This window comes from Tympanuchus pallidicinctus, unplaced genomic scaffold (genome assembly GCF_026119805.1).
Source record: "Tympanuchus pallidicinctus isolate F22 unplaced genomic scaffold, pur_lepc_1.0 scaffold22, whole genome shotgun sequence".
Classification (NCBI taxonomy): Eukaryota; Metazoa; Chordata; class Aves; order Galliformes; family Phasianidae; genus Tympanuchus; species Tympanuchus pallidicinctus.
In genome coordinates, this window is record NW_026294739.1 from 3,405,843 (window position 1) to 3,466,660 (window position 60,818).

Consider the following 60,818-nt stretch of genomic DNA (forward strand, 5'->3'; position numbering starts at 1 on the left):
TATATTAAATGTTTGTCGGTTCACCCAGAGGGTGGTGAGGCACTGGCACAGGTTGCCCAAGGAGGCTGTGGATGCCCCATCCCTGCAGGCATTCAAGGCCAGGCTGGATGTGGCTCTGGGCAGCCTGGGCTGCTGGTTGGTGACCCTGCACACAGCAGGGGGTTGGAACTGGATGAGAACTGTGGTCCTTTTCAACCCAGGCTATTCTATGATTCCTTTAAATTCAAGCCACAAATGCATGGCTTGCAGGGCAGGTGTGCAGTCTCCTTTAAGAGGCCAGCGGATGGCGATGTGAAGAGCAAAGACATCTTGGGCACCCAGGCCTCCTGTGGACGAGGTGGCAGTTTCCCTTTCCACCTAAACACACCGCCATTAAGCAGCATGTGACCACAAGTGACCCAGATGTGATGGAATATTGAAGGCTTTTCTGTTATCGATAACACTTAACTACAAGTCTGCAGGTAGGAAGGCTCCCTCTTTTAGCCCTCTTGTCTTGCATGCCAGTTACCAGATGGGAATCATGCTATTTTATAGCCACTCATTCAGAAATTGCAGCCTTCAGACCAGGTATCAGCCTCCCAGCGGCCAGCATTGTGCAAAAAGCTGCACCATCCTCAGCAGGGGAAGAGCGAGGTAGTTTCCAGACTGCTGCTTTTCTCTAAATCTTTCCCTCTGCCTACCTTTCCCTCTTCTCCTCTGCAAAAAAAAACTCATGCCACCTTCTGGAACGATCTGCAATTGCGGCAGTGCAATTGCTGCCTGTGGAAGGGGAATGCTTGGAGCCCTAGGAGCCTGCTGATAGCCCTCCAGGTCTGGGGGCAACTGCACAGATCCTGCTCTGGGTCTGGGTAGACTTCCACCCCCTACATCAAACACATAGGCACTGGGGCTGTGTCTTGTCACAGCTGTCAGTCTTTCCCCATGTCTGTCTAATTCAACAGATGAGCCACTTTGGTTTGAGACAGCTACATTTGACATTGGCTTTGTTTCAGCTGCTCTTTTACCTGGCATAATCCCCTCAGCCTCCAGTGCTTTGCCTGGGAGCATCACTTCAGCCCACCAAGACTCACATATCTCTCCAGTCAGTTTTATTTACCAGCTTCAGACAGCAAAATCCTAAGGCATGTTCTCTAAATACAATACTGCCTCGTGGGCTTCAGACGTAGGAAGTGCTGAGGTCAGGGAGTTATGCTAGATAACAACACAATTCATCTGGATTTTTACTATAATAATTATGTCAAAGCTCTGCAGAATCTCTAACATGTTTATCTCTAGTCGTTGCTCCATGTAGGTGAGGATATACAAATCACATTGCAAATCCGAGGAACGTGGTCCCTTGAGGTTTTCAGTGTTCGTACAAAGGAGCTGAATTAACCACCAAAACACCATGTGTGTTCATAGCTACATGTATGTATAAGTTGCTTAAAGTGGGAGATTGGCCAAGGGCAGCCAAGCAAGCAGGGAGGGGATATGTCCAGCAACAACCAATGCTATTTGACCCATGTGAGCCCAGTCTATCCAGCAGTGTTCTACCTCCAGCCCCCTCACCTCTGCAGCTTCTTCCATCAGTACTCAAAGAATGGCCTTCATGGGTAACAAATGTCTTCAATTTCTTTCGTAGTCCGGGGCTTTTTATGTTTCATTGATTTCAAGGGTGGCATTTCTCTATTAAATCCTTCTGCTACTTAAGACTGCCCTGTCTTTAAGCGGTTCCTCTGAGCAGGTTCCACTTTTCAGGTTTCTTCCTGCTTAGATGATAGCAATTGGTTGGTTTTTTGTTTTTTTTTTTCCCAGTCAGTTTCCCAGCCCATGCTGTGCAGTTTAGGTTGCTCCTACAGAGTACTGACCATCCACATGATGAATGAAACCTGATTCTCTATGGGCCTCAGTCCTTACTTTCTACACCTGCTAACTCATCTGGACCTCTGTTCTGCCACTGATTCTCCAACATTTTCTTCTGTTTCTCACTCCTCATTGGAGGTTCCATGACCAGATTCAAAATAGGCAGAATACAAGAAGAGCCATTAATATCTACTGCAGGGCTCCTCATTCTTGCAAGGATTGCAGGAGCTGAATTGTGCATCCTTTGTACTGAAGTGGAATCAACCCATGCCTTTCAGAGTGAATGTGAGAAGGAAAACTGGAGGAAACACTCAGGCAGAGCATGGTCACAACTCTAGTCAAAACACTTTATGTCCACTAGAGACTCCGTTCTAAGAGGGCATTTCTGCACAGCCTCGCAGTAAAGTGATTCTGTACATCAGTTCTGAGAAGGGCTGAGATGATAATAATCCACTCAGTGCCTTTTTTGAGGAGTGTAGTGTTAGCAAGGATGTCTATAAGGATGCTGTGGGAGGTGAAAGAGGGTCTCTCCCTGGAGGCAATCAAGGTCAGGCTGGATGTGGCTCTGGGCAGCCTGTCTGGTGGTTGGTGACCCTGAACACAGCAGGGGGGTTGGAACCAAATGATCATTGTGGTCCTTTTCAACCCGGGCCATTCTATGATTCTGTGATTCTATGTCTTCTGCACTGCTGGTCCAGCTCACATAATGCAGCTGGGGCTGCATCCCTGTCTTGTGCATCCCTGCCAAGGAGACACCTCATCACTGCATGTCTTGTGGGCATGGCCACGTGTTTTATCTCCAAACACTTCTTAAGGATCACACGTGGGCTAAAACTGACTGCAGTGGTCAGCAGAGTGCTTTCCCTGTGAGACGTATCGATGGCTTTCTCATCTAGTGCCTTGCTGTGTCAGCCCTTCTGAAGATTCTCTTGTGATGAGCATCGAAATAGCTCTCGTCTCTACACGGCCTTCAAGCTCTGCTCTTTAATCACTGAGCTGCACTTGCCTTAAGGGGGGGAGCACAGCAAGCTCAGCCCATGGGACGAGGGTCATGGGGTGGCTGAGTCTTGTAGGGATGCTCAAAGGGCAAGCAGGTAAAGCAAAGCACTTGCACACTGGCCTAGCGTGCCAGGCTCTCCAAACACCTATTCCAAAGAGTAGATCCATCCGCAATTAAAACTGTATCTGTTTGCTTTCACGAGATTGATTGCACGTTTAATCAGTCGCCGTTTGTACATAGGGTATCACTGAAAGGGAGAGATAATAAAGAAATCATTCTTTTAAAGGAGCAACTGCATTGCAGATCAATTTCTTCAAAACCTTCAAGTGCGGAGAAATCCTATGGGATGAATATTTCATAAGGGGAATAGCACTGTTAAATTAATAAGAACTCTGCATGCCTAGTTATGAACTACAATGGTTGCTGAAGTTGTTAGAAAAAAAACTGGCCCTGTTCATACTTCAATTAATGATGGAGTCGTAGCTGGACCCTGGGGGAAATGCAGGAGGAAATGGGACCCTCCTGACACGAGTGGGTAATAAGAGTTGGGTGGACATGACTGCCAGATAGCCTTAGAGGTGAGGTCCCTCAGCCGGGAGGATGGAGATGCTGACATTGATGATGCCAAGCATTTCTTACTGCCTGTCTCAGGCTGCAGGAGGATGGTGTGAGGAGCTGGAACGATGTGGAGTGCTGGTTAAGGTGGAAGCCTTCATCCCACAGCATCATGCAGATTCACCTGGAGTGGGAGGACACTAATATGAGAGCAGAGACTTCAGACTGCCCTCATCCCTTCCCGTGACAGAGAAGATCCTTCCTCCTGTCCTCTCCAAATCCCATCCCAGTTCTAACTTCTCCCCATTCCCATGCTAAGCCCCACCTTCTCCTTTCCAAAGCAATACAGTGCCACTGAAAATCTTCCAGCTCACTCCACATATTCCCCCTTCCTTCCCACCCCACAAAGCCTATTTCCTTGGCTGGCAGCTCATCAGCCAACCCCAGCTTGGTGACAAGTCAGCATCTGCTTCTCTCTTCCCAAACTTCAGAGGAGGAACCAGTCAGCCCTTACCCAGCAAAGACAGAGGAAGTTTGATACCACCATACTGATCTTCCTCTTTGAAATCTCTTTTTTTTTCTTTTCTGAGTAGTGCCAAATAAAAATAGAACAAAAATATGTATCACTGTTTTCTACTTGTCGCTGATTTGTCTACTTGGGCATTATTTTCTTCAGCAGGGACGAGGGCGAGGCGCACAAAGGGGACAGAGGCATGGGATAAATAAGTAAGAATGTAAAATTGGGTGTTTTGATTTTTTTTTAATGTTAACTAGATAATGTATTCATAATCTTCCCTGCTTACGACAGAAAAAAAATGAGTGCTTGCCTTTTGAAGCCCTCATCTGGCAGAGAGAGATAGCAGATTTCTAAGAGCATTTTTTATGCTCCTTTGATGACTGCGAGGGGAAAAAAAATATTCAGAGAGCCGAAATGACATTTTTCTATAAATTTCACACAGCTCTGCAGGCATGTAGGCATGGAGGCATTCATTAAGATTAGTTGGAATTACTTAAGCACCGTGAATTTTCTCCATCAAGTTGGTAACTGGAACACTGCGGATTAGTTATTGATCAGCTGCCATTAATACTTGGGGCTCTTTCCATGCCTGTTGTTGGGCTTTTTGTTGATTCTCCCCCCTTCTCTTGTGTGAGCCGAATCTGTGAAATTCGCAAATTAAACAGGCGCTCTTCAGTCTCTCCTTTGTTTCGGCGCACAAAAAATGAGAACAGAAAAAAAAAAAGAACCCCTTTGTTACTGCAAATCTGTATCTACTCTGCCTCACTGCTTCCCTGCTCCGCTCCCCATTGTGGAGTGGCACATCCCAGATTTCGGGCTGTTTTGCAGCCTTTGCCATGTCCCTTTCCAGCAGTGCCCATGGGCTGTGAGCACACCAGTCCCATGGATGGATGGAAGGGTTTGGGAGGCATCGAGGTGTGAGGTCTTGGTTTGCATCCTGGAAGGAGGACTGGTGGATGTTGTGCTGACACACCTGGTAGGTTGCTGGAGACAACAGGAACTCCATTCCTGGCATCTTTCCTCTACACAGGGGGATGTGGCAGTGTGTGAGGCTGAAGGGTTGTACAGCTCGCTGCTGACCCAGCTCCATCCATGGCCAGGGACTCAGAGCAGAAGCTACCAGCTCCCAGCCCATTCTTCTTGCTGGTGTAACAAAGAACGTTCTTTGCAATGTTTGATTCCTTTGCAGATATCTGAGCCCCCATCCACCTCTGCAAGTCTTTTACCTTGCTCTTTATCACTGCTTCCCATTGAAAACCTCATGGTTTTTAACGACGCTCATAGCAACCATGGCCAAAGAGCTGGGCCCTTCCAAGCCCACCTTCAGTCAGCTGTGCTGAAGGTACCCAAATACCTGAGAGCAGCAGGGCTGTCACCACTTGTGATGTCAGTGAGATTTACCCTACCACCCCAGCTGTTTAACCATGGTTCCCAAAGGTGCTTGCTCCCCTCCTGCGCCCTCTCACATCTCCCACTGAGGCACTGCCCTTCTCATAGGAGCACTGTGTCGTGAGCAGCCTTGTTGGGATGCTGCTGTCACTGGGTGGATTCTGGATGCCAGACTCTGATCTCCACTGGCACATTCAGCCCACAGTGGCCATACAGCAGAGCATAAGACACTTCCACCTGAGCCAGGAGGAGGCATTCCCACACAGTCAGGCAGCCAAAAACTTATTAAATTCACTGCAGGATACGCCCCAGAGGAGTTCCACTCAGTTGAACCTAATCTCCAGACACAACCCCTGAGCAAAACTCCAGCTCCAGTAGGAACCACACACTGGTCTAGTTTTGGCTATTTGTGTGAGCACGCTGAGTTCTGCACAGCTCCTGTCACCTTCACCTTTTCTTCCTTCTCTTTGCCAAAAATCCCCTGCACAGAGGGCCCTGAAGAGGATTTGCCACGTTTTTGTTCAGAGCATCTGTTCCCAGGAAGGTTCCTAAACAAATGACCACGGATGGCTTTGCAAATGAACAGCATACAAAGGAGCACCAGGCAGCTGCTGCTACAGGAGCAAATAAAGCTTCCTTCCCCTGTATGCATCTTCAAAAACTTTGTGTTCTTCCTTTACCTGCTCTTCCGCAGAGGTCTCTCAAGGCACTGGGAAGAGTCTGGGTTCATCTGACCGCCTTGCACCCCCCTGGGATGCCCTGCATTGAGCTCCAAGGTGCAACTTCCCATCTGCAGGCTGCAGACAGCCTCCATTGGACAGACAGAGGTTTGAGTGAATCCATTTGGATGTTTTCATTTTCAAAATGCAGTGTATAACAGGGGAAATAGCAAACAAATGCTCTGTGCTAGAGAAGGATGAGAACAGGAATTGTTTCCTCACTGGGCATGAAGCTCGAAGGTGATTGGTCTGTTCTCATTAGGATAGCATATGACTGCTCTGGTGGGAAGCCAACAGCAGTGTCCTTCCCAAGTTTGAGTCGTTAGAGCTGAAAGGAAGACAGGGCAGTGCAAGAATCACATCTGCAGTGGGGAAAGCCAGGTTCAGCCCAACCTCTAGACCCTCTAGATGCCAACTAGCACAATTTATGAAGCATCCTTTTGTGCTCCTCTGCTTAAGCCCTTGAAATCAAGACCTCTTGTTATTCTATTCCCTGCAGCACGCTGTGAGGCTCCAGGGGCTCCTGCAGTTTCCCCTTCAGCCATTCCCGTGTAGCCTAAATGCCATTCCCCACAGCAGAAGCAGGAGCAGAGCCTTTATAAACAACCAGGCAGCTTTTCACCAGCATCCTGCGGCCGGCAGAGAGCCACAAGAATTTTATAGGCTTCAACCCTATGTGCCTTATCAACTCTAATGAACCCATGGTCCTCATCTGGAGCCGGCTGCTCACTGGAATTGGCCACCAGGGACAGCCATCGAGGGGGAAACATGGTGTTGGACGTGGAAACCAGCCTTGGGTTTTGCTGTCTGGCAACGCACCAGTTCACAGGGCTGGTAGGAAAGCTCTTAATTATCTCTCCTTCGGGATGTATAAAGTCCCGTGGAATGTCTTGCTTGGGATGTCTGCTCCTTTCCTTCACAATTGCTGCTTCATGTGATATTTCTCCCAGGGGATGCCGAGCCACGGCTGGCCTGGCTTTATGCACCACTCTGGATCCAGTTCTCCAGGGATGTTTCACCTGATGGATGTCCTCACGTCCTACCAGGGACCACTTAGAAGCCAGGAAAAATAATTTCCTTTCTGCTTGTTTTTCAGATTTTCTGTTTTCCATACATTCTCTTTCCCGAGGCATCCCAAAATACTGCCTTGCTTTTGCACAGACACTGCACAACTCCAGGGCACAGGCATCACCTTAATAGGAGGTGATGTCGAGTGAGCAGCGCAGAGTGCTGAGGATGACCTTGCGTTTGCATTCCTAGCTGGGTCAGTTTTAAACAAAGAAATGCTATTTCTGAAAGGCTGAGCAATGAAAACATGGAAATGAAATGGCAAGCTATTTCCTAAGGGAGCCACGTCACAGGAAGAAAATCCTGAAACGATATTTTTTTGCATTCAGAATCCATCCCTACCTCTCCCCTCACCTTTTCTTTCTTTCTTTCTTTCTTTATTTTTTTTTGGGGGGGGGGGGTCAAGAAAGCAGTTCATCAAGTGCATTTCACATCTCTTTAGAAAGGCTTTATTTGGTGGAGGATGGGAAAGCAAAAAATAATACTTCAATGAAAGCATTTCTGCTAGCTCTCGATTCAACACTTCCAGCAAAGTTAAAGGAGACATTGCTGAGATACCTTTGAAAGATTCTCCGTGGCCTTCATGGGGCTTTGGGAGGGCCTGAACCCAGCACGTATGACAGCAGGACAACCCAACATCCTTTGTGTGTTTGCTACGACCAGAACCCAGCCATCACACCTCAGGTGCCCACCAGGTATTCTTGTTGCTCATGCCTTTCCCCTTCCCAAAGCTTTGGTCTAGGCTAAGGGAAGTTCCCAAACTGTTGCCTTGGGAGTGTCCTGATCTGCTTCCCACCAAAGCAAAACATTTCTTCTTTGGAGCAAGCACCAAGAGGGCAAAGGGAACTATCTGGGACCTGGCAGAAGTCCTTAAGATGCTTGGAACAGACCGTGGCATACCTGAGCATCCCTTGCATCTACAAGATGCATTGCAGGCTTGCAGCCAAACCAACCTCGTGTTTAAATGAAGGGTTTGTTGTTCTGGTGAAGGCCGTGAAATTGTCAGCTTCAGAGGCACCTGAATCCAAATCGAAAGCCTAAATTATTCAGCCATGGATTGTGAGAGCTGCAGCTGAGCTGTCTTCTCCCTCCTCCCTCCTTCCAAGCCCAGCTCCTTGTGCCCTTGGTGCTCACACAGCTCTAGCAGAGCACATAAGGAGTGGGCAGAGGCAAACATGCACAAATGAGAGGTGGCGTGTCCAGTTTTACAGGCTGCATGGCTTCCTACAACCACAGAATCACAGAATGGTTTTGGTTGGAAGGGACCTTAAAGTCTATCTGGTTCCAACCCCCTTCCATGGGCTGGGACATCTCCCACCGGAGCAGTCTGCCCAGGGCCCTATCCAACCTGGCACCTCCAGGGATGGGGCATCCACAGCCTCTCTGGGAAGTCCATCCCAGCCCCTAACTACTATCTCCCAGTTTCCCTCTTGAAAAGCGATTTCTTGAAGAACAGGGATGGATTTTCACTCTTAAAAACTGAAGCTTTCTGACATCTTCTGGTTTTCAATCAGAATGAAATACGTGACTGATTCTTTGGCCAAATACTTTCTAACAGCAGAAGGCTAAGTCCTGCTCTGTGCAGAATTTTCAGGTGTTCATTGGCCACATGAGGTTCCTATCAAAATGCTGAACAGCTGAATAACAAGCACTCTGACAAAAAACAAAGTCCTCTGCAAGCAACAACCAAACAATTCCAGACTTGCCAGATACGTAGGCTTCTGCATTCACTTAACTTTCTGAAATAATTGGCATTAAAGTATCTTTTCCTTTTTTTTTTTTTTTTTTTTTTTTTTTTTTTGTTGAAAAGGGTCTGCACATTGGTTGCAGAGTTTGATTGTCATTAGTTTCAATTCCTTTTTTTTCCTCTTAGGGCCATATGCTTGGTTTGAAGATGTGGGAATATCTCAAGCACTGCCAATGAAATATTTAGGATTTCCTAAAGAGATCCTGAGTAAATTCCCTCTAAAATATGCCCCCAAACAACACAGCAAATGGGTTTCAGTGCTGGTGAGACAGGCCTGAGAGCATGAAGCACCCTCATGCCCACCAGCCCGACATCCCGGGGACATCACAAACAACAGCAGCAGCTTCTGTTCACATGGGTACCTGACTCCCAAGATCTGGAGACCTCAAGCACTGTTTCCAAGTGATTTTCTCCAGCAGCCTGAGGACATGTTGTTTTCCCAAAGTACCCATGAAAACCATGGACTCTCCATCAGTACCTTGAGTGCTGTGTGACTCTGCTTCCTGATTTACACTGGTTGCGCCCAGGTATGAACTCAGCAGAAATTCTTCTTCCCATTGAGCAATCCTCCAGGAGATGCACTGGAAGAGCATCTTCATCTCTGACCACTGCTATTTGACAGCTGTGCTGGGAAGCGAAGTGCCTTTGAGTTGTGCAGCCTTTGGTCACTCTGCTGGGACATGACCAGGAGATGCACAGGATGAGAAAGACCCAAGATGATCCTGCATGGACATGCAAACCTACAGTGGGATTCAGGTTGCCCTGTTTCCTCAAGAGCCAAACTAAAACTCCTTACAAGAGGATCTGCAGCCTGTTGCAGCTAGCCTAAATCATGGAATAAGATTGGAAAGACCACTAATCTCATCTGGTCCAACCATCAACCCATTCTAGTCTAGACCATGTCCCTCAATACCTCATCTCCATGGTTCTAGAACACCTCCAGGCACCTCTCTGGGCAGCCTGTGCCAGTGCCTCATCATTCTTTCTGAGAGGAAGTTTTCCTAATATACAACCTGTTTAAAAATCTCTGCCCTATGTGTTCGTGCCATCCACAGGAATGCCCAGTTCACATCTCAAAGCCTGCCAAGTTTTCAGCCTCAACGAAATCTCCTGGCAATGATTTCCAGCAGCAAACTGTGTGGAAAAAAAAGAAGTATTTCCTTTCATCAGTTTTCACTGTGCTGCCCTCATTCCCAGCTCACGAGAACAGAAGTTCCCAATCTGCTTTCCCTGTTTCACAGTGTGCTGTGCATGTTTCTGTCCCCATGCACCGCTGTCCTGCGGAGGCTGCTGCGCGTTGTCGGCAGGGAAATCTGCAGAGGCTGGGAAGTGAAACACTTGGAGAATATCAAATGTATGCAAAAGCAAAGCAAATAACACTGGGGAAGCAGTTCTGATTGGCTTGTGCCTCTGTTGAGTTGGTGGAGTTGGACTGCCTTGTGTTGGGCGCGTTGTCCCTTGGTCTCTTGGTGACCTTGCAGGGTCCTCTTTAGGGCGGTTCTTCCTCCCACCTCTCTGGATATATCTGTCAAGTGTGTTTTACACATGCACTGGTGCAATTTCCCTTGCCATTTGTATTCCGTCTGCCTTCAACAAATTCTGAAAACCTTGCCTGGGCTGCCTCATTTGTATGCACTTAATCTGGCTTTATCCTGTTTTATGGAGCGTCTTCTTTAAATTGATTCAGGCAAAAGCATAGCAGGGGCTTTGCATAGATTTCGCATGCATGACATTTCTGCACAGTTGGTCCCATTATACACCATCCTGAGCACACTCTGCCCATAAACACACCATATTAAACAAGAAGAAAATGAATCAAAATAAAGAGAGCTACGGAAGGAGGAGGAGGGAGAGGGCAAGGAGGAAGAGAAGTGACCACTGTCCACCCCTTCGGCATCATTATGGGAGTGATTTTCCAGTTTCACTCACTGAGCATCCACTGGCTTTATGTCCTCTGTTGTCCAGAGCCAGGCCTTGCTCTGCTGGCTCCACAGTGCAGGATCATACCCTGTGGGGGGGCTCAGGAAGGGACCAGAGCATCCCCAGAACTCCTGGTGGTGTGGAGAAGGCACCAGAAGCATCTCTTTGGCCACACCACCTCCACACCGGTAATAAACCCATAATCCAACAAAACCAGTGTGAATTTAGTTGCGATGCCCTCTGTGATCACTGCCTGCCTGAACTGCCAGAATTATTGCTGAAAATGTTGTGCCTCTGCCTAGCATACATAAGCGCATGCTTTCTGTGGCTATGAAATCTAAGTAGGGGCAGGTGTGATCAGGTGAATGCTGCTTATTCAGTGTGCCTAGGCAACAGCAAAACACATTATTCAATGTTTTATTAGGGAGAATTAATATTTCTTTAAATGTCCGCTAATGATTTAACAATATTATTGTTATGTTAAGGTTGGGGGAATTAGAGAAAGAGTACTTGTGTTAATATGTCAACACATTAAAAACGCAGCTCCATTTAAGCAGACACTTAGGTTAATGTGTTACATATTAAAAAGTCCAATTTCCTTTGCTGGCTACAAATCACGGCCTAGATTATTGACGTGAATGATTTGCAGTGCACTGTTTTACTTTTTCTTCTTGGCATTTGTACGTTCCGCTTGGTTTGTAACGATTGGAGCTCTGGCCCCATAAAGTTCCTCTACCCTGAAAATATTAAGGCCATTTTAGAAAAAACAATAAGAGAGAAGAAAACACTGCATGCTGCCATGCTCTGACATGGGAATGCACGACTGTCTGAAACGCTGTGCTTGGGATGGCAGCCCTGAAGGAAAGCCCCACAGAGCTCTGTGGGAGGGATATGGCCACTTGAGGTGGGATGGGAGTACTGCAGGCTGATGGAGGTGAAGCCAAGCCATTAGCAGAGTGCAAAGGGGAGCACTAGAAAAGCAATGGGCTCTGGAGGACAAGCCGTGCATACATGTAAGCTTTGCAGATAGCTAACTGTAGAGTGAGTTTTGCAGTGATTGCTCTCCCAAAGCCCCAGCCAGAGGGCCAGCACCGTGCCTATAGCCATGGGTGATGGAGTAGCCCATGTATCTCATGTCCTTCATGCCCTTCTCCCTTGCTTTAGGCTAAAGCAAGGTGACTCAGGAGACTCCTTGGAGTCACTCTGAAAATGCGAGCCTGTAAGTGTGACTCTGGCAGGCAAAGAAAAGAAAACCCCACTTGTCTAAAAGAAATTTATGACAATGTATGGGTGAAGCAGCATGATGCAGGGCAAAAGTGAGGAACAGCGAGCCCTGCAGCTATAATGCCTGTGCCTTGTAGGGTTCCCATGGTACAAATGCTATTTCTGTTGTTTATTTTTAGTCTGAAAACTCATATAATGAGGCTGAAAACTACTGCTTAGGAGGCTCATATCAAGTAGGGGTGGTATTTAAAGGTTTCAGCTTAGGGAATCCCTCCTGTTTCTGGGAGAAAAGCTGGGCAGCAACTTATGGCCTGAGGAACTTCTGGGGACATTTCTGGATTCCAACCCACGTGGAATAGCATGCTAAGCTATTCCTTCTCTGCAATGGTCCTGCATCACACCCATCACTCATCCTCCGGGAGCCACGGAAGATTCAAGGGGAACTCTGAAATCTAGGTTGCCTTTAAAGTTTTCTGATGAGCAGGAGATGTTTATCTGCCTGGCTGAGCTGTGGTTCAAAGACCTGATAGCTGTGTGTACAGCGCAGAGATGAATTCAGTATACATTTCTGAATCGACTTTTTTGTACACCCGTCATCAATAAACCCTCAAAGTCACTTGTGTCAGAATCAAAACTAGCTATGGAAATCATTACATCTACAGTCAGTAATTGATAACATGCATTTCAAATGCGGAAATGAATTAGCTTTCAGTTTATGGGGGGATTTCAGGCTGGATCCAATTTCATTAGGCAAGAAATTCAAATAATGAACGAATAGCCTTTATTGTTTTGCTTTTAAAAGGGAATTATTTGTTATCTTTTTTAGCCTCTTTCCAAAATCATCTTTCTTGTTGTCTACAAAGTTTAACGAGCTCAAAAGTAATCTTCTGGTTCAGTAGGATGCAAACTTCCCACTTCCTACATCTTTTAACTCTCTGGAGCGCGGGGCTCTCAGATCAGCTTTGCTCTTAGGCAGCAGACGCAGGATGTTTTGCACCCCCATCGTTAAGCAATTAAGCTTCTCTGCCAATTCCACAGCATCCTGAAGCTCTCTGCCCATGCTCAAAGAGCTGAGAGCCTCCCTGACACCCACATATGGACATATATCTCACCAACCTCCGAGGACAAGGAACAGGGAAGGGAGCAGCCTGGGATGAGTTGCAAGCTTCAGATTTGTTCTCCCCTTTCCTCCCATCCCAACCCAAGCTGGAGCAGTGGGAGGTGGGCTGGGACAGAGCACATCTCAGTGAGCAGAGAATGTGAAACAGTTGTTGTTGCTGCTGCTCGGGCCAGTTGAAATATTTCATCTTGGATTTGAACAGTAAAGTGAAAAAATAAGTAAATAAAGACACCCCCACCAGCTTCGTTTTATTTTAGCTGCAGAATTATGCTGGTTTGAGCATAGGAAACACAGCTGCCAATCTCAGTATGTCACAGTGCAGCACTTTTACAATTTGGACTTCTTTTGTCTCTTGAGAGAAAAAAAAAGACATAGGCCAGGAAAGAAGCGAACTATAAGCCTCTTTTGCAAAAGAAGTTTTATTTTTGACCAAAATTTGAGAAAACCGCATATTATTTCAGATATTCCCCAAACTTTCAAGTTTTACCCACCAATGCAGAGACATTTCTGAATTTCAAGGCCACTCTGTAAGACATAGTACTCTATAAAATGCATCTCCCTTTCCATCCTGCTCTACTATGTGCCCCAGAATGAAAGGCTGCAGCATCGGGCTCTTGAGCAGGGCGTCTTGAACCAATATACTCATGGAGGCTTCCCAAATTCTTCCTTAAGCCTTCTCTGATCTTCTCATAGCCTGGCAGAGATGTCTCTGCTGCTTGCTAGGATGTCTCTCCTGATACCTCGCCCAAATCAGCAGCATGCACACTTCCCTCTCCTATCCTCCACGGACCTACTGAACAAAACCTTCTCTTTGCTGTTGCTAAATATATATCCCCATCCGGTGGTGTGTTTTCCCTTCAGTGCTCTCTTCTGTGTATTAAGCAGCCCCAGTCCTCTCAATCTTTACTTCCAGGCTGTATTTTCTCCATCTCTGACAACTCCTGCTGCCTCCCCCTGGTTTCCTTCTTCCCACCTCTGCAGTGAAGCAGTGCAGGACAGTGCCTGCTGTCTGCGTCCCCATCACATTTTCTTGTATTTCTGTTTTTCAGAGCTTTTCATGACATTATCAGCACCACCTTGAATTTAAACCCTCTCCTCCTGTGCACCCACAGTTCCTTACTATTGCAGAACAAACCACATGGTTTGGAAGACTATCTTCACTCCATCCCTTGGAACATGAGCAGAAATGCTCAGCAGGATTATCTGCCAGACCAGCTCTTGTGAAACCTCATATTTAGGCTCTCTGAACCATTTCTTGGAAGGAAGAGACTGACTTCTTTTACTCCCAAGTGCTTGACTTGCAGAGGGACTTGGTAGGGCACCCATCCACCTAACCTCAGCCATCTTCAGGGTGGTCAAACAGCGTCCAGGGCTGCTTCAGGGACAGCCAGATCCCTAGACTTGGTGCAAGCCTATCAGAGGTGTCTTCAGTAGGTGGGAAAAGCTGAGTGCTGAGAGAGCTGACAGACTTTTGATGTGTCTCAAGCTGGTGGTAGTCTGGAGGAAGAGGAGGATGCTGTACTAGAGCTCAATGCAGCCCGGTATGCAAAGACCACATGGCAGCAAAGAGAATTTATTTTGTTCTTCGACCATCTTTAGTGAGATTTATTTTAAAAAATGTATAAACTCAACAAACATCAATCTGAAATTCATAAAATTTATAGGAGAGAAGAAGAAAAAAAAAGAAAAAAATCCCACAGCTCCTCTATTGTTTGCTCTGGGCAACATCCCAAACTCACACCGAACTGCAAGAGTGATCTTAGCTGGCCTGAAAACACTGAGGCTATTAGAGAAATTGAATCCAGACCTTTCAAAAAATCATTTAGAATTACAGAGGAGCCCATATGGTTAAAGAATATTAAAGTCATAGAGTGAAGTACTCAGAACCTAGGAAGTCTGAGATTTTTTGCTTGCAAATGTGTTCCCAACAGGAGTGGCAAAAAACAGAACTCAGACATAAGAGCCACTCCTTGCTCCATTTCCAATATCGATTCATGAGTATTTCTCAATGGAAGCAAATAAGGCTCTATGGTTTTCTTTAGCCTGTCTTAGGTGAAAGGGCAGCTTTTTACCCTCCTTTGCCCTGTGATGCAGAGGGACACTGTGGTTGCTGGATCCGTGGACATCATGTGCCAGGCCCTTGCTGTGCTGTGACGGGTACGCGGCTGCAAAGCAAAGTTATTTTGGCTCTCCTCTGTTTAGCAGGGTGGAAGGTTTTTAGCAATTCTAATTGAAGAAGGTCCAAAAACATCAAAAGCCCTCTTTGGTTGCTGCAAACCCCCTCGGGGTCATCCCGGTATGCCAAAATCAATAGTACCCACACTGTATTGATTCTGAAATTTGAGATTAAAGCCGATCGTTTCCTACTGCCGGTTGCCATCTAGAAAACCAAAGTAGGAATGGAAAATTCTCACTGAAAGAAAGGAAAGCAAAACAGGAAGAAAAGGAATTGAGTTATGTTCCTTTACAGAAAATAATCAGCTTTAACCAAGATGGGATTTAGGTCTTCACACACTGAGAGCAAACAGGACTGTTTCATTATCACTCAGCCAATGATTTTGGAATGAAGGATTAACAACATCTTAAACACATGCTTCCAATGAACTTCCAAAAATATAGGTTATTTTTCTCTACCAGGGATTAGAAGGATGTACAGTAATTAGTTCTGAAATATTTTGGCTGGATTATTGTGTACCGCTGTACGAGGGATGTGTAACTATCTCTCACCAGTCTGGATAATACGTTCCGTTTTGTACTACAAATTCACTTACATTGTCTGTGGATTTTCAAGGAGTATAAATAGAACAAAATCTCAATTTTCATTTGCTGGGAGTTTGTCAGAGCATATCCTTCTGAGAAAAAGAAAGGCAAATTTTGGTTTTCAGGCGGAAGACTTTAACATTGCAGAGCTATGGCCTACATTTTCTGAAACGGCTCCCAGTCTTGCTTGTGAAGTCCTGAGGTGTTCGGTTTTGATCAAGCCTGGAGGATATCAATGATTTTCTTGCTGAAGCCCTCAGGAAGCACGACAACTTGAAATACATTGGTTATTTGCCTGCACTTTGGCTTTTGCATGAAGGTGTCTTTGGACACATTTATGAAGCAGTTGGGCTTCTAAACACCTTGATAGAGACACACAGCATGAGGTGGAAACACTCAACACCTCTCAAGAGCAACAAATGGTTCCTGAATGTTGCTGTTTGGGAACCTGTGTGGGAGACTATGTCTGGCATGAAGACCTGTTGGATGAGTAGCTCATGATTAACATTCCTTTGGGATATGTAGCCTCAGTAGAGGAGCAATGACACAGGTGAGAGGCCATCCACCTCCTGGCATCAGTGGCTTAATGGAGCTCAGTACCAAACTGTGACAAGCTCCAAGTGGAAATCTCACCTGTAGCTCAGGGAAGGCTGTAAATCTCCCTAACAGTCAACAGGCAAGCCCTTGATGGAGGGGAACCCTCCTCCAGCGATGCTCCCATCTTGCCTGGATTGAGCCTTCCAATTCTCGTCCATGCATTGAACCTATTCCCTTACTGGAAGGGCTTTGTTTTCAGTTAGTTATGAGACATGCCCATCACAATGCCAAGCTCTCCTCCACTCAGGACCACCAAATCTCCCTTGGCTGGATGAAACCCTGCCCAAATATTCTGGCTCTCTTTACGAATGAGATCACCAGATTCACCCTCCAGGAAAAGCTGTTATTTCACATCTAATTTACAATGACTCTCTGTTTTGTTCTCAGAGAGCATGTGTTTCCAGAAACAAAGTCTTCATCTGCCAGATGCCAATGCTAGGAGCTCTTGTGCGTGATAGCCTCTCTGATACTGCCAGTTCCATATTTTGTAGCACTCCAGCATCAGCTGCTGTTGGTCTCAGCTCTAGAAAGTGTATGGAATATTTACAGCATCATCCCCTTTTATTTTCCGGGTCAACCAATCTTTTGGATTTGGCAACCTTAAATAAAGATGAAAGCAAAGTATCTTTCTCACGTAGCGCAGAGGAATTTACAGTCCAAATGAACTGATTTCAAGGAGCAAAAGAAGGGGGCTTTCAAGGTCTTATGTGTTACTTTTCTGTTTTCTGCTGTCTTGAGAAAAAAATGTAATATTTATAACAAGGAAAACCGCGTACAGTTAGACTGACATTTGGAGCCAACCTTCTGAGTTCTAAATATTCATGAAGCAAGGAGACTGCAAGCATCTCGACAGCAAGGAACACATTCCTTGAATGCATTTTCCACATAATTCTCTCTTTGCATTTATTACATTTCCTGTATTTTTGTTGCTTTAAATGTCTTCTCTTCATTACATGGCTTTTGAGATACGGAGATGTGTAAAATTGGCAATCTGCTGTAACGAAACACAGCACACGCTTATCCTGCACTTGGTCCTCTGCATCCCACTGCTCTGGCTGGCAGCGTGCCGACTGATGGGAAGGGGAGGCGGGCAGAAGGCAGAAGAACCTCCCCAGCCCCTAAGCTCACAAAATGAAGGACAGTTCCCCCATATTATTTACTTTTTCATGGCCATGCTCCCACCTGCACCCATAGCTTGGGCAGATGCTGCTTCCCTCCTGCACTGGCATTGCTGCCCTCCCAAAATTTTTATTTGCTGTTATTATTTCCCCTGAAGTGACACAACAGCTGAAATGAAAGAGCACAGGGGCCTGAAGCAGGAACATTACGCAATCTGTGTTGTCCTTTTTGCCTTTCCTAATAGCTCTGCCCCTGTACTCCTGTTGTGCCCTCTGCTGCCTCCCGTGCTGCCTGTCTCCAACTGCCTTTGACCACTCCAACATCTCATTTAGGAGGTAACAACCAATTTAGCTCCTTTCACAGTGAGTGTAGGGCCAGGTTGCTTTCCCCCCCATGTGCCTTGCTTTGCTTGCAGCAGTTCTGAATGCCCACTACCATCTTACCATGGTAGCTCAGCCCCAGGCCCTTCTTTCCTGGCCTGGCTGCAGCTCCTTGCTGTTGGCCATAGATGTGATGAAGCCAACAGCTTCACACACTTCTGGACTTGCCTTGTCATTGCACAGGGACACATCCCATGTTGCTCCATTCATTCTACCATGAGACTATGAGAGCAAGTTATGGAACCCCATTCCCCAGAACGTTTCATTTACCCACGAGTGCTAACTCTTCCTTCAATCCTATTTCCCACCAATGAACTCAAAGGCCAGCCCCAGCAGTCTTGTTTTTCCCTCTGTTTTGCCCATCTCTCTGGTGCTCGGGTGGAATGAGGAGCATTTGGCAGCAGCTTGGGCCCAAAACTTCTGGAGACATGTTGCTTGCGAACAAAGAACAAAATAATCTGTTTCTCTTTTTCCCTTTTCCTTGATTGCCCCTGCTTGTCTCTGCAGGCTTCCTGTCTCTGCTGTGTTTGGAAAGCTCAAGTGGTTTCAGTTTTCATGCTGCTACCACGCCTGTCCCATCTGTCTTAGGGCTTTGCATTTACCCTGGCAGGGTGTATGCTCCTCTCCTTCTCCCATGCCTGGAACAGCCTCTGCTTTTTACTTCTCTTTTACTTTTCCACCTCTTGGAGCCTCCTTGCAAGCCCAGCTTCAGTCCAAGCCAGAACAAAAACAACCAAAGACCTCAAAACCCTCCACAAACACACTATTTCTGCCCACCCATTACCATCGCTCCCAGATTTATTTATTTTTTCAATATCAAGGCTGGTTTATATGTACATATATTTGATCTCAGATGGATTATTGCAGCCAAAAAAAGAGTAAATAATGCAGCGCTGAATTACAAAAATGAATACCTTAAGATGAAACCTGCCTTAGCAGAGCTCTCTGAGAGTCGCTGCTCCATAATGCGAGTGGCTGTGATTTATGACCTTCTGATAAAGATACCCTGATGGAGAAAAGATGAGGTTATAGGTAGGCAGGAGAGATGTCGCACAGTTTATGGGTTTTGAACTTTTATTTTGGTACTAGAAGCACGAACATAAAAGGCTATTTATCAGAGCCAGGCAGAGAAAGAATTTATTTTCTGATGATTTTAATACATTACCACAAAATATTGCTGAAAAAGTTTGGTTTTCCAGCAAGACATTTCAGACCAACTTGCAGGTACGCTTTCTTCCAAAATTATTAATATTCTCCCTTATTCAATCTGACCCTGACAATAAGTATGGCTGCAAAAATGCCATTTTTATTCTTGATGTATAGAACTATGTATCAATACTTTTGGAAGATGAAGACATTGGAGCCTTTAGGCCTCGATGTGATAAATTGAGACTGTCTGAGGGGAGATAATTACCAAACAGCAGCAATTATCATCGTTGCTCGTTGAAAATCTCGGGTAATTTGCATGCAAGACTGTCAGGTTTGGTTTCAAGAAGGTGAACAAGCTGGATTGACAAATTTGTTAAATCTGCTGGAGAAGCACAGTTTAAAATAATAACAATAATTAGTAGTAATATAATTGATCTATTTTGTTCTGTGCATGACAGGAATTCACTTTAAATTGAACCAGCAAATTAAAGCAACATTTAGCATACCAAACAATATTGCTCGTGAAAACATCTATTTATATCTGCCAATAATTGTTATCCAACTCTGAAATATGCAGTGGATTATACAGTAACCTTGCAGTGCATCAAGGAAGCAGATTTCAATCGCTGAAGAATAGCTGAAATTTTCCAACTGAAGAGACTGTACCTAAAACATAGAGTTTGCTTCGAAGCCAGCTGCTGAACTGCCCACCAAACCTTGTACTGTAAATGGCCTTATTATTTGCATAAGAGAGGTTAAATGACATCCAGCTAGACAGACAAATTGGCTTTCTCATGGATATTTTCTCTTCCAAAATTAAATAAACCAGACCTGGAGGTTTTTGAGGATGGGAAGGATTGCTAACCATGACAGTTTGAGGGAAAATAGCCTGAAAATGAAGAAATGGGAAGTTGTGGCATGATGCTGGGAGCATAAGTGAGACTAATCCTTTTGTTCTTACCTCGCAGGGGTACCAACCAGCTCCCCCAACCAGCTCCGTCAAGACCTGCCTATGACTTTGCTATGTCATTCAGACCTGAATTTTAATATCCCAACAAAACCAGAGATGATCTTTGGGAAAGAGATACATAGTCAAGGCTGGATAGAATCATAGAATGGTTTCGGTTGGAAGGGACCTTTGAGATAGCCTAGTTCCAGCCTCTCAATAAGGAAGCAATGGTTAAGGAATGGATAAATAGGGAAGACTGAGGAGGTCTCTAGGGCAAGATTTCTCCCATGCCTGAAGAAGTCCTCTTGCCTTCTCTCCCTCGTGATGCTCAGCTTGTGGCCCTGCCTGCTTCTGAGGGCAATACAGAGCTTGGCACATAGTTTTCCAAGCTCTGCCCAAACTACATTGACTCAGATGGAGTGTTTTCTCTCACCTGTGAAGAAATCCCATTACCTGCCTTGGTCTGAGGCCAACATGCCCATCTGGAGCTGTGGTGCGAGCAGCACTACCAGCTGCAACAGCCCCAGAGCTGCAGTCCCACAGGATCCCTCCCCAGGTTCTGCCCTATCCACACAGCCTGTTGCAGCCTGTTTTATTTGAATTAGCTCTTGCTGATACTGTGCAGTCCTGTCCCTTCCCTTATCTTACCCCCCAGTGCCCGTGGTCAGGACAGGAGGTCAGAAGGTACAGCACAGATAAACCCTGAATGCTCCTTTGTGAAATACAGACAAGCTGGGATTTGTTATCTTCTTTTTGCAGCATCTGCCTACAAATCCTTCTGCAATATTCTGCACCTGAGTGCTCACCCAGGACAGCTCTGCCATGCATGTCAATGGGCAGCATGTGCCCATCCCACCCTGGTAGGCAGGGGGACCTGTTTTGAATGGAGACAAGCTCTTTGCACCCAGGTTTGATATACCTGTACATCAACATGTGATGGCAATGCAGCAGCATTGGGTAGGATGTAAAGCAGGCAGCCTCAGAATCAAGGAGAATTCCTACACCTGCAGATTTCCTACTGCTCTTCAGCCTTTGCTCTGTCCATCTGGCTTAGCCATTCACAGTCAGCCCAGAACCACAGACTCTGCTTCTGGAACATTTTGAATGCACCTCTAGCAAAGAGGTATGAAAACGTGGCGCCCCTCATCCAATCACATATAGACAGAACATGCTGCTTTGCACTCTGGGGCATTATGTAGAGCCAGGTTGATGACACAAGCTGGATCAATCATGCAGTAGCTCAACCTTGAGCTGGAAGTCACTGATATACCTAGAGTAGGAAAGTCTTTTCCCCTCTGCTTTCTTTTTCAACTAAGCAGGCTTACCTTGTGCATTCCTTCACGTCAACAAAAGGAAATACCCAGCACCAATGGCTTCTTGGAGTGTCTGCAAAGGTCTGACAGATGATGAACCATAGTGACTAAAACCAAGGAGCACAATGGACAACCTCCTTGTCCATGGGGAAAACTAAGACCCAAAGTCCCTCCAGGTCACAGACTGTTGTCCTGGTGCCATCACACGTGGCTTACTTGTCAGTGGTGCGAGCAGCTCCAAATCTTCTCCATTTGTACTCGGACAAGAGCCAAAGTCAACATTGCTCAGAAGTAATACAGCCAAATGGGACAGTGCTTTGGATGTGGGGTTTGTTTACTCCTATTTTAGGAAAAGATGACTTGAGTCACTCTTCTGACGCTGAGTCCCAAGGCATCCCAGCCCCATGGGTACAACTAAGAAAGTTGTTCATGGCTCCTAGACCTGATCTCTGTTTTGTGCTGAGGCAAACACACATGCCTGACAAGTCAAAATCCATCAGTTAAGTGACCCAGTGGCTCCTAGAGCCCATTGGGTTCCTCCTACAGATTTCCTTGGTGAGATTTTTGAAGGCTCCAGCTAACGCACAGGCAGAAATCATGAGAGGGAAATGCTTGGCTGAAGCAGTCAGGACAGTGCCCAAGGGCAAGCTTGAAAGGTACTGACAGATCTCCATGGTGCATGTCATGTTTCACCTGGCTCTGCGCTCCAATTTAATAAGTTGCTTGGTTTCCCAGGGACTAATATTAACTGAACAAACTATTTAATTTTGCTGATTAATTAACACAGGAAAAAAGATCTGACCTTGCCGTGGAGATAATAGTGTTCCTCCTGTGCCCTCACAAGAGGATGGTTTAATTTGGTGACCCCAGAGCAGCTCAATCATCACTGGATGCTGAATGCAATGGCAAAATCCTCTTTCCTGAGGGGAACGTGGATGACCCTGGGTGAGCAGAACACACAGAAAAGGGATTATCTGTTTTATACAATCAGTAGATCAAGAGATAATAACAGTGCAAAGACATCTTGAAGTACATGTCTGACTCCATGTACGTTGGCCATCCATATGCCAAGAAATTGCAATCAGAAGCACTGGTCTGTCAAAGCTGAAAGTTAAAAAAAAAGCAGAGAAAACTTTGCCTTTTGTTCTGGGGTGATCACAGCAAAGCAGGCAGGACCAGGGATATTGCATTTTTGAAATTATGTGAGGCTGTGGAAGGGCATAGAGTCTGCTCTGCTGTGTTTTGGGACCCCACCCAAAGCCCTTGGGTGGATTTATGACCCACTGACCTGTCACAGGTGTTCTACTAACTCGAGATGCCTGCAGATAGGCACAGGAACGAAGGCTGCTTCTTAACTTTGAATTGGGTTTTAGTCATGAGCCAGAGGGCTTCCAGCACCTTCTCCTGATTTATTTGGTATTGGCACTATACTTGGTGGCACCTCTGCCCCCAGCAGGGCTGGTGGTGCTCCACCTCCACAAGCACCTTCTTTTCTTAGTTTTTCTAAATTCAAAGTCATTTACCCTTTCAAACTTGCGCTTTGAAGTCCAATAGCCATCCACCATTTCACCTTACTATTCCTGACTGAGATTCAATGACTTCTTCAGGGCAGCACCAAATAGGCTGAGACGCTGTAATGCTATAACAAGATGACAGTAACAGGGTGGCAAAGTCCTTAGCTACATAAACTGAGAACGAGCCCAAATACAGCAGCCACAGATGAAGAAATAAAGGAAAAGAGCTGCTTACCTCCCCAAGTGCTCAGGTAGGCAGGAACCTCCTGCAAGAGATACCCTCACCTCCACTGCCAGCCTTAAATGAGGTCTGGGAAGGGAAGGATCCTGGCTCCACCCTTCCAGTCACTCAGGTACATTGCATGCACCTGAGCTCCCCTGGGTTGGCCCTGCCTTCCACCAGGTGCTCAATCACTGCTTCAGGCTGTGATTAGCATTTCCATTACAGATGCCAACACCCTCCTCCCCAGCCCAGGTCTCTCTCCTGTTCTGTTATGATACTGGATAGAATAGGGTGGGGAAACACAATACTGGATGTGTTTTCAGTGTGTGATCTGATGGTACAACTCCCTCACCATCCCTCCAAACCTGCTATGATCTCCTCGTAATAAATTCTACACTAAAGCTGGTTGAAAACATTTCAAATGAATGCTGTGGGTTTTTTTTTTACCCATGGGAAAATGCAGTCGGACTGAAATCAAAACATTTTGAAGGGAACATGTTGATTTTGACTGGGAAGTATCAAAACAGATTGTTTCAACTTTCTCATTTTGTTTTGACAGTTTCAAAGCGTTTCGTTTCCATGAGGTAAAAACATTCGGGTTTGAATTTGTCTTAGTTTTGTTTTGACTTTCGCTCCCCTGGAGAACAATGTAGTTTTCCATGAAAAGCCTGAATAAAAGCTTCTGTAAGCTCCAAAACATTGTGCTGGAAATGTTTCAGCACTTCTGGAGCACCCAAGGCAGTGCTGCAGCCCTCCTCCTCTGACTGGTTCCAACCCATTGCAGTCACCAGAGAAGAGAAGCACAATCCAGCCAGATCAAGGTAAGATGGCATCCAGCAGAAGACTCAAGCAAACCGTAAGGGCAAGGCAGCACATCCTCCTTCAGAAGATGGAAACAAATGAAGTGATGGCTCCTCTTCCTCGACCTACCTGTTGCACAAGCTGCTGATTCATTTCCCTGTGATGTTCATTATGGTTCTATAAAGCATGGAAAAAAAGTCAGTCGGTAGCATGAAAAGCCCCGAGCATTAGAAGATTTGATTTCCTGGGTGCATTTTCAGTCCTGCTTCCCAGCCACTGGGGAGGAAGGGTGTTTGCCTCCTGAGTGCAGCCATTCAATTCAATTAAAAAATTAGGTTTACTTCCAAAGCGGTTTGCCATCTGCATCTTAGCCATGTCTGAACGTGCTGGATTGCTCTGGGAGAGGTGGTGAGGGCTGAGTGACCTGCCAGCTCCATTTCAGCTCTGCTGTCAGCAGGGCTCTGCTCGTGCGCCTTGCTGTCTCCTCTACTGTTGACATTTACAGCAGTTTTAGTGTTTTGGAACTTCCTTCTAGCAGATGTGATTAAATCTGTCCAAGAGGTTAACGGGTTCTTGGGGGAAGGAAAGATTCCATCAGCTTTGCTTCTCCAAAAATCAAAGGATCACAGGGATCCATAAGGGGAGAGAGGAGGTCTGCTGGGTGCTGGTTGCTGGGTTGAGGTGCCCCAAACTGTAATGCAGTGGGTGACAGAGGGCAGTGGGGAAGACGGGAACCCCAAAAGATTGCACAGGGCCCCTGATCACAAGCACAAAGATTTCACACATCCAGCTTCTTCCCAGAGACCTCTGAGCACCTGGAGGTTTGCCCATGGATCATTTCATAGGTCCAATCCAGCACCTTATCCCACACGGCTGAGATCAATGGGTCAGATGGTGTAGAAATGTTTTATGAATACATTAAGAGGGTGATATCAGCTGGAGTCTATTAAAACAAGTCTATATCCTGGCCTAATAACTTCTCCGCACTGTGATTAGAAGCCAGGTCTCTGCGTGCAGCTTGGAGCTGACCCCATGGCCACCCCTCTGCCACCCACTGTGGGACCTGGCGTCCCTAAGAGCGAAGCACCACAGAGCAATTGCAGTGCAAAACCACATCACCACGTAGGAAAAGCTGAAATACGAGAGGGAGAGAGCAAAAGAGCGGGGCAAGGGGCAGGGTGGGAAATCGATGCCTCATTGAGCTTTTGTTCTGGTCTAGTGAGAGCCCAGGATCACTTGCAGGAGCTCCCACAAGTTTGTAAACACCTTTACTTGTAGTTTTCTGTTTGACTTTGTTCAAACTGGAGGGTATGAATGCGTTCCTGTAGCTAGCTGCTGATTCTGCTACTTCTCCAAAGAGAAATGGCTTCGCCTTTTCTCGTGCGTGCCTCATAAAATAGGGATTAAGAGCATTTTTTTTAAAACACAGTTTTTGTAATAGTGCAGCCCCAAACCCCTTCAATCAGCAAACTTTAGCACGACTTGACAGACTAAACTGCCATTCCTTAACCCACAGGACAAGAAGTGCCATTTGCACACGGTTGAGTGGCGAGCAGGAGAGATTCATGTCGCTCGCTAATTGCCTCTGGCTCTACGCCATCACACAAACACTGCGGCACCCGCTGCACTTCTGCTCCCGATTCCATCTCTGCAAATGTCTTTTGCTGTATTTCAATGACTCGGGGGTGCTGGATTTCTGTGAAAAAGGTGGCTAAGGAAAGGACAAGTGGAGATAGAGGCACCACGGAGAGCTTGTGGTGCACAGCTTGGGCTCCTCTGGGTTCACACTGAAAGTGAGGAATGTCCACATGCAAAATGCTTAACTTTTAACATAACATGGAGCTTTAAAGGTCATCAAGTCCAACTCCTCCACAACGAACAGGGACACCTACAGCTCCATCAGATGCTCAGAGCCTCGTTCTGCTTGACCTTGGGTGTCTCCAGGGATGGAGCAATCTCTCTGGGCAATCTCTGCCAATGCCTTACTAGATGTCAATCTCCTCGCCTCACCCAGGGCTTCCAATTCTATCAGAGTTGCCCACAGAGGTTTGGGAGATAGGAGCCAGAACTTAGGAAGGACATATGCCATGTGTGAGAGGCTTTCAGCATCCAGGGGTGGATACACAAAGTGGACACAAGTCATGCAACCCCCGACAGCAGTGGGGGGGTTGCACCCCAAATTATCCTGGTGCTGAGCTGGGGTCAACTACGCCTCATTTCCCTGCCTCTAACCCCTTGGGCTGGAGGCCACAGGAACAACTCCTCCAATTCCTGCCCACATTGAAGAGCATTCCAGAAAAAACAAGGGGAAATGAGCCTTGTGGGCTCAGGGCCAGAATCTGCAGCAGATCACATAGGCGAGGGTTGTGAACGCTCAGGGTGACCCAGAACACTGAGCAGCCCTCCTGGAAATCACAGGGAGCAGGGTGGGAGCCCACCTGAGCATCTGTCCATTGGGGAGGAAGGTGAAGGTGTCAGTAGCGGTGGGGATGTGGAGGGATATGCAGTGATATCACTGCCAGGCTCCGCAGCCTTCACAGGACAATCCTAATGTTTTATGCACTCCTTCACTCTGCAAATAACTTTCAAAAGGTAATTGAAGGTCTTAGGATGATTCTTCCTAAAGAACTGTGCTGCATTTCCAGTTATCTGCGCAATCTCCTTCAGAGCCACATAACAGAAGCTGTAGTCATGATAAACTTAATCTGTTCATTTCTCCGGGGCAGAATCCTGTAAATAAGAGACTCATTTCCCTCTCTTTCTCTTGTTTGTTTTGTCATTCTTGTGGACAGGATGATAGATTTTTATTTCCTGTACCCTTCCGTTTCATTGATGGCCTTTTGCAAAGAAATACTGCTTTCATGGATTTTCTTTGAATAGACTTAATTGAAACGATGGCAAATGTCACGACTTGAAGTGCAGGATATGAAGTATGAATATACTTGCATATATACACTTCTGACAATACAAAATCTATGATTATGTAGCTTGCATTGTGATTGCCTAACATCAGCTCTAAACGCTGATTTCGGTATACTGTGTGCTGTGTACCCTGCAGGCAAAACAGCACATACAGGAGCTAAACTAGGAAGAATTAGGATTTGGCAAGTTTATTTAAATCTATGGCGGATCTAATTGGCCACGAATGCTATGAAGATCACGTCAAACTGTCAAACTGAGTGACAAGCTGGGGGAACGTTCACGGTGAGAGCAGTAGCACAGGACAGATAAAGCCACAGCAAGAGAGGGTCTGCAGGAAAGACACTCCCCAGAGCCCTTGTGCTCCGTGCCGTGGTACCCACTGACCCACTGCTTCCAGCCAATGCTTTAGCATCACCCAGTTTAGCATCTATATGGAGGCAGAAGCAAGAACACACTTTGAGCTGTAGGGACAGATTGGCATCTTTCAATCTGGGTGCATGGGATGGAAGACAATCTTCTTACTCCCACCCTGGATTGTTTTGGATTTTGTCACTTTCAGCTCACAGCTTGCACTCGTTCAGGAGGATAGCACAGAAATAGCATCCGGATCCTGCAGCCGGGCTGTCTTTCTTATATTTCTGGAGAAAATGAAGTGGGCAGAGAGAGGTGTGCAGTGGCACAGAGGATTAATGAGAGGAGCTGTCAGTCACTTGGCTGGACAGGGAGAGACTTCTCCATCCTGCCAAGGCCCTGGGCTGCCTCCTATCAGAGATGTGTTTCTGGTAATGAGCCTTGCCCAAATTACTAGGGACAGTCTGAGTGTATGTGACTGCATCTGAGCAAGTCTCCCTCCTACTGTAATAATAAGGGCTGGATAGCTGAGGTTCAGTGAAAGTGGATTTAGAAAAGTGCCAGCTCTTCCTCCAGATTAATGCATTAAGCCATGTTTTTACGTCTTGGACTAATTATCATTACATTGAAACTTTTTCCTGAACAGTTCAAGTCTTTAATAGGCTTCCTTTTGTTTTCAAAGGAGGATGTATCTCTCTCTTATGGATTAAAACCTGTACAAATGTTTCAAGTCTCTGCTTTTTTGGTGTTTTGTTTTTTTTCTAACTGCTTAAGAGAATAATAAGCTTTAATAATAAGCACAGCAGATTTGTGCATGAGGGAAAGTAGATTTATCTCTGCTATCAAGTCTCTCAACGCTGCTTGCTGCATGCAAGGAGTCATGGGGAGGGAGAAGGACTGGAGCTGTGGTGGTAACATTCACTGAGAGCAAATGTGAAATGATGTGTATACGTGGGATACAGCTACACTTTCATGTGACCAATATTCTGCTTTCTCTCCCCCTTAGCAAACTCTCCTAAGCCAAGCACACCCATGACATTTCATCCATTGCCACCATAGGGTCCCTCCAGTTACATTTTACCCCAAACAAAAGACAAAACCCTGAATGACTTTTACATAAATTATCATGACAATTTGTCATGATTCCAACCCACTCAATGCAGTCTGACCTCTCTGTATTCAGGCACTGCTCCCTCTTCTGTACCCAGCAATTAGCCCTGCTGTGCCCTGTTTCGGGGGGACAGCTGGCAGGAGCATCCAGAAGCCATGAGATGTTCCACCAGTGGTGCTTCTGGGGCTGTGGAACAAATATGTTTATCTGAGAAGGAAACCTAATACAAGATAATCACTTTATTTACAGGAACACACCATGGCGTTGCTGGCATTGGGAGCACAGCTGCTCCCTCCAGCAGGAATAACCATCCTTATGGGGGAGGCACAAAGGAGAAGGGCAGATGTAGAGGCTGGGAGCTGCTGGGCGATTGCAGGATTGTCAGCAGACACCAGGAGGGAGGAGGAGCCACTCTCTATCCTCAAAGAGGGGGTTGAACGCTCCTTCAGCAACACAAGACCCTTGCACAATCACAGTTTGGCTTGGCCCCTCCCAAGGCTCTGGAGCTGCTGTGACTCCCTTGCTTTCCACAGCCTGCAAAGCAAATCATGTCTGGAACTGCAGCAGGGAAAGCTGGTCTCACACAGAGACGGAATGCTGCGTGCAATGTGTTCACAGCATCATACAGCCCCTCAGACTCTGCCATTCATCTGCAGAAGACAGCAAACATTGGCACTGCCAGCTGGCAGAGTGTGCCTGAGGGAAGCAGACACTCCACTCGTCCAACCTGGTGCAGGAAGGCTGAGCACATCAGTGTGTGCAGGCACACTGCTATCCAGCTCTGATGGAGACTTGGCCGTGGGTAATTCATGACTAGAAGGCCAGCAGCACGTCCTGGTGCAGGCAGAGCAGCTGGAACACCTGTGGGCTCGAGGTGGAGGAAAGCCTGCATGCCCACAGCCCTTCCTGACCTGTCTCCATTGCTCCTGATGTGACTGCAGTTCTCGGAGCTTGGCAATGAGCCTTCTGCTCTCCCAACCTGTATTATGGCTGAGCACCATAGAATCGTAGAATCATGGAACTGAGTTGGAAAGGACCCTTTAAGGTCATCAGGCCCAACTTCCCTGCAGTGAGCAGGGACACCTGCATCTCAATCAGCTGCTCAGAGCACCATCCAGCCTGACCTTGAATTTCTCCAGGAAAGGGGAATCCACTATTTCTCTGGGCAACCTGTGCCAGTGCCTCACCACAGTTAATGTGAAAAACTCTTTTTTATATCCAATCTGAATCTCCCCTCTTTGTGTTTGAAACCATTTCCCCTATCGCAGCAGACCCTGCTAAAGCCTATTCTTACAGCCGCCCCCCCCCCCAAGAGACTGGAAGGCTGCTCTCAGGTCTCCCCAGAGCCTCCTCATCTCTGTGCTGAACAGCCCCAGCTCTCAGCCTGACCTCGTAGGTGAGGTGTTCTGTCCCCTGGATGATTTCTGTGGCCCTCCTCTGGATGCAGTTCTGTACTGAGAACACAGTGCTCCAGGTGAGGTCTCACCAGTGAAGAGCAGAGAGGCAGGATCTAGACCTAGACCTGCTGACCACGCTTCTTTTGATGCAGCCCAGGATACGGTTGGCTCTGTGGGCTGCTAGGACACAGTGCTGGCTCATGACAAGCTGCCATCCATCAGTACCCCAAGTCCTTCTCAGCAGGGCTATGCTCCATCCTTACAACTCCCAGCTTATAGTGATTATAGAAATTGCCACCACACAAGTGCAGACCTCACACTTGGATTTGCTGAATCTCATGAGTTTCACCTGGGCGCACTGCTCAGCCTGCCCAGGTCTCTCTGAATAGCATCCCATCGCTCAGGTGTGTCAACCACACCACACAGCTTGCTGTCCTCTGCCAACTGTGAAGGTGCAATCCCACTTTTGATGGCATTGGTGAAGATGTTATCAAGCATTGCGCCCAGTACTGACCCCTGAGGGACACCACTTGCCCACGATCCATTCCTCTGATGGAAGTGAGGGAGAGCTGCTCCAGCAGGCTGCGGGCTTCCAAGAGCAACCCTGCAAACAAGAAGGGCACAAGGAAATATGAGTCTGAGAAGAAGGTGAAAGAAAAACCCTTGTGTTGGAAGGAAGACCTCACCCAGGGCTGCAAGAGCAGCAAATCCAGTGCTTTGCTCCTGGAGCCCGTGTGCAGGGAGAGCCTTAGAGTCCAAAGACTGCACAAGTTTGGGCAGATGTTTTATAGTGATGTGGAAAGACACATCTGTGGCAGCAGGGGGACTCCCTGCCAATTTACAAATCCTTGCTCTAAGCCCTGGAGGTGTAGAGTTTCTCAAAGAAACCATTGTCAGAATTTGTTTAACTGTATTTTTTTCCTAATCTAGTTCTTATTGATCCCCCCTATGAAACAAAAGAACATGTAATCTGCTTTTCTATATATCACAGACTGTTAAAGGTCATCTAGATACCTAGATCAAGCCAAAATATGAATTATGGCTGGTGTTTTGAACATAAAGATGGAAGATATCTGTTACAGACAGGGACAGAAGAGGAGGATATTATCAACATATTTTAGTTTTATGGCAAGGCAGAGAAAAACCCTGAGCAAGTACCCTACATAATTTAATGGACCCAACTTTTCGCCTCCCTTCCTGGAGCTCAGTTGAGTTCCTTAAGCTTCACATCAGGAACTGTTTTTCCTTTCTGAGAATGACTCAGAGCTGGAGTCAGCTTGTCCTCACCATCAGCTCCGAAAGCAGAAGACATGCACTTTCCAGACTGGGAAGGAGAGGTTAAATGCCAGATGGCGACAGCTCCTAGACCATAGAGTTTATGAAGGCTGAGAAAGCATGGATAATTTATGATTTCATTTTGGAAGAGGAAAGTATAGTCACTGTAACTAGATGCTTCTTGCAGGATGACACAGTGGGGCTGGCAAAGCATCCTCTCACCCCCTGGTGAGGTGCCAATGGCCAGAGGGATCTCTTTGGCCATGAGCCCTGCAGCTCTTCCATTCACCCTACCCCCAACGTGACAGAATAGGGCTGTATGGCAGCTACATTTGAACTCGTAAGTTGTTCCCTCAGAAAATCAGAAAGTACTGATTTTGGCAGATGGAGTTTCTGAAGAGTCCTCGGGATGGCTTTTCTTTTGCAGTTTATCCTAGTATGTTGTTTCCTTGAGGCAGGGAAATCCTGCTGATATCTGCCAACCTTCCTGACCTGCCCTGCAGAGAAGGGCAAATTGTAGTGTGACTAAAATAAGTGATGGGCTTCTTTTCCCAGTTCCTTTTCCCTTTGATTGCAAAGACCCCAGACATTTCTGAGACTGGATTGCTGAGTACTGAGGTGAGAAAGGCCTTCTTAGAGAGAACGAGTCATGAAACACAATGCAGAGCTATTGGGCAGAACAACAGGAAAGAGGAAGGTTATTAAACAGGCAGAAATTCAGGCCATGTATGGCTCCAGATATTAGCAGGTGGTAGGAATAAAAGTTAATGAATGCAGAGATATATGTGGTGCCTCCTGATGTATTGAGATGAAAACATGTAGTCTATGTAGTCAAGTAAAACATTTACATCTGTCTGTTCTCCAGGAACTTTTGGAAAGATACTTCTGCTTGTGTTTTGTTGAAAGAGAAGCCAGACTGCATAAAAAATCGTTAGGAACTGTTTTTTTATTATCATTATTTTTATTATTATCTGTGATTTTTTCCCCTCATGCTAATGATTCCCAGACCTTTCTAAACCAAACAATAATAGCTGGGGGGAGAGCTGAAGGGATCTCTTCCTTTGCCAGTGCTGAGCTACAGAGCATCTAATCACAACCAGGAGATGGGAAGCAAGCCCAGAGCCCTTCAATGTCCAGTTCCTGGGAAGAGAGAAAGAGGGAGGGAGGGAAGGAAGGAAGGAAGGAAGGAAGGAAGGAAGGAAGGAAGGAAGGAAGGAAGGAAGGAAGGAAGGAAGGAAGGAAGGAAGGAAGGAAGGAAGGAAGGAAGGAAGGAAGGAAGGAAGGAAGGAAGGGAGGAAGGGAGGAAGGGAGGAAGGGAGGAAGGGAGGAAGGGAGGAAGGGAGGAAGGGAGGAAGGGAGGGAGGGAGGGAGGGAGGGAGGGAGGAAGGGAGGAAGGGAGGGAGGAAGGGAGGAAGGGAGGAAGGGAGGAAGGGAGGAAGGGAGGAAGGGAGGGAATTAAAACAAAATGTCTAATGCAGTTTGGGTCTGCCGTATCCAAACAGGAATCAAAGCTGTGCACACCTATAGGAGCTGCCAGCAGAACCCTTCCCTTTGCATATATAGACTAACGAGCAGGAAAACCGTGCTGGAGCAGAGCAAAGGCTGTACAAAGTTTTCTACAGCAACCTGAGCCCCAAATGTGCTGGTATCCCTGGAAAATCCCCCCCCCCTTCCTATTCAAGAATAACAGGATAACAACAGTGAGCAGAAGCTCATTCAGACAAGCAGCAGGAGATTGCTTCCTCTGTGTGCTGTCTGTGCCAGAAGGTACAGTGACTACTAGCAGTCCGTATGGGCTCAATGGCAGATGGGACAAGAGCAGAAATCAGGGCCATGAGAGGACCTGATGGCCAAGGGAGGGTCAAGAGCAGGTCAAGGAAATGGAAGGCAGCTGATTCAACAGGTTGAGTGACAGCCTTGGGGGGGAAACAAGCACTTAAGAATACCAGATTGGATCCTCTGTTAGTGATGTCCAACATCTCAGGGCTCATTTGGAGCTTGGCACCAAGCGGAGGGGAACGCCTAAGGCATGCACGACTATTTATGCAGCTGGAGAAAAGACAAAATCCTCCATTTACTGCATCTCCGGCTGCTAGGGAGCCAACTGCTCCAGCATCATTTGTGTCCCTGCTTATTGACAGTATATTAACCTCTGAGTGAAACAACAGGCCTGAGCAACTTCACAGTGGCCTCTACACTATTTGCAGCGACTGCTAAATGCTGCTGCAGATAATGTTATTTATTCAGCACATTGCTAATGTCAGATTACAACCGGACCCCTGTCTGGAAATGGAGAGAACCCCCTGCAAGAGGCTGGCATGAATTCATTACGAATCAGTGCTGCTAGAATAAAGCATTTATTGAGAATGTCTACGCAGTGACCTTCATACAAAACGTATCGCATAACACTTTCTATTAAAATAATCATAAACACAGTGAGCAGTAAACAAAACAATCAGAATGTATCTTGAAAATAAATGCAGTGAGGGGACGGTGGATGGAAGGGGGATTTAATTTCCATTTAGGTATTACAGGCAATGAAGGCCTTTTTTTGTTGTTTTTTTTTGGTTTTTTTTTCCCCTCTCTCTTTTCAAACAATGTTTCCAAAATCAATAACGAGGGGAGGGAAATGGTGTGATTAGTAACGTGGTGAGTAATTGCACCAGTTTGTCAGCGTTCGTGTTCGATGTTAGAGCATCTATTAAGAGAGGAGGCTGTTGGAAGGAGCCCCAGTCAATATTTGTCCATACCACAGAGAAATCCTGCAGTCTGGCTAAATTCTGTATGCTTTTCAATCAGATGCCTCTGCCAACATCTGTCCTCCCCGCTGCAATTAGGCCAACAGGCTTCGAGCTGAACTCACCGTGGTGCCAGCTGACACTGGTACCTATGGAGCGAGGTGATGCCCGGTTGTGGTGTGTGTCATGGGGAAATGGAATGGCACAGCCACATGCCAAGGGGCAGCAGCCAGAGGGAGGGACCCTGGTGAGTTTGTGAGAAAGTATAAACAAGCCTTGCTTTAATTTCCAGATGCACGTCTCGTGGCTCACTGCACATCAGGCTTTTGTTGAAAGCAAAAAGGTAGGAAAAGTGCTTGGAGCAGAGGACAGTCACTGCTGTCATATTATCAGATTTGCAGGACTCCTTCACCACCAGAAAACGCCGTGTGGTACCACCAGTGCTCAGCTTTAGGCAAAGTTGATAAGGAGGCTTTCTATGTTCTGCTCATCCTCAGTTTTCCATGTTCTTCCAAATCATCATTTTTTCCCTCCTGCTCTACAACTGTGCATAGGACTTCACTCACACTGCTGTGCCTGAAGTTGTTCCAATCTCTTTCAAACACACCAACACTGCCTTTGCATCTGCTTGGATGATGCCCCAACAGGATGGACGTCCAGACATTGCTGGGAGATCTCCAGCAGCACAGGAAGGGCCTTGGAGTTCAGGTGTCTCCCACCTCATCCCACCAATCTGGTTGCACAGAGGTTTTCAATCTGCTTCCAGCTCATTTCTGGCCCTGCAGACCCACTTTGCCTTCATTTCACTCTTCAACGTAATCCCTAGAAACACATTCATTTTCTATTTGGTCCTACTTAGATTTACTACAATCCCTAGCTACACAAGGTAAGAACAAAGAGGAACTGAGGCTCTAGAGACAGACTCCTGTTAGAGGTTTTAATATAATTTCCAAGTTCCAGTTCAGTTTGAACTTCTCAATTTTCATTTTCTCTGTACATTCCCTGACCTGTGTCACACCTCTCTTTGATGAGCAGTCATTTTCCTATCCCTTCTGTGGGTTCTCAGCTTACTGCTCATATATTTTTAGAGGTGGTTACTCATCCTGTCATATCCAGGCTTTTTTGCAGATATATTTTCCCAGTTACTTGTCAGACAGCTTCCAGACTGCCTCCTAACTTTGAGGTCCCCAATTTTTCCAGCAAGTTGCTTGCTGGTTTCTTAGGTTTCCTTACATTTACCATGGTGAATGCGAGGGAAATCTACATTAACTTTTCTCCCCTCCAATTTCACATGGTTAGACAACACGGCCATTTTCATTAGCTGTACCTCAATCTAAAATGGCAACAAACTGTTGAATTGGAGCCCATCCAAAGAAACCTTCTTGTCTTATCCATAAATGTTCATCCAGGCCTTCACCATCTTCTCCGTTCCTTACTCCTCATCTGCCGCCACTCTACTCTCTCTTGACCTCATCTACAATAAAAATGCTAATCATATGATCTCATCTCAGGGTTTTCTCCTTGCTTTAGCAGCAGTGCTCTGTGAGTGAGGCAGGTTTGACATTTGCTTTTAGACTCCCTTCTCAGCCATCCCATATCACTGAAAATCAGTCACACTAGAAAACCATTTTTTCTTACAGAATATTATCACTGAGTAACTATAGATGCTTTCTTTCTGATTAGCACTAATGAATCTAATAGCATGCTTTTATCAGTATTCCTTCACATTATGTAGTTTATTGATGTACTTTGGTGCCTATTTTCTATAATGAAAACTATGAAATTGCATATCTATCATGACTAAGTAGTGATGTAACTCAGAGCCAACTTTAATTGTTGATTCTTCCAGTGAAAAGGTGATCTGAGAGGCTGTAACTGCAGAATGCCATGGAGATGTCTTTTCCTAATAAATAACCCATTTTCCCATAAAGGTGGAAAATTCAAACCGATAAAGGGAGAATAAATTTTCATCCCCAGTGTAATTAGTTTGTGGGATTTGTCACCACAGAAAGTCTTTCAACCCAAGAACATTGCAAGACTGAAGAAAGCTCCAGCATTAAGTGAGTAGTCAGAAGCCCACCATTGCCATAACGATGCCTGAAAAGGTTTTGTGAGTGATATGAAGCTGCATATCTCTTCCAGAGGCCAGCATGAGTCTCTAAGTGGGGCAGGAAAATATACACACACTGAGGGTCTGGGACCATTTCCTAAAGTATCTGGATGCCAATCCTGGATAATAAAAGCCATAAAGCAGCTGACTTGCCACCACCCAGATACTCCCATGTATGCTGTTTAACTCCAGCCTGGGCAATAGCTTTCTGCAAGGAAAGAGAAGCTCTTCTGTTCATGCTGACATTGCTGCATTTCTTCTGCTTATAATAAAGTAAGTTCCTTTCGTTTCTAATACATTCAAATGAGCTTTTTATAATCCTTATTTATGAGATGAACTCAGCTTGCACTATTAGAATAAATCTAATAAAACAACTGGTACTTTTCAGAAAATGGTGCAGTTTCACCTAAATGCCACGTTTTACACTGCTTTTAAGTACAAGAAAAAAATGAGGTCTTTGTAAAATCTGAGCGTTTTCTGACTGTTTTTCCCCCTCAAAACAGCAGGTTTTGGTGTTTACGAAATTAAGCAGGGAAGAGGGGGTTGAGTGGTGCTGAGTTTTCCCAGCCAAGGAGCTGGGTGGGCTCACGGTACCCACAGTCCCAGCAATGGTGAGATGGGGATTGGGGTGATGGTTTGATGTATGGCCATCTGCTAATCCAAACCCACCCTGGCTATAAATGCACTTCCCTGACTGGGAAACCAGCTTCTGACCATTTGAGGTGTGGCTCCTCCAGCACATCTGGTTTGTTCATTGGATACACCAGATGTGCCTGTTGTTTCCAGAGAGAGGGAGGGATGGAGTGCTCCATGCTGTCCTGCATGGGGACAGGTTCTTCATCCCACTTTTCTCTGGGCTTTCCCCTGTTCCCTGTATGCCTTCCAGCACCCTGGGGTCCCCTCTCACCCCACGCAGGGCCAGCTGTGCCACATCTGGCAGGCAGTGCGGCTGTGGCGGAGTAACCCTGACATCTAGTGGCTCCCAGAGCCCAGGTCCTGCTCTGTTCCCTGAGCAGGAGGCATGGGGAATGTCAACCATCGTCTACAAATAAAACCAGTGGTCTTTCTACAGGGCAGGAAGAGATTCCAGCATCCAACAGTGCTCTGAGGGACACTGCTAATAATGCCATTGCTAATGAATGAGGGGAACTCCACAGTTAGCAAAGCAGAGAGCTGGGTTGGCTGTGACCTTGAATTCTCCCTGTGCATGGCCACTCTCTGCTGGGTGGAAGATGCAGGTGGTTCTCCTTGGCCGATATTCCAGCCTTGCTGCCCCTCTCAGGCTGGATCTGCTCCTCTTTCCTGCTACAGCAGTCCCCATGCCAGGGTGGGAGAGCTTGGCCAAGGGATGCTGTGCCATGGCTTCCTTGGAAGGAGGACAAAGCGTGGGAGAGCACATTGCATTCAACAAGAACCTGTGCAGGCTGCATGTCTGGAACTGCCCCAGCAACATGATGGGGACATGCAGGAGGGACACCAAGCAGAGGGGAGAGAGGGCTGTCAGTGTGTGTGGCGTCCATATGAATGGGGAAGGAGAAAGAAGCAATCTGTGAAGCCGAACAAAGCCCCCAGTTTCCCCTGCCAAGTTGGCTTTCACAGGAGGCTTTTTCCAACAGAGCTCTCTGAACAGAAATACCTGCTGCCTGTCCTCAGCAGGACTGGTGGGGGAGGTGCCTACAGGAGGACGTGGGCAGCTTGATGCTAGCTATCAGGTGGTGCTTCCATATACACATTGCCCCTGGCATCCCAACTCCTGGTTGTGCTGCCTGCTGGGCTTCCAAAATCACCAAGATTCAGCCCAAGAAGCAGAAAGCAAACAGAGAGTAGCTGTGATTGAGTGGAAGCATTGCCAAGGGTGGTGGGAGCAGTGCTGGAGGTGCACCAACCTTCCTCCTTGCATTTGCAGTGAACTTCTGCACCTTGCACATGGAGCACCAGCATGCCTCAGAAGAACAGAACGGACAGGCACAAGGTGGCAGCAGGAATGTCAGCCCAGGGCTGAAGGCCCTGGTATTTTGCTCCATCCCAACATCCCTTCCTACAGGGCACCCATCCCTACAGCCAGCACAAGCCATCCCCCTTCCCCATGCAGAGGGGATTTTCTGCCCTGATTTTCTGCCGACTTCCAGCCGTGTTTACAGTCACAGGATTTCTTACTTCTCATGAAAGTCACTCCCAGGGTGAAATTTGAGTTTGTAAATTATTAAAATGTTATCAAGAGCATGCAGGCTTGCCCATTTTTTTTTTCCTGTTGGTGAATAAGCTGATGTATAATTCAATTTTCCCCCTACAGTTTCTTCAGTAATGCTTAAAAATTATACGCACACACACAAACTGTCACACAGATCCAAACCTTATTTCCATTCATTTAGAAGTTTCTCTGGGCCGCAGGCTTTATCTTCCTCTCTTTCTGCACAGTGCTGAGACAACTTAGGGTGTTGCCATTACATGAATAATATATAATAATAATACATTCAGAATTCTTACTTTCTGAACGTATCTTCATAATCTATCTTTTTAAATGCTGGTTGCTGAGAGAGAAAGAGCAAATGTGAACACGTATAGGGGATACAATTATTACTGTTTGTTATTACGTGGGACAGGAACCAACATTGCTATTTCCAGTTTCCTGACAATCTGCAGTACAAAAACCTGCTTATGATTTTGCTGGATTTTAATTCTTTGGGCTGTGGCTCCCTTGGCCGGGAGCCTGGTAGGCTTCAGCTTTCCTTGAAAAGTGAAGTAAGCAAAAACTTGCTTTCTCCTCATCATATTTAAACAATTTTACAACCTTGAGGAGCTTCCGTGTCCCCAGGGAAAAACCCCGCACAGTCTGGCAGAGCAGCTGAGGTTGAGGGTGGAGTCTTGGAAATTCCCCCCCTGTTAGTCCAAACCATTAACTGCTGAAAATGCCAGCTTACACCCTTCCTGCAGAGATCTGTTTGTGACTGGAAGGTAGATCCTTGGGGATGTGAGGTAACCGGAGAGAAAAGCAATGTAGAACCAGGAGGAAAGGCAGGAGGGAGAATCTGTGTTGTGCAGGCTGAAAAGGGTCCAGAAGAGGAGATGGCACAAGGTGGGATAAGGGCTGGAATGCCAAACAACATGGGCTGGGGTGATGAAAGGAGGCTAGGTAACAGTAAAGGAAAACACAACTGATTTCTCCTCCTCCCATAGACAACGTGATATGCAAGAAGCTCCTCCAAGGATACCCATCCTACCACCCTACGAAGCTGTCTTTGTACTTAGAATCATGGAGTCATCATTTGAGTTGGGCAGGACCCTTAAAGGCCATCTGGTCCAACTCTCCTGCAATGAACAGAGACACCCACAGCTCCATCAGGTGCTCAGAGCCCTGTCCAGCCTGACCTCGAGTGTGTCCAAAGATAGAGCATCCACCACTAATCTGGGCAACCTGTGCCAATGCCTCACCACAGTTATCATGAAAAATTTCTTCCTTATATCCAATCTAACTCTCCTCTCTTTTAATCTGAAACTATTTCCCCTTGTCGCATCATAACAGACCCAAAAAAAGAGCCTGTCAATTCTTTCAGCCCCCTTTTGACACTGACAGGCTGCCCTCAAGTCTCCACACACAGTCTTATCTTCTGCTGAACAGGCTAAACAGCCCGAGATCTTCAGCCTGACCTCACAGGGAGGCGTTCCATCCCTTGGATCCTTTTTTTGGCCCTCCTCTGGATACACTCCAACAGGTCCATGTCTCTCCCGTATTGAGGACTCCACATCTGGACACAGTGCTCCAGGTGATGGCTGCTGGACACAAGCAAGTGTGGGAGGAGATGATCCCAGTCAGAACTGTCTCCCAGCTCTTCCCATTTCAGGACAGACCACCCAGCGTTCAGCAGCACACACTTGCAAGACTGACACATGTGCAGCATCGCTCCCCCCTGAGCCCAAGCAGCATCCTGGAGGGAAGCTGGAGCATTAGCAGCCACTCTCCTGTTACACATCTGCCAAGGCTGGCGCTTGGGGAACATCAATGACATGCTTATGTGCAAGCGCTACCCAGGAACACGTTTTGTAGTGAAATGTAGCTTGCTAAATGCTCTCATGTGTTCAGCGTGAGGCTCAAAGGCTGCCAGAAAGCTTACCAGAAAACACGGGCTGTCCATGGACACGTGGCAGCATGTGGGAGAAAAGAAAAAAAAATGGGAAAGGTTGATCCACGGCGTTGCAATTAATTTGAAGTCTGCTGCAGGCAGCTAACTGGAGCAAAGAGCACCCAGAGGACAGCGGTGAGGAAGAGCTCAGTCCAGTCTGACATCCGCTGTCCCATGGGTAAAATGTTTCTTACAAAAATTGGACTCCGTATCCAGATGAGAATTCATAATCAAAATCGATGAGGAGAGGAAATTGTTGGCTGTCTCCATCAACACTGCCATTAAAGGCAAGGAGTGAAGGATTTGGTTTTGCTCTTTAGAACGGAAACCAATCTAGTGAACTGTGTCTCATGTTGCGAGGATAACGAATAGGCTTTTCATCGCATCTCCCATCATGGTTCTCCCTTTCCCGTGTCTTCTTAATGAATCTTTCAGTACATAACAGAGACTGCAAGGACAGATCACCAGGAGGCTTGGACTTGAAACCTGCATTCCTAAAAATGCATCCTCTTGACCTAAACAGGATTCTCCCCTTTGTAATAGACTGCTCTCCCAACAGGCAGACCTGCAAGAAGGAAGAGACAAACAGCATTAATGCAAGACATTAATTGCCTTCCTGTTTATGGAAGGCAAACTTGGGTGTAGACTCTATCTGAGCATTTAATTACAAGAAGAAATTGTTTTTCACCATTGAAATGAGAAATGTTAAAGCACACAGACACAAAGAAAGTAAATATTTTTGCAACCACATCACATTTTATTTTTTTATTTTTTCTTCATTCCTGTTTTTTTCCCCCTCATCCACTCTATTTCTTCGCATTTTGGCAGCTAGGAAAAATAATTCACCGGAACAACACAATGCAGAGAGCCTTCACAAGCACTGAAGTCTCTTAGCCAAGAGAGGAGAATCAGAAGTGATTTGACTGTGAAGGATATCATGAGAAGTAATGGGAATATACCAGCGTTTCCTACCAGCAATGGAGAGGCTCAGCTGGGAGATGCTCCTCCCTTAACACAAAGTGAAGACAATATTTTTAACTCACAGCCTGGTAGATGAAGTAGAAATCGAAGTAAAATTCAGCACAAAGCACAGGGGCTGCTGGTGTCCTTTCAGGCGTCAGCACTGAGTAATTTCCATTCGTGGTGCAGAGCTCTTACACCGAGGCTTGTCGTCCTCCTTGGCACTCAGAAAAATGCTGATTTATGGCAGTGGACTTGCCTCCAAGTTGTTGTTTACTGTGATATCTGCTTTCCAGATAAATGGATAAATTGGATAAATAGAGGTTGCTCACTACGTGAAGAAAGCCTTGTCAGTAAACATGCATTATTGCCGTGATTAGCTTGAGGAATCATATACATTTTTCATGCTTTTCTAGTTCCACACTTCCTTTAATTCACTCCTAAAAGCCCATCTGTTTAAATGAGCTGGTAATGCCTGCTGATCAATAGTTTGTACTCTGGGCTGCAGGCTTGGGCAGTCCCAGCAAGCAGGAGCTGCCTGTGCCAAAATGCTGCAGAGCTCTGTCTTGACCTACCATCCATCTGGGATAGAGCAAGAAGGATCTTTGGGGTGGGATCTCCAAATCTGAAGCTCTGGAGGCAGCAGGCTGACCTGCCTGGCCCCAGCAGGGTCCCGTAGACACAAGAGGTGATGGCCTTGAGTTGTGCCAGGATAGGATCAGGTTGGATATTAGGAATAATTTCTTCTCAGAAAAAGTGAGGCACTGGCTCAGCTGCACAGGGAGGTGGGGCAGTCACTGTGCCTTGGCCTGAACAAGAAAAGGAAAGTTGGTCTCAACCTGCCAGCAAGGCCAAATTTAATCTAATGTGACTGCAAAGCTAACGAGAAGCCTTTTCTTTCTCCATCCCAATTTGGGATTACTAATAATGCGGGTGTTTGCACAGACTTAATTGAATACCCTTGTCTCTGATGCTCTTTGACAACACATTTTGCCAAAGTTTGTTGAATGAACAGAGCAGCTTTAGAGTCCCAGGCCCAAAATACAAACTTTCCTTGAAATTAGATAGAGCCTGCGCATAATGTTTGCCTCATTTGTTAAAAGCCTGGTTTATTTGCCTACTCAAGCTCATCAGCGTAAATATTTGCCCTCTCTCATCACACTCATTAAATCTTTTGCATTTGAGCTGGGAATGAGAGACGGCAGTTTACTCTCCTGCATCATCCCACCTTTGGGTTCATCAGCACAGGAGGAGAATCCCCAGCCCTTGCCTGTGCTATGTTTGCTGAGCTGCTGCACTGCCCTGCACACTGGTGTCTCAAGTGACCCCATTTCTTTGTTTATCCCATCGATTTGGTGTTTGGTGACAAATTCTCAGCTCTCTGCAGCAATGCTGCTCAGACATGGGCTCAGCACAAGTTCCGTGGCTTCCCAACCACACTGCAGACACAGGGGCTCTTGAAGGCGCTCCGTAAGAAGAGAGCATGCCATGAAAGGAGCAGTGTAAAAAACAAAAATGCCTGAAGCCATTTCCCTTCTTCCTTTCTCTGCTCTTATGTACAGCAAGCTAGGAGGAAGCCCACATACCACCCACAGGCAGAGCACTGCAAACACAGTTCAGGATGACATAAAGCATCAGCACTTCACCAGCTTGCTTGCACTCTACATCTCAGCTACATTTCATCATTCTTGTTGAAGGAAAGGAGATGGAGAATGAGACAGCCTTCGATTGCCATAATTTATGCTTTTCCAGCCCTGAAAAGCTCAAAGCCCACAGCCTCCTTTCCAATGCCAAGAGCCATCAACCATGTGCAGAAGCCACAGCTCTCAGACGAGCAGAAGGAGCACCAAGGGCAGAGCCCCAGCATGCAGAAAGTGGGGATGCATCCCCGTGCAGCCCAGCTCACTCCTTGCACAATGCCATCAAAACCCAAAGTTCCTGCCCCAAGCAGCATCGGGTTTATTCTCACACCCAAAGGTAGCAAGCACAAATTTCCCCTCCTAACTAACACATTTAGAACACAATGAGAAGTGCTCTGTAGCAGAGCATTCCCAACAAATAGCATTTCTTTTTCTTTTCTTTTTTTTTTTTAAAGGAACCTGTTGCACTTTAAAGGGGAGCAAACCCATGTTGCCCTGCGAAGATGTAAGGGAATGCAGGATACTGTGCATAGCCTGGTACCTCCAAGCCGTTTGAACCTCTCATCCAGATGAGCTCAATTAAGCAAAAACTCACCAAAAAAACCACCAGTTCTCACTCAAGCTCTGAAACTTTGTTGGAGAATATATTAGAGGGATTTTCCCCCTTCCCGCTCAAACTAGAAACACAGATTCCTTCCTTTGATGTAAGGTTTCTCTAAGAATAATTTACGATGCAAGAAGTTTTACTCAGAATATACTTTGAAGCCAAGCAGCTTCATTTTTTTTTTCCTAAAATTCAGCAAAAACAAAACCCTGTAACTAGCTGTAGCATTCACGTACCCCCTATAAAGTTTTCAGAGCAGAATCATTTGCTCCCTTTACAGCTTTCTTCTCAGGCCTGTCTGTAAAACCCTTTTCCAAAGGAAATGGCTGCACAGCAGCCCCCAGCTGTTGGTGGGTGCCCCATCCCCATGGGAACAGCCCCTGCAGCATTTCTGACACACAGAGGGACGTCTCCCCTGTCCCCACCAGCACTAAGCAGCTCCTCCATCAGCACACCGATCATATCACATGTTTGCTGTTCAGCTTGCTCTGCAGCCTTCCCAGCCTCACAACACCAGTGTCCCCATCCAACACCCACGTCCTCACTCCAGGACAGGGTTAGGACACCTCAGCGGAGGGCTGCAGGTTGGATCTACATAGGCCTGCTGTCCCTCTTCCCCTTTTCTCTCTCACTTTCAACACCCTCATCATTAAATCCTCATAAGTCCCATCCCATCCCATCCCATCCCATCCCATCCCATCCCATCCCATCCCATCCCATCCCATCCCATCCCATCCCATCCCATCCCATCCCATCCCATCCCATCCCATCCCATCCCCACCTGCTCCTAGCCCTGCTCACATCTCCCAGAACTGCCCCCCTCTCTTATAGCAGCTTTTCCCAATTAGCTGCAGCTGGGGAGCCAATGAGCCTTACATTATCCTTGAGCTCCAGCTCCTTCTTTGTAGGTTTCTCATGCCTCCTTGTTCAGAGGTTGCCCTTAAGGCAGAAGGCAATACCTCAGGGTTATGGGTTGCCAGATCTACTTCTGGTTATGAAAGCAGGTAGTGCCCAGACCTTTCTTGCATGTGTATCAGCTGTAGCTCTATGGATGGAGCTTTCCAGGTGTGCTTTGGCCATGCCCAGGCATCACCTTGATCCTTCTCTTTTACAGTAACTGATTCAGCAGTAAAACCACACTCTTGTCACACCTACTGCTAAAACAACTCTGCAGAGACTCTTTGGAGACAGCATCTTCCATGAAGGCCGTGTCCAATCCAATGCAATATCCTCCATTCGCCAGAGGTGTTTCACAGCTGGCCAATGTAACAAGTATTACCATTACTCTTCTCCTTGGTTGATGGTCGATTGGATGCCCACCATGTCCTGAGTTTGGAGGTTGCTGCTGGCTCCAGCTAGGTTTTTCTGCAGATTTTGGGCCCATTGTTTAGCAAGAGGTTAAAACTAAGGTCTGCCTCATGCAGTAGGGCAGCTGGGGGATGTGTGCTGTGCTGAATGAAGATGAGCTCAGTCTGCACAGCATTGCTGAGTAACAACTGACAGCCTCAAGTGAGCTTCACCCTTTGATTATGCTCAAAATCAGAGTGAAAACTCTTCAAGATAATCTCTCTGCACAAGTCCCACTCTCCTGCTCCCCAGGGATGGGAGGAAAGGAGAGAAGAAATCAGTGAAGAGGTTCTCCAAATGTGCAGGATGGGTTTGTGAGGGCAGCCTTGGGAGTTCAGTGCCACCATGGCCTCCTGGAGCTGCCGTGCCCGAGGGGATGACCAGATGCCATCCCATCCTGCCCATGGTGGTGATGGATGTGGGAGCTCTGGAGCAACATCTGGGCACACATTGCTCTGAGAAGGCACTGCCTGGATATTCCTATCCCTTTTTGATGCTTTTCCATTGTTTTTCATGGTTTAATCTGCTCCTCCCCCTTTGGAGGTTGTCTCCAGTGCATGTTGCCCACACTGACCTCTGCTCCCAGGGGTTACCATACAATGCCCTCCTGCTTGCCCTCAGACAGCCCACCTTAGCCCAAGCCTTTCTCACCTCCCTGGGGAGAAAAGCTTCAAGTGACCGTTTGGGGATTGCATCTGAAACAACAAAAACTCGTTGTTATGCAGGAGTGCCACAAGTGCTTCTAGAATTAGCAGCTCCTCCAGGTTGCCCTGTTCATTTTGAAATGTGCCACTTCAAATCCCTTCAAGGGCTTGATTTGGGAAGTAAATGGGATTCAGAGCAGGTGAAACATTAAGTAATTACAAATTATTGGAACACTTCATGTTATGAAAGCCCTTCAAATAATTTTAAATTACTTTGTACTAATTGTGATCAGTGCTCCATTCATTTCCAAAGTCCTTCAAACGACAAGTCGTGGTATATTTTGGGAGCTAGAACCCAGTCCTTGGTTTTAAAAAAAATATGATATATTTTTGGGATAATGTACTTCTGAAAAAGATCTAAAAAATGTACTTACCCGTTGCATTTCACAGGTACTTCTGTACTGCCTGGAGCAAGATATGAAAACCAAGTCAAGGCTGAGGCACACGGAGGTAATTCCCCAATCACAGAGCTTGGGAATAATTCAAAAAACGAAAGGCAGGGTTAGAGGGAAAAAGTTTGAAACCAAGGGGAGATGTTTTCAAACAAAAACAGGGGAGATTTAGATTGGATATAAAGAAGTTTTTGACTACAAAGGTGGTGAGGCACTGGCACAAGTCACCCAAAGAAGTGGTTGATGCCCCATCCCTGGGACATTCAAATTCAGGGCTGGGGGGCTCTGAACACCTGATGGAGCTGTAGGTGTCCATGCTCATTGAGGAGCTGTTGGACTTGATGATGTTTAAAGATATCTTGCAACTCAAATGACTCTTGATTCTATGATAAGACCTGATGACCACGATCTTTGAGATCCCTTCCAACCCAAGCCATTCTATGATTCCACAACCTGGCAAACACAGAAGCACAAGACAGGAAAGTGGGAGAGCTCAGGGTTACACTGCCCAGGCATCCTTCCTCCAAGCTAGCCTTGTTCTTACCCTGAACAAGGAGAAAGGTGCAGATTCACTTTCCATTCTGTCCTGCCTCTGGAAGCCACTCTGGGCTCCCCATGCACCTCAGGAAATGGGACTTATGGGGAGACACACATTCCTAAACCCCTGTTATTGTCTCTAAAGGGGCAGCAGTGATGTGGTCCACGTGTTGTAGGTCTGATGGTCAGAAAGCACAACAAAACACTCTGTGGCATTAAAGAGAGCACATTGATCTTAACCTGAAAATCCTGAGGAAAATCATGTAGATTCTCATAGAGTTTTGTTTTGTTTTCTTTTTAAGAATGGCAGCAGAAAGAAAGCTTAGAAAATCCAGAAAAAAAAGGTGTGACTCAGGCAATAGTATTTTCACCTCTCAGCATTTATCCACTTTCATCTGGTGCAGCAACAAATGCCTTACTCACCTCCTGCCAATCCAGCAGAGCCTTTGCTGGAGCAAGAAAGCATCTCTTTGTATCCATGTGAAGTGCTGTGGGAATGGGGGTGAGCTGAGCGCCCTGGAAGGGAGAGCAATGTTGGTTCCTTATTCAGGTGAGATCTTCACCTGGGAGTGTTATGTCTGGAGCAGGATGATGCCAGGCCAGATGTGGTGACACGGGGAGAAGCGGGGTGGGAGGAGAGAACACACATCACTGCACCGAACCAAATGGGGAGAAAGAGAGAGAGAAACAAGGAAGAAACAAAGAAACAGCGAGAGAAGGAGTGGAACCAAAATGCAATAGCAGTGTTTCAGAGAGGAGCAGATGGATGGGCAGGGAGTGACTCTAACAGCCGCCTTCCCATATAGCAACACGCACTCCTCCCAGTTAACATCATTTGCAGCCCTGCTGTGAGTCAAAGAGAGCAAACTTCATTTTTACTCTCACCTCAGTGCCTGCAGCAGGAAAGCTGTTGCAGGGAGTGTTAGGCAGGTCGGTTCCCCAGCCCCATGGCTGGATCTTGCAGCAGTGGCTGGAACCTCTCCCCTCCTCCTGCAGCTTCCAATAGATGGCAGGAGTTCATTTATCTCAGAGACATCATCTGCACCCCCAGAATTCACCTATTGAAGTAGGTCACAGCACAGAGGGCAAGAAGAGAGCTCACCAACAGAAAACAGGCTGGAAGTGGGGAGAAAAAGAGCCCAGCATCAGAAAGCGGTCTAATTTACTAATTACAATAACAATAAAACGTGGTCATTAAGAAAGCAATTAAAGCAGCAAACGAACAACTGCTCCGACTGCCATTGGTAACAGCGTTTACAAGGCCCGAGCTCTCGAAAGCCGTGAAAACGAATAGCTCAGGATGTCATAAATTTTATACTGCTCCCACAGCAAACCTGCACACAGCATACCAGAAAATGTATATTTCATTACCACTCAGCGGCCTCGGCTCCCGTGCAGACTACAGGCATTCTTTTCTGTGTAATTTTATAATGCGCACACAACTCAAAACCTCTTTGTAAAAGGATCATAAAAATGATGCATGTGCATATTAAGGACTCGTATTTATCAGTCTCAAATGTAAGTTCACGTACATGCTTAATGCTACCATAAATCAACAGCTCTCTCCATTAAACCCTATATGCAACCTTGTTATCGAGAACAGCTATTTATGAACACTACAGCAAGTAATCCAACCATCATTCGAAAAAATATTTGCTTAAAATATCTGCTCTCTGAATGAATTACTCGAAGGATACATCAGGAAAGGCGAATGAAAACAAAACCCACCAATTAGAAATGTGCTGGGACTTGAGACGGCGCTGGGAGCAGGCAGCATTGATTTCACGTGTGGTAAATCAGCACCGTGCTCTTCCAGTGGATGCTGGGCTCTTTGAAGATGTTCCATGTAGTCTGGGCAAAAAAAAAATAAAGCACTCTGTCCAAAGTAGTGTTGATGATAAGATTGGGGTCCTAACTAGAATAAGAAACATCTTTGCTTCTTTTGGATTTGATGCTTCTTCTTTCTTTTAAAGTGTGAAAAAGCGTGATCTGTTCCTTCTTCATGGGGTGAAGAAGGAACACTGGGCCCATCTCCTGCCCCAACATGGGCTGAAGAGGCTCTAGCCATGATGACAAGCAGAACCACATCTTCTTTCCGTCCCTGCCCCAGTTCCAAATCAGGGCTCAGCTCTGGGGGCTGTGCCAAGGGAAGAACATCTGCCCACCACCCATCCCCTTGCTGATATTCTGTGACCATGTGGCTCCTGGCTCATTAGCACTGAAATGCCTTTGCACAGAGTCCACTCGCAATTTAGGCTCCAACTAGCTTCCTATTTAGACCCTGCAATGCTACAAATTTATGCCCAGCTGAAACCTGTTACAATGCTGCTGCATAGACATGCAATTTCATAGAGAGATAAGATATAGATCTGCTGTACTCTGGTGATTCTCTTTCAGAAGTGTGCCTTGTCAGGTCATAATTTGATATTCTTTTACCATTTCTATTAGGGGGGGAACAACCCTTTAATTTAAAAAAAAAAAAAAAAAAAATCACATTTTCACCCTTTTGTTCAGTAATGACACAAATAGTAAAATGTTCAGATTACATCAGGGAATGGAAAAGCCCCATGGAGAAAAGACACTGACAAAAGCTTCATTTTCAGGTAAAATTGCATGAGGCTTGGGGCATCGCATACTCTTAGCAATGTTTTTTTCCCCAGCCTTTCATCCCCATGCATCCCTTTGAATGTTAATAGATTTTACACGGGGATGTTTAAAAGGACTGCAGAGAAACGGGGTTTTATCCACTTCCAGAAATCTCAAAGCAATTTACAACTGTGAATAATATACAAGTAGTTTGGCGAGAGCAGGGGCCAGCAACTCGAATGCTGACTCCGGCTGCAGTTTGCATCCTGCTATAAAATCGCTTTTAATCAGGATGCTTTCAGTAATACATATAATATAGATGTTTTATTTTCCTAAAGCCACTTGATGTTTTTTATTCCTGCTTCAATAATCATCAGAGGAAAAGGGAAGAGGATGTTCCAGGAGATGATGTCCTCCCCAGGACTATGCAGGAGGATGGCACAGGCTGGGATTTAAGCAGTCCTGGCCACGTGTTGTGTATCAGCACCCTATGATCCATTCCAAGTCAGAAATGGACTGTGCAGAAGGGGATGGGGCTCTTCATTGGAGTCAAGGGAAAACCGTGTGCTTGTTGTAAGGCTGGGAGCCACAGAGTGCTCCCCATGTGGAATGCCAATGTTTGGAAAGAATGATCTTGAAGGTCTTTTCCAACCTCAGTACTCTATCATTCTACAAACCCTGGGAACAAAGACAATGCTGGGTTTGCAGAGGGGATAGTGAGAAAGATGAACATACACCCTGTGAAACCCACACCCATTGGGCACGGCCTGGGGGCTGCTTGCCTCGCAGCAGCAAAATTCCTCATGTTGGGTCATTTATGCCTTGCCATGAAGCAAATTACCAGATTTCACTTCCCAGCTACATCTTTTCCAAGTGCTTTCCGCATCCCAGGATATCCAGGGGAACACCAAGCAGAGCAGTATGCTCCTGCTCACAGGGGCAAAGCAATGAGAGCTCCATGACCCCTTCTATGGCCATTGCATAGGTTTGGGTTCCGAGTGCAGCAATTCTGACTCACCCAAAGACATTTTGCTCCTTTGTCAGACTCCTGGTCAGGATCATCCCAGCCCTGAGCCCACTCCAGCACAAGATCTGGCTCTTACTAGGCATTCTGTGACCACAGAGCTGTTGACATACCCATAGAGATGCATCCACCCGCTGTGCTTGGACCCACAGTGCCACACTCAGCCTCCTCTCCTCCACCTACAGCTCCTGATTTAAACCTTATCAGTGCTGCTAAACTTCCTAATGTATATCAATTGGGTAAAGTTCACAAACAAAGCAGGGATCGATCGGTGGAATAATAAAGTATTGATCACGTTGAGGCGAACCGATGAACCTTCAAATCAATGATGAACACAGATCACATTCCCAGAGCACTTTCAGTTACTGCTAACTCAGTGGCATGCACCCTGGGTGTCAGGTGGGGAAGGAGAACCATTTCATTGCTCCATCCTTTGCAAAATGCTGCAGCAGATTCTGCTTCAGGAGTGTTTTCCTAAGGACCAAGCTCTCTCCATTTGTCATCACTCTTTTAGCCCATATCTAGCTGGATTTTCTCTCTTAAATGTCAACAGAGAGACATGCTTTGTTGCAAATGCCTGCACTGTGTGTGAGTATTTGCCTATCTCTGCCAGGAGTTTCTCTGCCAATGCACTTGGGAGCTGCATATATGGTTTCCTTATGGGATTCCCCAAAGGTTTTGCCACCACAACCTACAGACTTGGTCTTTCAAAGCCAAGGTCCCTGCTTGCAGCTGAAATTTTGCTTCTGGGCCCCCAAAAGAAGCACCAGCATCAGCGCTGCTTTTGTTTGCTCCATATTGATTGCACCAGTATTAATAGGCACAAGGACAACTGCATGTCTGCTGGGTTCAGACATCCAGAAGAAGGGAAGGAGGAGAAGATATCTGACCACGATGCTCTGTAAATGGGGCTCCAGGGCTTTGGCTGAGCTCTTTTGCTCTCACTGTGCCCCAGCAGCACCGGGGCTGTGGATGCACAGAACTGCTTGCAAATACCTGAAATTGCACAGATTTCCACCACCAACAGCTCAATCTGGGGATTTTACACCTCATGCTCCCTGTGCATTCTGACACACCGGTCTACAGACATTGGGGGGCAGGCTGACCCCAGCTGACATCTCACCCCCCACATTCCAGCTCCCTCCACGTTTCTCTCTGCCCTCTGGTTCTCTACAAAAATCGTGAGCAATTTTGTTTTCAAACCTCAGAGAAGAAAGCCAGCCCCCATCTGGTCGAGACAGGGCTGCAATATCAAATTGTTCTTTTCAGAAGAGCATTTACTGTTTCCAAAGGTTTAAGAGAGCAGGAGGTAGCTCATTCTGTTATTCACTTGGACTCGGAGCTGTTAGACACAGATCTTAATGGATAGTATTGATTGAAAGAAACAAAGCAGCAGTTTTCTTTCTTTCTATCAAGGGATTTCTGGGCTAAGATGAGGAGAGTTTGCTGGCTTACACTCGTAACAACAAAATAGCATATTACAGGATCCCCGGCAGTCTCTAAGGATAGCACAGTGGTGAGAGAAAGAAATGTGCAAGGTGTTAATGGGATAACAAATTAATAGAGAATAGGATTAGTGAGGGACACAGGTTGCTACCAGGGCTCCCGAGGTCTCTGATGTGAGATTTAATCTGTTTCTGGCACATTGTCCTCATTGGCGGATGGGCACAATGGGAGCCCACCTGGCTCCTGGTGCCATTGGGATCCCCAGTGGCAGCTGGGACACCAAGTCATTGTGAGCAGCCAAAATACAATTTTAGGGGAAAATCAGCATCTGCATTACCTGGAAAGCCAGTGCAATTCTCTTCTGTAGCATCTGAGAACTGTGATGAAGCATCAGGCTTGGAAATGGTTTTAAAATCATTACCCGACTCCGTCGTTGTGTGCAATTTTCCCATCCATCTGCCAGTCATTTTGTAAGGTCAAGAGCAAGGACATGCAAGCCTAGGGACCTGAAGCTCAGTGCTGCATCCAGTCCTGCCCTCCCTGCTGTTCCTGCAGGCAGATGGCCCTGATTGCCTGGGCTTCCTGCAAGGAGCATCCCCACCAGGACCGCTGTCCTGGCACAGCCACCCCATCTTCCATCTTGGTTGTCATCACCACCTTCCTCAGCAAAAGGCTTTGAGTCCCTCCTGCAGGGGTCTGCATGCTCATCTGTAAGAAGAGGGATGGGTGACAGGATGGGACCTTCCATTGCCTGTAAGAATGGCACATATTTCCACGGGCCATGAAAGTTGCCCAAGCTTTAGAGGGTAACTGCTCCCCAGCCCCCTTTGGCAGCGAGGCTCGGTTGTAAAGTTGTGCTGTGCAATACTTCATCCCATGCTGCAGCACCTCCTTGACAATATTCTGTCTGTACCTGACTTTGATGAGTCACTTATTACCTCTGTTTTGTTTTGTTTTTATTTAAGGGCCCCCTGTCTTTCCTAGATCATGTTAACAAGACAGCTATAGAGAAGGGCGGCCCTGGGGGTCTTCATTAGTTCCTCCTAGATTTATGTTCCCTTCCAGCTTAATACAGTCTTTTGGGCATGGTTGCTCAATGATGGGGTCATAGTTAGTTTCCAAGGGTCAAGGCTTTGATCTTCTTATTTATAGCTGGACGTCACGGGAGTTATAAAACTGTGTTTAGTCATAGCAAGGCCCTCATATGGAAAATGCTGGCAACTGGAGAGATGTCTGCACAGCCACGTTCAGGATCTATGCAGTGCTTCAGGAATAACAAGTGCTGTAGGGTGGAGCTCCAAAGGCTTGTCCTACAGAAAAACATGCAGAAGCTGGCCAGACTGCTCAAGACTGTGGGATCAGCGCATTCATGCAAGTGAAAGGAGAGAAACCCTACTCCCATGCATCTGTGGGCATTAAGAACCCACAAGAGCACACTCCCCACAGCCTAGTGCAGATTTTCAAGAGTAGAAAGACCTGAACACAGCCTCCCACCCAGCTGACCTGCACTGTTAAGCACTGGGCTGCAGAGCACGCTGCAAAGATAACTTCCATTCTCTTTTCACTGCTTTATTTCCCAGTATAGGAAGTTTAGCACTGCTCATTTCATTCCTATTCTCAAACCCAGCTCTCCCTGAGCCAATCTCTGCAGGGCATCTTCAGCACCATCCTTTCTTTCAGATGCTCTCACTGGTGCTCTCAGTTAGCAATGGCAATGCTACCACCTTCAGGATCCCTCTGCACCTTTTTTCTCCCATCAGGGAGAGAAAAGCTCACACATCACAGGCAGATCTCAGCATCACGATGAACCCAAAGGGCAACAGGCAGGTTATGAGAGAAAGCCCCCCCCACCAAATGCTCAGCTGGGAGAAATAATCATGCCTGTATTCAAATGAATGCAACTTGATTTACACCACTTGGCTAATTTGGAGCAGCATTTCTCTGAAACAACACCCTTTGCCAAGCTCAGTATTTATAAATCCCCCTGAAAATGTATTGAAATTGACAGGATTGTTCTAAGTTTGAGGAATAATGAGCAGATTGAGGCTCCTTTTTTTTCCTTCAAAGATTTAAAGAAAAACTGAGAGTTTTATCCTGAGCTAAAATCTCTATTGCAGCACAGGTGGAAGCACGTGTCTTCCCATTTGAGAATGCGAATCCCACCAGAGATGCTGTGTGGGGGCAAAGCAGGCAAAAGCATTCCTTTGTCTCTCTCCAGTATCTCATTTGACATTAACAGCTGCATTTCTACACACCTGTGAGTGGGATACACGACAAGGTGGCTGGAATCAAGGCGTTAATGCTGCACGCAAACACATTCTCTGCTGCTTCCCAAGGTCTCAAAAGATGATCAAGATTTATTAGGATTAAGGGCTCATTTCAGCCGAATTGATCAGATGGCATTTGGGTGTAATTTAAACTAAAAATACAGGGAAGGGATAAGCAGATTTTATTTCTGCATAAAATTCTCTTCTCATCTCTCTGCCACACATGCATACGCACCCATTCACACTTACCCTGAGCAACTTTCTGTAATTCCATTTTAATTTTTATTATTATTATTATTATTCTGGGAATGGGGATTTAGACCAGATCTGAAGTGATGCCTTCTTTCTTAGCTGACTTGACACAGCATGCTTCCTTCCCATGTCACACACGTGTTCCCATCCCAAGACATGGAGGCTGCGGTCCAGAGCCACAGTGCCTGAGCCATGCAGGGGCTGATATAGCTCCTGCCATCATCATCACTTCACAGTTGCATTCACTGATATTTCTTGGAGTACGTACTGAAATGTGTCCACTAACTGGTGCTGGAAGAGAAGAGAGATGCTTTTTGGTGGAGCAACATTGCCATCTCATGGTGGCAGAGCATCCCTACAAAGTCTGCAGGGACGCTCCCACCCCAGAGCTCAAGGTCGTGAGCCCCAAATGCTCGTGAGTCGAGATGCAAAGACATCCAAGTAAGTCAGCAAGCCCCACTCCTGCACCCAGCCTTGGGCCTGGGGGGGTTCTATCAGGATTGGTGTCTCGATAGCATTTCCAGATGCCCACCAGCAGTCCCACACCGACCCCACAGCTGTCCCCATGCCAGCCCCTGCACTCTCTGCTTCGAGTCCTGTTAATTCTCATTTTCTCAAGCTTCACTAATAATTTCCCATGTGGCACCATATCAAATGCTTTATTGAACTCTAGATAGATTAGATCTACCAAATTTCCCTCGTCTGGAAAACCAATTATCTTATCAAAGGAAGATGTCAGCATGGTCTGGCACAAACTGCCTTTGGTAAACCTGTGTTGCACTTTATCTCATTTTTCTCAGTGCCTTTAATTAATGTTTCCTTCAGAATTTGTCCTACGATCCCGTGTATAACTAAAAATGGGTTAACACATCCACAGCTGGCAAGCTCATGCTATTCATTTTCCTTATCTTCCTTTACTTTTCTCATAATCCTTTCGGGGGTTCAATCAGTGCTTCCTGACCTGCAAGGCTCATTAGAAATCACTGCTTTCCCCTCTGCACAGTCTTGTCCCACTTGTCTCCATGCAGGAGGGAGAAATCCCTGACCCTTCAGGCTTCATCTCAGTGCATCCCAGAGTCCAGCTGCCACTGTCCATATGAATGCTTTCACTCCCTTCTTCTTATTCTAGAGAATGCCTGCCCCCACTCCTCAGTCAATGTCACTTTAAAATTGTGTAACTGTGGGGAAAGTGCTCTGATTACTCTTCACCCTAGCCCTGCTTTCATAGCATAAATTCCATACTTTTGTGTATAATGTTTTCTTACATCCTTCCCCCCATTACACGTACATGGCCATACCCAGTCATCTACAAAGTGAGTGGAAGGCTACATCTCATTTTGCTGACCTCCTGGTTTTGTCTGCCCCTCTCATCCCTCCACCCACTCTCCCTACCAAGGAGATTTGGAGCTTATCTCAACACCTCATATCAGCACAAGCTTTCTCAGAGCTTAAAAAAACAAACAAACAACAACAACAACAACAACAACAACAAAGTGTAAATTGAGCCAGCTCCCAGTTCATCAAGACAAAGTTACTTTTTAGTGGACAAACTTTCTATTAAAACCAAGATGAAAGCCAAGTCCTCTCTCTCGTGTCACAGTCCTTGTGAAACTGTGCTATGGCTAATTGTGTGGGTAAGCGATACTGATGACTATTATGGAAAGCTTGCAAAAGTAGGTTGAGATTGGGATTATTGGTCAGAAAATGCTCTGGGACAAGCAGGAGCATTTAAGGAGAAAGTGCCAAACTCAAAGAGAGCTGGGACATCACTTTCATGATCTCAGATAGGGCTGCAGTTTCTCCAGTTACTAATATCCATGTGTGCAACACAAAGAAAGGAGGTGGCATGAATTTCCCCCAGACTTTCTCCAGGATTTGCTCACCTGTTGCTATGTTGACACCGTGTTAACCCTCCCCTAGGCAGCAGGATGGATTATCTCAAGAGGAAACCTACTTCCATGAAGGACATCTGCAACAACTGGAACAATCAACGTGACGGAAAGGTGTTATAAGGGAAGAGAAAAAGATTGCTCACCCATCTCCAAGTATCAAGGCTCTCAGGGGAAACTCCACAGAGGAGGAATCTCCAGAAATGACTGCTTCCCTAGTGGCAGTCAGCCCTTAAATGGGGTCTAAGAGAGGTGCAGCCAGGCTCCAACCCAATTTCCTTCACCTGTGCTCCCAGGGCTGACCAGGTCCTTTCCTCAGGTGCTCCATCAGTGCTTCAGGCCAGGACCCAACAGTTCCCATACAACATCCCAAAGCGGATCAGTGAGCCTTCACCTTCACCAAAAGGGCACAGCTGCCCAGTGGGGTGGGAGAATCACTGTCCCTGGAGGGATTCAAGAACTGTGGAGATGTGGCCCTTAGGGACACGGCTAGTGGGCATGGTGGGCTGGGTTGAATTGGACTTGGGGATCTTAGAGGTCTTTTCCAACCTTGATTATTCCGTGATTCAGTGAAATCAAGGGTTTCTGAACCTAAAGCATAGGGCAAAGTTTCACGTGGTTTTCAGCCACCAAAATGAATTTGTAACTTTTATTATCAAATAATGTATATTTGAATATTTTACATTCAAATAATGCAGCATCTCTGAGCTAGAAGGTAGGGACTGGTTCCTGTTGTGACAGACCCAGGGTCTATGTCTTGCAGAATCATTCCAGCACATCGTAGGGGAAAATACCTAAGATCTGGACAGGGATACGTTAAGGGTGTTGTAGAGCACTGGTAAAGCAACTTACCATCACACTGATCAAAAGTTTAATTTTTGCCTGGTGCTTGTGATGAATGCCCCCCCTAGCTGACCCTGCTATGAATGAGTACTCGGTCACATAATATTAGTGTGAGAATCTTCCATGATCCATCCTCTTTGCCTTCATGCACTTTTAAGTATAATAATAGTAAAATAGAAAGAATGAAAGAAGGAGAGAAAGAAGGAAAGAAAGAAAGAATGGAAGAAAGAAGGACAGAAAAAGAGAGAAAGAAAGAGAGAAAAAGGAAAATGCAACATCCCCAACAGTCTGCTAGTTAGGCTCTGGCAGATGCTCAACCAAATGTTGTATTTTGGCATGGTGGGATCCCATCTTTTTTGAATCCATGCTATTGGACTCGTGTCAAAATACGCTGACAGCGCATATTGTACAGAATGCTGTGGAAGCTCTTTGGATGGCAGCACCATATGGGTCACATGAAAAGGGAGGTCAGGATGGAGCCTGGCACTTGCTAATCGTAGTGGGGAACCAAAAAGTCGGGTGAAGAGGGATTTGTAACTTTGTCCATAAACCCTGCTATGATGGCAACGGAGAGCGGTCCATGCTAGGACTTTTCCTGGAGAGCCTCCCGGGCAGCTCTGCAGCCCCTTCTGCTTTATTTTCCAGTCCCCAGGCTGTCTGCTAGCTGGAGGAAAGCCATCTATCACGGCTGTTATGCTCTATCCACTAGCTATCTAGATTTAGCTTGCGAGTGCATAATTTATGGTCAGTTGGTTCATCTTTGCTCTTTGCCAATGCACAGCATATGATGGACTAGCTTTTGAGGAGAAAAACCTGCAGTTCTGAAGTTGCTCAGGGCAGTGTGAGCCCCACCTCCAAAGTACATATCATAGGCACAAGTGAAGGAGGCACACTTGGGCAAACAGGCATTGATAAGGGCTTTGTGGAGGAGCTCTGGGGCTGGGAGCAAAGAGCCTCACCATCCTCCTTTGCAATCAATGGATCAGAAAATCATTCTGCTGGGATTTGTTTTGCTTTCTTTCCTCCGTACATAGGATAAAGCAGGCAGAAAGCATGAGGCTGTTGTTAGAGGCAGCACTCCATGCAATCAAGAAAAATCTCAGGCAGAAGCATGAGTCATACTTTACCTGAAAAAAAAAAAGCTGGTATTTATCCACAACCTCATAATGGCTCTATTTCTGTTATGATTGCTGCTGCTGTTCTGGTTATTACCTTTCTCACTTAAAACTACCACAAAAAAACCAACACCCAACCCAGTAGCAACGACTACAGAAGTGTTATTCTTTAGATGGTTCCTGTGCTGGAGGCAGTAAGTAGTTACAATCACTCAGAACATAATAGAGAAATTCATTCCAATAATAATAATAACAACATCTATTATTTTTGAAATACAGATCTGATGAATTCATGAATATAGAAAGCTCTTGGTGCTGGCTGTCCATAAAATGGTAATAAAATCAAGCCGAGAGGCTCCTGCTGCAGGCTGCCAGCACTCCTGTTCCAGATGTGCATTCTGTCACTGCTGCCTTGCAGCTGGTGGGATCTGACCTCAGGCAGTGGTGATGGAAGGACCATGCCTGCTCATGCTGAGTGCAGGTGGTGTTGCCTTCTGGTATTATACAGGGAGGAGGCAACACAAGACCTTCCTGCTCAAGCCACGGAGCTAGGAGAGCACTCATCTCATGAATGCTTTGCACTCAAACAAGCCCTGGGAGGATGGCTTAGTAATGCAGAGGTTGGCTTCTTAGAGGAGCAGTGTCTGGAGCTTCCCTGTTTCCCAGCATTTCTGAGGGCTGGGAGTGCTGTGGGGTCCAGCAGAGCCATGTTTGCAGCACAGGGACCTGTGGGTTTGCTCTGTACCTCCTCACTTGGGCGCAGGAGAGGAGCTGGAGGGCTCTGCTTTGTGGGACCTTGCCCTGTAGGGGCTGGGAGGCTGGCACAGTCTGGATCTTGGTAGCTGAAATACAACCCATAGCAGATAATTTTCCCATGAACTCTAATGGTGTTTGCTTTCCAAACACAAGCACAAAAAGCCTCTGTGATGTAGAAGTAAACGTAGGAACCCCTCACTAACCAGACTGTTCCCCTCTATAGGGCACTAACAGCATTAAGCCTGCAAGTGACAAACCTTGGGTTTTAAGTGGTTTTGAGTTTGGTTTTACAAAGGCTGTCCAATACAGCAAACACTCCAAACCCTATCAGCACTTTGGGAAACCAAATGATAATGTATAAATTAATATTGCAAAGGTTGACTAAATTAAAGCAGAGGAAGGCTGTAATAATGTACAGGTATTTGCAGGGAGTGATGCTATAGCGAGCTGTGCAGCTGCAAAATGCTTAAAGTAAAATCAGGCATCTCCTATTGCAGATATGGTGGCTGTCTTTTCAGTTGTTACTCTTGTTTTCTTCTTAAAGCTGTATGGACATTACAGGAGTTAGAAATATAAACATGGGAACTCTTAAGCACAGAAGTATTGCTTTACAATAGCATGTAGTTTGGCACAGTGCAGCTCCTTGCATTCCTTCTCCGTTTGTTGCCACCCAGTATTAATCCCAGCATGGCATTACCTTCCTCTGGACCAAATGAGTTTGCTCTTCACCAAGAAACAGCAATTAGTATGTATATATTGTAGGATAACTAACAAAACATTATTTTGTAGCTTATGTTTCTCAAAAGGTCCTGCTCCAGATCAAGCACTGGGGGGGGAAGGAAGGGTTTGGTCCCCTTTCAATGCCACAGTTGGACACTGCATCCAGTTGTGGACACCTAATTTAAGAAACACATTGGAAAACCAAAATGGATGTAGTGGAGGGCTACCTAGATGGCTAAGGAGAATGGGCAAGGGGAAAAAGCATTTGGGCTCAACACAGAATACATGAATACATGAGATGAGGGGGGTCTAGTTGCTGTCTATCCACAGAATGAGGACCACCTGACTTCTACCCTTTGTAACCTCCTGAGACAGTCATCACCTGGGCTGGAATTTTCTAGAAAGGTCTTTGGAGACAATTTGGTAAACAGTGGCATATGCTGGTTCATTTTGCAGCATCTAAGAAGGGAGATACGGGAAGCATGAACAGCTGATAAGCCCCAGGGAGCTTAACTAAGCTCCATGCTTGGCAGTGATCGTAGGCATGGAGCTGAACAGCCCTTTGGTGAGGCTTAGTAAGCGCGCTATTACTTTATTTAATAACCTGCTGTGGGCAATGCAGAGTGTATGGAAATGCTGTAGTGTTTTAAGGGCTCTAGAGGAACACTGAAGCCCTTAGGCTGGAGCGTGGGTGAGTTTTGTAGGATTGCTGTCTGCGAGGTTGTTCAGGAGAGCAATCCCCACAAGATCTCTGCTATAGAGAAGATGGAGACTTGGAAGGTTCCAGTGCAAAAATCTGGGCTGCTTTGGTTGGGCACCATCCCTGCTGCAAAGCATATGCCACCGAGCCTTTGGGGATGCACGGGACCTGGACCGACTTCTGCCTGCAGATCCTCATTTTTCAGTGCCCTCCACACAAGGAAAGCAAAAACCACGCTCCTCTAGAGGGCAATGCAGAACAGCAACAGGATTTGACCCCTGCCTATGTTTAGTATTTCATCTGTGCGTGGCTATCAGGGCCCCAACTCACATGCCAGGTTGATGGGACACAAGTGAGATCAGCATAGCTGTGTCTGACCCATGGCAACCCAGAGAAGGAGAACAGAATCTCAGTGAGATGCTGGCATCCATGTGAGAGCATCTTTGCCTCTATTCATCCAGCATATTGCTAGGGGTCAGGATGAATCCAGCCACTAAAAAGAAAGGCAGTTTTCTGGGGTAAAAACGCTCCTTCATGAGATTAGGGCTCACCCCAGCACCATTCACAGAGGTGCAGGGGGCAAGCAAAAGAACCCTCTAGGACAAACAACCCCATTTCTGCCTTGAAGCGTTCTTTCAGTTTTTCCCAACAAGCAGCCAAGTGATTGTTCTTCACATCTTCCTTTTCATGCTTTGGGATGCACCCATGTATTTGGCACCGTGGGCAACGTGCTCTGTGTTGGCAGCACTTGCAGGGGGTTGGACCAAGTGGCTGTCAGGGAGACATCAGGTCCCTTCCAACCCTGTCCATTCTCATAGTCTGGAGGCATGTGCTCCAACAGCCTACAGTCTGTAGCAAATTCTCAGGCCAGGGGGCTGGTGGCACATGGAAGTGATGGGTGATGGTGCGGCATGGGGATGCTTTCATGGTAAAAGCTGGGCTGAAGCTTTTTGTACCAGATGGCATCTCTGCCCCTGTATTTATGCATCAGCTTGTACTGTAGGCACAGCACTATGCATCAGGAAGGGATGGATGGTCATCCTGGGTGTTATACATCCTACTCCCTCACTGCAAGAGATGGATCTGAGTGAAATGTTTGCCAAAG

General features: G+C 46.4%; 2 long non-coding RNA genes across 5 annotated transcripts; both read right to left on the minus strand.

The window, feature by feature from the left end:
* Window positions 1–13,565: 13,565 nt before the first annotated feature.
* LOC128082478 (uncharacterized) lies at window positions 13,566–21,528 on the minus strand. 2 transcript variants are annotated; one of them, XR_008207689.1, is made up of 3 exons: window positions 21,381–21,528; window positions 18,872–19,488; window positions 13,566–17,057 (listed from the first exon to the last, which is right to left on the minus strand). It is a non-coding gene; the product is annotated as an uncharacterized LOC128082478 (long non-coding RNA). The 2 variants fall into 2 exon arrangements; XR_008207690.1 differs by lacking the exon at window positions 13,566–17,057 and having other exon boundaries at window positions 18,016–18,963; window positions 19,372–19,488.
* Window positions 21,529–33,549: 12,021 nt separating this feature from the next.
* On the minus strand, window positions 33,550–55,623 carry LOC128082383 (uncharacterized). 3 transcript variants are annotated; one of them, XR_008207650.1, is made up of 7 exons: window positions 55,574–55,623; window positions 47,844–47,966; window positions 47,001–47,231; window positions 46,539–46,631; window positions 45,561–45,656; window positions 40,975–41,176; window positions 33,550–40,496 (listed from the first exon to the last, which is right to left on the minus strand). It is a non-coding gene; the product is annotated as an uncharacterized LOC128082383 (long non-coding RNA). The 3 variants fall into 3 exon arrangements; XR_008207651.1 differs by adding an exon at window positions 41,467–41,700 and having other exon boundaries at window positions 40,975–41,179; window positions 46,539–47,231; XR_008207649.1 differs by having other exon boundaries at window positions 46,539–47,231.
* Window positions 55,624–60,818: the final 5,195 nt, after the last annotated feature.